This window comes from Peromyscus leucopus, chromosome 2 (genome assembly GCF_004664715.2).
Source record: "Peromyscus leucopus breed LL Stock chromosome 2, UCI_PerLeu_2.1, whole genome shotgun sequence".
NCBI classification, from domain to species: domain Eukaryota; kingdom Metazoa; phylum Chordata; class Mammalia; order Rodentia; family Cricetidae; genus Peromyscus; species Peromyscus leucopus.
In genome coordinates this window covers 147,972,105-148,042,700 of record NC_051064.1, presented here as the reverse complement: position 1 = coordinate 148,042,700, position 70,596 = coordinate 147,972,105, and the positions used below count along the sequence as shown (strand labels likewise).

The 70,596-nt window shown below is 49.8% G+C and overlaps 2 protein-coding genes across 5 annotated transcripts in view; both read right to left on the bottom strand.

The window, feature by feature from the left end:
- The window catches only part of Slc2a5 (solute carrier family 2 member 5), a 34,724-nt gene extending 3,377 nt beyond the window's left edge, over window positions 1–31,347 (bottom strand). The window contains exons 1-10 of one of the 4 annotated variants that reach the window (XM_037203197.1): window positions 31,178–31,347; window positions 26,795–27,025; window positions 20,041–20,117; window positions 14,130–14,228; window positions 13,548–13,708; window positions 9,152–9,276; window positions 3,003–3,155; window positions 851–976; window positions 578–765; window positions 315–425 (exon numbers count right to left, since the gene is read on the bottom strand). In XM_037203197.1, coding sequence (XP_037059092.1) covers window positions 315–425; window positions 578–765; window positions 851–976; window positions 3,003–3,155; window positions 9,152–9,276; window positions 13,548–13,708; window positions 14,130–14,228; window positions 20,041–20,070 — 993 coding nt within the window. In that variant the 5' untranslated portion in view covers window positions 20,071–20,117; window positions 26,795–27,025; window positions 31,178–31,347. Of the gene's footprint in view, window positions 1–314; window positions 426–577; window positions 766–850; window positions 977–3,002; window positions 3,156–9,151; window positions 9,277–13,547; window positions 13,709–14,129; window positions 14,229–20,040; window positions 20,118–20,769; window positions 22,084–26,794; window positions 27,026–31,177 lie in introns of those variants that run through there. The other 3 variants (XM_037203198.1, XM_028858464.2, XM_028858465.2) reach the window with 3 other exon arrangements.
- Window positions 31,348–38,402: 7,055 nt separating this feature from the next.
- Gpr157 (G protein-coupled receptor 157) lies at window positions 38,403–55,356 on the bottom strand. The gene is made up of 4 exons (XM_028858463.2): window positions 54,809–55,356; window positions 42,969–43,182; window positions 40,160–40,354; window positions 38,403–39,705 (listed from the first exon to the last, which is right to left on the bottom strand). Exons 1-4 carry the CDS (start codon window positions 55,189–55,191, stop codon window positions 39,502–39,504), a joined length of 996 nt encoding a protein of 331 aa, XP_028714296.1. The 5' UTR covers window positions 55,192–55,356; the 3' UTR covers window positions 38,403–39,501.
- Between the last annotated feature and the right edge of the window lie 15,240 nt (window positions 55,357–70,596).

Genomic DNA, 70,596 nt, shown 5'->3' with positions numbered 1-70,596 from the left:
GTAGGGCCACTGAGCTACCCTGTGCAGAGATTCCCTCCATTTCTGCCACGCTCAGCAGCCCCAGATAGAAGAGGTCAGAGCAGAGTCACTGCACACAGTGGGAACATCTGGAGCAAGGTCTGGGCCTCTGCTTTTAGGGGTCCATGGCTGCTCCCCACTGGAGTCAGGTATGTCCTCACAGCAGAGCTTTGAGGCTGGGGGATCAGGGCCCAAGGGGCACATTGCACACTTCAGGCCCCAGATCCCTCCAAGGTTAGGGCCTTCTTCACTCCACCCCTGGTGGCTGACAGGACCACAGCCTCATAGACACTCACGGTGACAATGGTCATGAACACATTGACTGCCCCTGTCCCAGCAGTCACATACTGGACGTCATTGCTCTTCACCCCTGCGCTGAGGTAGATCTTGTCAGCGTAGTAGTAGATCTGGAAGGCAACCATGGGTTTGGCAGAGGGCCTCAAAGGTAGGGTGGCCAGTGGCCCACTGCACCCCAACTCCTCAGAGCTAAATGCAAGAGTCATTGTTAGCACCTGGCCACACACTGCCTGCTGCCCCTGAGCCCACGGGCTGCCCGTACCGCGTTCACTCCTGACAGCTGCTGGCCAGCCATGAGGACGATGATGGAGATGAGTTGCCAGCGCAGAGACTGCATCTTGAACAACTTCCACACAGAGATAAAGCCGGCGGCCTTCTCAGCCTCATCCTCCCTCCGGATCTCCTCTATTTCTAGGGTCACATCCTTCCAACCTCGAAGCCTCTGCAGGGCTGAGGGAGAGACGAGCAGAGGGCATGAACTCAGAGCTGAAGAGCCTGGGGATCCAGGGTGAAGAGGAGACCACATAAAGCTCACCTTTCTCGGTGGCTGACACGTCTTTCTTCTGAATCAGCAGGTAGCGGGGGCTCTCAGGGAAGAAGGGCAGGGAGAGGACCTGTAAGGCTGCGGGGACTCCAGTCAGCCCCAGGAGGATGGGCCAGCCTGTAAGCAAGGGTCGACTGTCACGGAAGCCTAGGGACCTGGGCCCCTTTCCTCTACCCCCTGCATGTGACCGGCACGCAGCACCGTTCCCCTGCGGCAGGACGCGGCTCTGTGAGGACAACGCTCGACTTTTTCAGTGGTTGTGTGATGGCTCTTTACACAGTGGTTAAGGCATGACCACTCCACACTATGAGGTGGGCAAACAAGAGCACCTGATGATGATTCCAGGGCACGAACGTGATGCCAGTGGGAAGCCTCCATGTGTTATCATACAGATCTGCATTGCCCTCCAGGGACCAGGTGACTGGAGTGGACTGAGACCAACACTGTGATCCCACCCCAGGTACATGGCCAGAGAGGCTTGTGTCGGGACACAAGGACAGCTAAACTGGAGTGGTCAGGGCAGCGCTGGGAAACAAAACCAGCCGCAGTGTGGATGCCCGTCAAATCCTCACAGGATGGACAGACAGAATGTTCTCTCCTTGGAGAGGACTGTCCCTGCCCTCCTGCTCGGTGCAGTGCAGCGCAGAGCTTGGCTCCTGGCTTTGAGTCCTGCCGGCTGTGGTTCCCTGAGACTCAACCCTAGTCCATTCATTTTGGGTCTCAGCTCCTAGGGAGAATGCGGCACCTTGACAGAGGTGTCCTGGACACATACATGTAGGACTTATGGAAAGACAGGGGGGTGTGGCAGTGCAACACAGAGCCAGGCCCCGGCTGCAGGGTCCGAATCTTAACAGGACCTTGGATAAATTTCCAATCTGTTGAGTCTCAGTTATGGACTTATCTGTAAAATGGGTGTAAAGTACATGATCTCCTGGGGCTGCTGGGGGAAGAAATGAACTACTGCAGAAGACATGGGAAGACATGGCACCTGGGGCCATTGCAAGCAAGTGCTACGTCCTGCCTGGTGTGATCATTGAGACTGGTCTCCTTCACAGAAGCTCAAGAATCAGAAAGAAAGACAAAAAGGAAGGGAAAGAAGAGACGAGAGGGGACCAGACGAGTGGGGGGTAGGGCTGGGCTCCATTGGTAGAGTATTTGCCTAGCGTGTGCAGAGGTGTTAGGGAATATTATTTTAAGGTGTGTTACTTTTGTTTATGTTGCATTTGTTTAACTCTGTGAAGCTGTGTTACTGTGCCTGTCTAATGCACCTGATGATTTAATAAAGAGCTGAACGGCCAAGAGCAAAGCAGGAGAAAGGATAGGCGGGGCTGGCAGGCAGAGAGAATAAATAGAAGGAGAAATCTGGGAGGAAAAGGAGAAGTAGCCAGAGAAGGAGGAGGACTCCAGGGGCCAGCCACCCAGCTACCCAGCAAACCACGGAGTAAGAAACCAAGAAAAGCATACAGGAATAGGAAAAGAAAAGCCCAGAGGCAAAAGGTAGACAGGATACTTTAAAGTTAAGAAAAGCTGGCTAGAAACTAAGCCAAGCTAAGGCTGGACATTCATGATTAAGAATAAGCCTCCGTGTGTGATTTATTTGGGAGCTGGGTGGCAGGTCCCTCAAAAGAGCAAAAACAACCAACAACACAGAGGGCTCTGGATTTGGTCTTCAGCACTGCATCAAACAGTTGTGGTTTTACACACCTGTAATCAGTACTTGTGGGGTAGAGACAGGAGATCAGGAGTTCAAGGTCATCTTTGACTACAAGGTGAGTTAGAGGCTAGCCTGGGTTACATGAGACCGTGTCTCAAAAACAAAAAAAGTAGCTCAAGACTCAAGACAAAAAGGAGGTAATGATGCCATTTATAAGTTATTGTGTGCTTCCGAGTGTGTGGACAGTCACTTAGTAGTCAAGGGACATAGGCCCTTCCTGTTCAGTTGAGACACCTTGCCATCTCCTAAGAGGAATGTGTCACCATGTGCTTGTTCAGGGCCCACAGTGTGCATGGTAGGCTAGGGACAGATCGTGGCAGCAAGGAGAGTCTTCACTGGACAGGACAGGGAACTCAGCAGGCTGTAGTCCCCAGTATTGGCAGTAGGGGCTTCGGGGGACAGAGGGCAGCGGCAGGGCTCTGTTCTTACCTTCCTCATTTGCCAAGACATTCCGAAAGCCAAACAGCTGGGCCACAAGGATGCCGATGGTGATGAAGAGCTGGGGTACCACCCCAAGAGCCCCTCGCAGGTTTTTAGGGGCCAGTTCCCCTAAGTACATAGGGACCACATTGGAAGATAGACCTGAAGGAGAATTGAAATAAGAATACAACCAGGAGCCGGGCGGTGGTGGCGCACGCCTTTAATCCCAGCACTTGGGAGGCAGAGGCAGGCGGATCTCTGTGAGTTCGAGGCCAGCCTGGTCTACCAAGTGAGTTCCAGGAAAGGCGCAAAGCTACACAGAGAAACCCTGTCTTGAAACCTCCCCCCCCCAAAAAAAAAAAAAAAAGAATACAACCAGGAAAGAGTCTTGGAGAGACAGACTATTGTGGTGGTATTGTGTTTCCCAAAATATTGTGAACGCTAATAAACTTATCTGGGGTCAGAGACAGAACAGCCACAATATTAAACATGAGGATAGGCAGTGATAGCATACGCCTTTAATCCTAGCATTCCAGAGGCAGAAATCCATGTGTTCAAGGATACAGCCAAGCATGGTGACTCACGCCTTTAATCCCAGAAAGCAGCTTTTAATTCCAGGGAGTGGTGGTAGAAAGCAGAAAGGTATGTAAGGCATGAGGAGCAGAAACTAGAAGCATTTGGCTGGTTAAGCTTTTAGGTTTTGAGCAGCACAGTTCAGCTGGAGACCCATTCTGGATGAGGACTCAGAGGCCTCCAGTCTGAGGAAACAAGACCAGCTGAGGATTCGGCGAGGTGAGATAGCTGTGGCTTGTTCTGTCTCTCTGACCTTCCAGCATTGACCCCAATAACTGGCTTAGGTTTGATTTTATTAATAAGAACTTCTAAGATTCCTGCTACAGACTGTGTCTTCAAGGACCCACCCTACTTTACCAAGCACACTCTCTAGCCCAGCCCTCCCTTCAAACGGGAATAACTCAGTTGGTAATGAACTTGCTGTGCAGCCATGAGGACCTGAGTTCAAGTCCCACATAAAGCTGGGTATGGGGGTGGGTACATACTGTTAATCCCAGTGTAGGGACTTGGGGAGGCAGGCAGATCTCTGGAGCTTGCAGACAAGCCAGCCTGGTCTAGTCAATGAGCTCCAGGTTCATTGAAAGATCCTGTCTCAGAAAACAATGTGTAGAGCTCCTGAAGAATAACATCTGGCGTGAACCTGTAGCCTCTATACACATGTTCGCCCCACCTCACACACAGCCTCCCATAACACAGTGAATGAATGACCTCACACACAGCCTCCCATAACACAGTGAATGAATGAATGGCCCTTGCAAACACCTCTTCTAATTTTCAGCTCCTTAAACTTCAATAAAGAAATTGCACCAGAGACGTTCCTAATAGAAGTATTTGCTTCTTGACTGGTGTCACCCAGGTGCGCAGCCTGGCCAGGCCCTGTGTCCTTGCTTCTGACTGGCCCGGGTCTCAGGGAGAGGATTAGCCATGCTCCTCTCCTTTACCTCGGGGAGAAAAAAGAACACCCCTGTCCACCAGATTACTTTCTGGTGACAGCACATCACACAGTGAACCCCTGCACAGAGACCTTTCCACACACATAGTACAAGTTCCATTTGTTAGTTCACATGACACAGTGGCTCACACCTTAATCCCAGCACCCGGGAGGCTGAGTCAGGAAGGTTAATGTGAGATCCAGGCCAACCTGGGATACAAAAGGACACCATGACTTAGAAAAGCTTCAAATGGCCGGCAAGTTGACTGAGTGGTTAAGAGCACTTGTTGTTGCAAAGGATCTGAGTTCAATTCCCAGCACCTACATGGAAGCTCACCACTTTCTCAGGCACAAATGTAGTGCACAGACATACACGCAGTACACTTATATACACATATAGTAAAAATAAATCTAAAAGAAGCATGTGAGTTCAAGGCCAGCCTGGTCTACAGAGAGAATTCCAGGACAGCCAGAGCTATTACACAAAGAAGACTTGTCTTGAAAACAAGCCAAAATAAAACCAAGAAAAGCTTAAAAATGTAAAAACAAAACAAAACAAATTTCAGTATATATCATTGAAAATCTCCATTGCTGGGATTTATGTAATGCTGGGGCTACTCTGAACTTCACTATTTAATCTTTAAAAAATATTGTTTTTAGTAATGTGGTTTTTGTGTGTGTGTGTGTGTGTGTGTGTGTGTGTGTGTGTGTGTGTGTGTGTATGTGTGTGTCTTCATGGGCATGTTTACATGAACACAGATGTTCTCAAAGGTCAGATGTGTCAGATCCCCCAGGAACCGGAGTTATAGGTGGTTGTGAGCCAACCAACATGGGTATTAGGGACTGACCTCAGTCATCTCTCCAGCTCCTCACTATTTAATCTTGTAAAATTTCCCATAATATCAAAATAAGACTCTTTTAGGAACAGATGAAGCTGGGGGCTGGTGAGATGGCTCAGTGGAAGAGGAAGACCCTGGAGCTGGAGCTGGGGGGTCTGTAATGTCTGCATTCCTGCTGGCCAGGGAAAGCCTGACCAGCCTTCCCCCCAAGGAGTCAATCAATAACAAACCCATGAACCGTGAGCCCCCAGAAGGCAAGGCTCAGCCACCCTTGCTCCTCTCTCACAGCAGGGCTGATTACTTATTCTCAGGGTGAGCTATGGCATTGGGGTCAGTGGTCCAAGGGCAGGAAGCCTGACCACACCATGCCTGACTGTCCGGGTGTGAGTGAGAAGCTGAGTTCAAATGGATGGTGCCGCACCGTTGGGTCAAGTGTGAGCTGAGGACCCTCCCAGGGCATCTCCGAGGTTGAAACTATTTTCCTTACTGTCTCGAGGTGTTCTTTACCCTTTTCCTTCTTGACCTCGCTGGAGCACAGTGTGGAGTTTTCCAGAAACCACTTGCCATCTACTGTTACAACTAACTGGACACGGGCAGATTTGAAAATCCATCCAGGCCTGTGAGCATGCAGCGGATTACAAGAGGCTTTCGACCGAGGCCCCGCCCCATAGCCTCTGGGCTCCTCCCTCCCACTGGCCATCCAGCACCTGTCCCTGTCACCTGCTGTGCTGGTCATGAGGCCACTGGCCACGTGTACTGCATCTGCTACCCATCCCCTTCCTGAACCCCCCCCCAGGAGTTCACCCAGGTGTTTCTCAGTCCCAGGGATGGTGGTCCGTTTGTACTTCTCTCGACTGTACTTACTTACTGTATAAATATAGTTTATCATTTGTTTCATGAAGACAAAGAGAAAATCCAACTGTCTGCTGTTAAGACAGACATTGAAGTGATTTGCAAGGATGTGGAATAAGTCACTCTTCTTACAAAACTTGTCTTAAAACATAAACATAGAATTTTTTTTTTTTTTTTTTTTTTTTTTGAGGCAGAGTCTTGGGTAGACCAGCCTGGTCTTGAGTCTTGAGCTCAGCACACTTGGCAGTCATTTTGTTTTGTTTTCTAGCTGATTATTTTTCATAAAAACTGTGTGTATGTGTGTCCCCATACCACATGCATGCTGTGCCCAGGGAGGCCAGAAGAGGAACTTGGGTCCTCTTGGTCCCAGCTGTGAGCTGTCTCATGTGAGTGCTGAGGAACTGAACCCAGGTCCTCTGCAAGAGCAGCAAGTGCTTTTAACCTCTGACCTATCTTTCGAGCCCATGGAACACTCAATTATGTTAAGAATGAAAAGAAGTCCCAAGACCAAAAATCTGAGAGCGGGGCCAGTGAGATGGCTCAGTGAGAAAAGGTGATCACTGCCAAGACTGAAACACCAAGTTTGCAAGAAAAACTGATTTTGATCACAAACAATGGAAGAAGAAATGGACTCCTATAAATCATTCTCTGATCTCCCGCATGTGGGCCATGGCACATGAGTGCCACGCCCCCAAGTAAATTTGCAAATCAAAAAAATGAGACAAATTGTTGACTAAAAGTATGCTTTTGAAGCATAAAAGTTGGGGTCCTATCCCCCCAAAGATTTTAGCCAGGTGTGCTGGTGCGTGCCTAATAATGCTAGCACTTTGGAGCCTGAGGCAGGAGGGTTGTTAAAAGTTTGAGGTCAGTGTGAGCTACAGAGGAGACCTTGTCTCAAAAGCAAATACAAACAAATGAAAACCAAACAATCAAGGTCTTGCTACACATACACAGTCCAGGCTAGCCTCAAACTGGTAATCCTCCTGCCTCAGCGTGGCAAGTGTTAGAGTGTGGTTAGGAGCCGTCATCTCCATAGGTTAGAACTTATTTGTGTGTGTGCTGTGAACAAACTCAGGGCTTTGGTCTTGTCAGGCAAGTGTTCTACCACTGAGCTACATTCCCAGCCCCCTTTTCCTTTTTTTATTTTTGAGATATGGTATGTCCAAGCTTATTGAGATCTCATTCTTCAGTCTAAGCAGAACTTGAACCTGAAATTCTCTTACCTTTGCCCATTAAGCAGCTGATATCATAGGTGTGTGCCCCCAGGCCCAGCTTAGGTTAAGATTTTAAAATTACATTTACGTGTTTATGTGTTTATGTGCGCGCTTGCGCGTGCGCATGCGTGCGTGCTGGATTTTTAGCTGTGATTTATTTATTAGAGTTTATTACTTTATAATTATTAGAAACCCATCCTAGATGCTCATGATCAATGGGAAAGAGACTGCACTAGCTGACAACTTCTGGAGCTTTCTATTTCTTAAAAAGCTTCTGCATGGAAAACCAAAGGCAGAGCCAAGCCAGGTGAGGCCATGATGGCAGGGGTGAGGGTGGGGGTGGGGTGAGGGTGGGGGTGGGGATGAGGGTGGGGGCTAGGGGGGTGGGGGTGGGAGTGGGGGTGAGGGTGGGGTGGGGGCCAGGGGCTGGGGGTGGGACTGGGAGCAAGAACTCCGTGATGAGTGAAGTTTGCCTGTGGCTAGTTTTCTCCTGATGTGACTATTTCTCCCCGACCACCCTGTCCGGCAGTTCTTCACTTTAGCTGGCCTGACCTAACTATTGTAGACCAGGCTGACCTCAAACTCACAGAGATCCATCTGTCTCCACCTCCTGAGTGCTGGATTCAAAGGTGTGAGCCACCTCTGGCTCACCAGCTTGCAAACTTCTCAGCCTATTAATGAGCTCTAAGGATTTGCTTACAGCCAGCCAGATCATCCCTCCGTCCCTACCCCCCATTAGGAAGGAGAGGTCACTCTGAGACCATCCAGAAGGAGATATGTGAGGGCAGAGGTCAGGAAGTGCCCACCTTGCTTCTGAAGGACCCTGAGAATTGGCAAAGCCACTCCTGGCTGGGCACTGGGAAAGGCTGACTTGGGGAAGCCACAACTGTGGCTTTAAAAGTGTCTCCATTTCTAAGCAATTAGGGGAGACCTTTCTAAAACTACGGCAGCATATCCCAGACAGCCTGGGCTGAGAAGACAGTGGGCGGGGCTTACAAGCCAGTTCTACACATCACCCTCCCCACAACAGGGCTTCTGTGTGTAACCTGGCTGTCCCATCGCTCTGTAGACCAGGCTGGCCTTGAACTCACAGAGATCCTCCTGCCTCTGTCTCCCTAGTGCTGGGATTAAAGGCGTGCACCACCACTGTCCGGCCCAAGTTCCACAACTTTTTTAAGACCACAAACCACAGTTTAAAAAGTACAGAAATTGATTTTTCAACTTGGTTCTCCCACACATGCACAGATGAACAATGGCAGAAACAAAATTTCATGCAATCTTTTTGTTCCCGTGACATAAGACATACTGTCACACAAAGCTGCTGCTCACTAAGTTGACAGACACCTCTACCCTCCCACTGACCGTTATCCTAGCAAATGCTGACATACTGGAAAAAAAAAAAAAAAGGATCAGACTGGAAGGACCCTTCTAAACTCAGGGTGTGAGGTTTATTCTTACAGCTTTCTTGGGCTAGGAACTGTGGGTCAGTGATAGAGTGCTTATCTAACTTTCACAAGGTCCTGGGCTCAATCCCAGCCTTGGAAAAACAAAGCCAAAGACAGCTTTCTCTGCAGGAAGCATTTCTGTGAAGTTCTGTCCACTGCTCATCCAGAAGAACCAGGCAAAACTCAGGTGCCTGTGGAGGGTCAGCTTCAAGCTCTGGGCTCCCAAAGGCCCCAGACGACACCAGATCCCTGAGTCAGTTCTGCTTCCCCTGTGCTGAACGGCACTGCAGACAGGGTTCCTTACCTGCACATATTCCAACCATGAGTCTGGAAGCAATGATCAGCTCATATGATCTGGCAGTCTTGCTGCACCCCATTAGGATGGCTGGCACGATAGAGAAGATGTTGTTGAATAGCAAGGCCCCTTTTCTGTAGAGGGGGTGGGAAAGTCAGGTTAGTGTAAGGATTCATTCATTCACTTCATCATTCACTCATCACTAATTCATGAGGGTGTCAACAAACACCCTCAATGTCTGCTCAGAGCACCATCCGCTAGTTACAGCAGTGAACGTCACTGGGACCTGAAGCTAACAGAGTGCATATCCTGCTGTGGAGCAAAGCACAGAGGGAAATGGACTCATCCGAAGACACAGGAAAGTCAGTCTGCTGTGGTGTCAGCGGGCTGTGGTTGTACACTCCGAAGACTGGGGTGTGTGGAACCCTGGAGCCCAGCGATTCAGGCCAGACCTGGTGGCACAGTGTGGAGACTTTGTCTCAAAAACAAACAAGTCTTGGGGATGTGGCTTGGGTGGGAGAGTAGCTGCCTAGCCTGTGCTGAGGCCCTGATTCAGTTCCAGCATGACAATAAAAAAAACCAAAAACAAAAACAAAACATGTGGACTGGAGAGATGGCTCCACAGTTAAGACCACTCTGCTCTTGCAGAGGACCTGGGTTCAATTCCCAGTACCCACATGGCAGCTGACAACCATCTGTAACTCCAGTTCAGAGGAACTGACACCCTCTTCTGGTCTCCTTGGGCATCAGACACACATGTAGACAAAACACCCAGACATATAAAATAAAGTGAAGAATAAAAATTAAAAAACAAACAAACAAAAATGAACCAAGACACAGGTTTTGAACCCTTTACGATAGAAAAAGGGTACACTATGATAATGACAAAAATATAAAACTAGAACATTCTAAAAGTATATAATCTAGGTGGCTTCACAATGCATTTTTAGATATAATACCAAAGTATAATGCATTAAAGAAAAAAATTGGTGCCTAAAATGAAGAAAAAAGAGTTAGAAAACATAAGAATTAAAACAACAAAAAGCCAGTGTAAACAAAAAGAGAGTTTGGAAACAGCCTTAAGAAATGCCAAAATATAAACTGATGCAAAAACACAAGAAACACAAGGCTGCTGGAAAGAAGTAAACAGAGCCAGCTCATGTCTTAAACTCTGAGGCCCACATTGTAGGAGGCTGAGGCAGGAGGATTGCCATCTAAAACCCTGCCTCCAAAAAGCAAAGCAAAAGGGGGCTGGAGAGAGATTTCAGTGACTAAGAGCACTGGCTGCTCTTTTGTGAGACCCAGGTTCAGTTCGTGAAACCTGCATGGTGGCTCACAGCTGTCCATAACTCCAGTTCCACGGGACCTAACGCCCTCTTCTGATCTCTGCAGGCGACAGGCTCACACGTGGTACACATCCATACATGCAGACAAAACACCTATACACATAAAAATAAATTTGAAAAAAAAATACTGTTTGGGGGAAAAAAAGGTAAAACATAGGAAAAACAAAACAAAACCCCAAACTAAAACCAAACAAAGGAGGACAGGACCACCTGTCCAGAGAGGTTTCAACATAGCTTCAAGAAAAATGGACACATCAGCTGTGTGCTGAAGATGCAGCCCAGGGATAGACTGCTTTTTTAGCATGCAGGAGGCCTTGGCTTCGACCACCACCATCTCAGAACCAAATAAAATAAGCAAACAAACAAAAGCCAACTAAAACTCATGTGTCTGTGTGTGCACATGTGTGTATATGTGTGTATGTGCATACATATTTAAGAAAATTTGTTTGTTTTTTAGATAGGGTTTCTCTGTGTAACAGCTCTGGCTGTCCTAGAATTCGCTTTGTAGACCAGGATGGCCTCGAACTCACAGAGATCTGCTTGTCTCTGCCTCCTGAATGCTGGGATTAAAGGTGTTTAAAAACAATCTCACTATGCCATGTAGGCTGGCCTAAAACTCTAGACTCTGCTGCCTCTGAAGTGCTTGGATCATGGGAGTGAGCCACCCTGCCCAGTTTTGAATGCTCTAGAGGTGCTTTGGATAGTGTTTGGAACATAGACAACACCCTAAGTTAAGCCATTGTTGCTGTTTTTACTAGAACCTGCAAATATTGTAAACAAAGAAGTGCCTACTGATTAAGTTCCAAGTGGACTGCTTGGTGAGCAAGGCTGGACCCCACCTGGCCAAGTGCTCACTAGCATTGACCTGTATCTGGCAGATCTGACTCCTCCTGGGGCTCCCGGAGAAAGCTATGGGTTTAACACTAACCTCACAGCGTGATCTCAGGGTCTCAGATCCTCAATCAGAGGTTGTATACTTAAGGAAAAAAAATTTTTTATATATTTAATTTTATGTGTATAAATATTTTGTTTGAATGGATGTCTGTGCACTGCGTGCATGCCTAGTGCCTGTGGAAGTCAGAAGAGGATATCAGATCCCCTACAACTGCAGTTGCGGATGTTGGGAGCCGCCATGTAGGTGCTGGGAACCAAACCTGGCTCCTGTGCAAGAGCAACAAGTGCCCTTAACCACAGAGCCATCTCTCCAGCCCCTAGACTTTCCAAAAGTATGAAGAGGAAGGTTCCAGATTCTGGTCTCGATTCAAGATCCTGACTGGGTCTCACTTTGTAGACCAGGCTGGCACTGAATTCCAGATCCTTTTGCCTTCACCTACAGAGTCCCGAGATTGTAGGATGCATGACTGCATACGGACAGGTAACTCTGCCAGTGTCAAAAAACACTGACGAGGAAGGAGCCTTTGGTTTGAGTGAGGCAAAGGATATGGAGCCCCATGTCTTCCCTGGCACACAATGCTCATTCCTGGGGACGTCCCCAGCCATCCATGGGACCTAGGTCCCTTGTCTAGCTTCCCAAACATTAGTCATTTGAATGGCCCCAATAGAAAGTAAAATTTGGGCCGGGCGGTGGTGGCGCACGCCTTTAATCCCAGCACTCGGGAGGCAGAGGCAGGCGGATCTCTGTGAGTTCGAGGCCAGCTTGGGCTACCAAGTGAGTCCCAGGAAAGGCGCAAAGCTACACAGAGAAACCCTGTCTCGAAAAACCAAAAAAAAAAAAAAAAAAAAAAGTAAAATTTGCCATCCTGGTTATTACCCTCATCTCATGATAAGAACTTCTGTTTCAGGCCCATGTTTAAAAGCTGATGATGCATATCTGTAAGTTTGGGGTAATAAAAATCTACCCACCCTCATGGGGCCTGCTGGTACATGATTGCAATCCCATCAATTGGGAGGTAGAAGCAGGAAAATCAGGTGTTCAAGATCACCTTTGACTTCATAGTGAGTGTGAGGCTAACCTGGGCTACAGGAGCCCCTGCTTCAAAAACAGAGGCTGGGGAGATGGTCCAGGGAGATGGTCTAGGGAGATGGTCCAGGGAGATGGTTCAGGGGAGATGGTCCAGGGGAGATGGTCCAGGGAGATGGTCTAGGGAGATGGTCTGGGGAGATGGTCCAGGGGAGATGGTCCAGGGAGATGGTCCAGGGAGATGGTCCAGGGGAGATGGTCCAGGGGAGATGGTCCAGGGAGATGGTCCAGGGGAGATAGTCCAGGGGAGATGGTCCAGGGGAGATAGTCCAGGGAGATGGTCCAGGGGAGATGATGGTCCAGGGGAGATGGTCCAGCCAGTCAAGTGCCTGCTGTGCAAGCCTGGGGCCTGCATTCTGATCTCCAGAACACATTTATAAAGCTAGGCATAGCAGTCTGTGACTGTAGTCACAGTAACAGAGGTAGAAGGGGTGGGGGTGGGCAGTGGGGAAGGCAGGCATGAAGACTGGCAGAGTTCTGAAGTACACTGAGCAGCCTCAGGGTTTGGTGAGGTGCTGTCTTAAAGAAAGGTGAGGCCAGCTGTGGGTGCGTGCCTTTCACCCCAGCACTCAGGAAGTAGAAGTAGGTGAATGTCTGAGTTTGAGGCCAACCAGGCCTACATAGGGAGACCCTATCTTAAAAAAAAAATGATGAAAGGATGGCCTAGTGGTTAAGAAGCCTTGCTGTTCTTGCAGAGGACCTGGGTTCCGTTCCCAGCACTCCCATGTCGGCTCACGGCAGTCCTTAACGCCAGTTCCAGGGGATCCAGTGCCCCCTCTTGGCCTCCTCAGGCACCAGGCACACAGGCAGTACACACACATACATGCAGACAGAACACTCACACACCTAAAATACAAATAATAAATCAATTTAAAAAGGTGAAAAGGGATGGAGGAAAGACACTCAACATTTACTGCTAGCTTCCACAAGCACACATACATGTTTGCACTTGCACTAGCACGCTTACATGCACATACTAACAACAGTAAGTACACACACACACCACACACACACACACACACACACACACACACACACACGCACGCACGCACGCACGCACACACGCACCCCAACTTACCTGCCCAACTTATTCACCAAGGGTCCAACCATGAGAGAACCTATAAAGCCTCCAAAGGGGAACATGGACACCGTCACGGACCACAGCAGTGTCAAGGAGAAGGAATCAAGGGACTCCTGGTTTCTTTCCTGGTAGGTGTCATTGTAAAACTGCTGCATGAACTGGGGACAGAAGGGACAGACTGTCAGAGCAGCTGAGCTCACTTTGCACAAAGGATTAATAGAGGTGTTTAGCTACGGAATGGGGACAGCCCTATTGAGACAGGGACAGAGCTGCCTGGGTAGTGTGTGGATTGGGACACCCATGGGAAGAACTCTGGCAGGCCAACACTTAAAGTGTTTCTCACACCCTGGGATGGCTGCAGCCTTCCACGTGGTGTGGCCGCTGCCCTCCAGGTGACTCCACACACTGCCAGGCCACAGAAGGTAAGTTCATGAGAACCTGAGGTCTGGGGTTCTGAAGGGACTTTCCTCTCCTTTCCCTTCAAGGGTCGGCTGTGTTTGCTCTCTGGGGACCACGTGCGCCCCTAAGCCCCTCCCTGCGCCAGCAGCTCTGGCTCACTTACCACAGTGACCTACCTACCTCTGACGGTGAGTTGACGGCAGCCACGTTGTACCCATATTGGAAGGATGAACCAAAGGCAGCTATCAGTGTTGCCAGGGCAAGCACCAGGGTCAGCTTCTGTGAGAGGTAGGGTGGATGTCAGGGAGGGGTCAAGAGCGGCCCCCTGCTCTACGTCCAGTGTGCACACGGCCACTCTAACATCACCCTTGGTCTTCCAGCTACTCTCTATCCAAAGACTGACCCACTGAGGCTAGAACAGGCTCTCATCCAGGCGCTCCTCCAACCCCTGTGTTACCCAGACTGTTCTCCAACTCCTCAGCTCAAACAATCCTCCTGCCTCAACCTCCTGAGTAGCCGGAACTTCCAGCAAGAACCTCTGCAGCCGACTCACTACAACTGGCTCCATACAGCTGCAGCTGGCCCTCTGTACCTCACATACCAGGAGTACCTGTGTGTGGGTCTGTATGTGTGTGTGCATGCGTGTGTGCGTGCACCAGGGCACCCATGTGTGGGTCTCTGTGTGTGTGTGCACTAGGAGCACCTGTGTGTTGGTCTACATGTGTGTGTATGTGTGTGTGTATGTGTGTGTGTGTGTGCACTAGGGTACCTATGTGTGGGTCTGTGTGTATGTATGTATGTGTGTGTGTGTGTGTGTGTGTGTGTGTGCACACCAGGAACACCTGTGTGGGGGTCTTTGTGTGTTTGTGTGTGTGTGCACCAGGAACACTTGTGTGTGGGTCTGTGCTTGTGTGTGCACCAGGAGCACCTGTGTGTGGGTCTGTGCTTGTGTGTGCACCAGGAGCACCTGTGTATGTGCACCAGGAGCACTTGTGTGTGTACACCAGGAGCACCTATGTGTGGGTCTGTGTGTGTGCACCAGGGACACCTGTGTATGTGTACCAGGAGCACCTGTGTGTGGGTCTGTGTGTGTGTACCAGGAGCACCTGTGTGTGGGTCTGTGTGTGTGCCTGGTTTAATCGGCTGCTGCTGGCTGGCTGGCTGGCTGTGTGGATTGGACATTGACTGGGTCTTGTACATGCTCATAAAGCTTTTCACCACCACTTAGGGGCTTGTGTTGTGTTGTTTTGAGACAGGTCTTGTTAAGTTTCCCAGGCTGGCCTTGAATTTTTTGATTCTCTTGTCTCAGCCTCCCTGAGTTCTAGCCTTATTGTAGGTGTGAACTACATGTCTCTCTCTCTCTCTCTCTCTCTCTCTCTCTCTCTCTCTCTCTCTTTCTCTCTCTCTCATTCTTTCTCTCTCTCTTTGAGACATATCTCTTTACACAGTCTTGGCTGTTCTGGAACTCACCATGTGGACCATGCCAGGTGGCCTTGAACTCATAGAGATCTGCCTGCCTCTGCCTCTGGAGTGCTGGGATTAAAGGTGTGTGCCACCACACCTAGCCCATGAACTTTCAAGAACAGGTCTTGATGATGGAAAAGTTCTTAGAAGAGTTCTAGGCTCTCCTGTCTCTGCCTCTAGCTCCAGAGATTTCTCTCAATCTCCAAGAAGTGAGCTGTGTGGTCTAGGGGCCCTCACAGCAGAGTTATCTCTCTCTTCCTCAGAAGTAGGTCCCCAACAATCACTGCCTTTTTAAGATAAGGACCTAACAATGGATGCCACAATCCAAAAGAAAAAGTCATTGAGTCAACCCCATGAGCATTCCTTCACTGCTGACCTGCTGCTTTTTTTTTTTTTTAAGGTTTATTTATTTATTATGTATATAGTGCTCTGTCTGCATGTATGCCTGCGGGCCAGGAGAGGGCACCAGGTCTCATTACAGATGGTTGTGAGCTATCATGTGGTTGTTTGGAATTGAACTCAAGACCTCTGGAAGAACAGCCAATGCTCTTCACCTCTGAGTCATCTCTCCAGCCCCGACCTGTTGCTTTTAAAAACTAAATTTATAGCTGAGTGATGGTAGTGCACACACCTTTAGTACCAGCACTCAGGAGGCAGAGGCAGGTGGATCTCTGCAAGTTTGAGGCCAGCTTGGTCTACAGAGTGAGTTCCAGGACAGCCAAAGCTATGCAGAGAAACCCTGTCTTGGGGAAAAAAGAAAACGATTTATTTTAATCATGTGTATGGGTTTGTATGTGGGCATGTGAACATGAATATAGGCGCTCAAAGAGGCCAGAAGTGCCAGATCCACTGGACCTGGACTTATAGCTGTGAGCTGTCCAATGTGGGTGCTGGGATTGAACTTGTGTCCTTTGGAAGAGCAGGAGGCATTCTTAATGCTGAGCCATCTCTTCAGCCTCTTGGCTGATGTTTAATTCTCTGAGGAGGAGTGTAGCTCGTGAAACCACATCCTACCTATGATACCAAAACTGACCAGTTTTTGCCCCCAAGCTGGGTCCTTCCTCCTTTTCCCTCCTGGAACTAGAGGGCCAATGAGACTGAGGGCCAACTAGCAATGAAAAGACTTTTAGTCTTGGTCGAAGTAGGGAAAAAATTTACAAATTAATCTCCCCTTTACCTATTATTTTGAGATGGGTAGAGGGTTTCGTCAAGTTGACGAGGTTGACCTTGCACTCTCTCTGTAGCCCAGGCTTCCACTGAATCAGTGTTCCTTGTGCCCCAGTCTTCCAAAGAGCAGGCAGGTCTGGCTTGTCTTTATGGTGTGCAGCAGGGTGTTTACAAACACTTTGTAAAATGTAGCACAGTCATCTCATCACTACACTGGCCACACATAGTTACCTGTTGTTTGAATCTTAGATGGTCTTTTAATAAAATAACCCAGAGCCAGATATCAGGGTGAAAACTGAAAGATCAGAGAAGCAGAGCAGCCAGCCACTGGTTCTTACCTCTTCAAAATCCTCAGCCTAAAGAGAGTGAGTTCCTGTTTCCTCACGCCTTATAGATCTTTCTCTGCCCTGCCATATCACTTCCTGGGATTAAAGGCATGTGGGCTTCCCAAGCAAAGGCAAGAGATCTCAAGTGCTGGGATTAAGGGTGTGTGCCACCACTGCCTGGCTCTGTTTCTCTCCTATACTGGATCAATCTCATGGAGTCCAGTGTGGCCTTGAACTCATAGAGATCCAGATGGATCTCTGTGTCCCAGTGATAGGATTAAAGGTGTGTGCCACCACTGCCTGACCTCTATGTCTAATCTAGTGGCTGGCTCTGTCCTCTGATCCTCAGGCAAGTTTATTAGGGTACACACTATATCACCACAGTTACCTTTGCCTATATGTGTGGTGAAGATGTATAAAATGCACTCAGTGACTCTCACGAACCCAAGGAGGACTAGCTGCAATCAGTATGGCCAGCATGCTGCACACCACTGCATCACTAACTGCGATCACAGGCCCTGACATGCAGCTCCAGGGCTCGCTCATCCCCCGCCCAACAGAAACTTTGAACTCTTGAGCAGATCGCCCATTACCTCTTCCCCAGGACCCTGGCAACCGCTCTTGGGTCTGCACCCGCGTCTGCTAATGCAGCTTGTGTCCTGTGCCTGACTCTGCCACTCGGCCTGACCATCCAGGCACAAAGCAATAGGACTCTCCTTATTTTTTGAGAGCGGTGAACTACATCTTTACATGGTCGAACGCTGCCATGTCACCTGAGTTACAGTCTCAGCTCAGCTTGCTTTTTCCTTTTTCCTCCTTTCAAGGAGAAGGAGGAAAAGAATTTGGGGCTAGGACATAGCTCAGTGACAGGGCAATTGCTGAGCATGGACGAGACCCTAGATTCCCTCCTCAGCACCCCACTCTCCCCAGATTACTGGGGAAACATCTTGAGGCCTAAGTAAAGTACCCACCATTGGGACTGGCCCTGTTGGATTGATTCAAGAACACGGGGAAGGAGGCACCGCAAGCCCCAGCTGATCGATAGTAAGTATCACACGTGGGTGGGCTCAGTAGTCAGTTAATACGGAACAATGAGGAGCTAGGGAGGACAGAGGACAAGGGATACCGTCCAGGACACTAACGTAGCTGTGGCAGAGACACTTCACAAAACATGTCCTCATTGTCCAAAGCACTAGCTTGTAGGAAAAAGAAGAAGATCTATTCAACAGTTCTTAAGTAATTTTGAGGCCTGAGCTGCACAGCTACTGAGGGACAGCTGGGACCTACTGATGTCCGGCATCTTCCCAGAAGACCATGCGGCCTCTGCCTCCCTGGTTTCTCCTAATCCTCCGGGCTTCATGCCTGGCTTCACACCCGGACAGTGAGGGGCAGACAGTTGAGGTCAGCCGTGCCCCATGCTGGTGGCTTCCTGAGTTGTTTCCCTCCACCAAGAGTCATCTGCAGAGCGCACCACGTGGGGACACCCCCATTCTTCCCTGTTCCCCTTTAGCAGCAGGCACAGCATCTCTTGTGACCCCAGACTTCACATTCTTAGCCTCAGGTGCCTTCCTATCAAATACAGGCGATGGCACCTGACCTGTCAAACACTTTCTCAGCTGTGACAATCCCAGACAGGTTTCGCAGCATCACAGGCCTGTAATCTCAGCCACCTGGGAAGCTGAGGGAGGAGGATCACAAGTTCAAGGCCAGTTTAGACCATTTAGAGAGCCCCTATTTTAAATTGAAAGGGAGAAAGTGGCTGGGGGTGTAGTTCAGTGGTAGAGCACTTGCCTAGCATGCATGAGGCTCTGGGTTAAGTTCCCAGCACTGGAAAATCAACAAACAAAACAAGATAATCCAAGAGAAGCCCCTGGGTAAATGCTGAACTGGTGATTCTGGTTTGCAGGGAGGGGTTGATTTTGCCCTCTAGAGGACATTTGTTTATCACACCAGGAATAAAGTGGGGAGAGGCTGGGATGTTCCTCATCACACGAGACAGCCCCAGAGATATCCCGCGCCCAGTTTCAATAGTGAGGTCAGCCACAGGATAAACCAAGCAGAAATATGGACGGGAGCATTCTCTCCTGGCCAGACACTTCACGTGCATTGTGTTCTGGCACCAGGAGGGGGAGGGGCTATCAGTCCATTTTATAGGCGAGGAGACACTAAAAGAGTTAATAAGGTGAGACGGCACACACCTACAAACTAGCACTCGGGACGTAGAGGCAGGAGGATCAGGATCTTGAGGCCAGCCTCAGTGGTACAAACTGTCTCAATAACTACATTGCTGCAATTAAATACCTGGCCAAAGTCTTAGCTACAGCTCAGATGGGACGGAGCTGGACCCAAGGACAGGCGCTTTTCCCTCCCAAACCCACGTCCGCTCTATGCGCTGCAGACCTTGCTTCCAGACCGTATGCTTTACGGACCTCAATAAAAAATATCTTACACAAATGCACACCTCTCCCCTCCCACTTATGAGCAAATGCTACTGGGAAATGCACTACTGAAATTAAATTAAAATTTTAATTATTTTAAAATTTTAAAATGCAAATTCCTTGAAAGTGAATGTTGATTGATTCATGTTACCTTCTTGGCACTGCAAATTTTCCTCAGTCAAAGAAAGCTACACCTAGCCCACAGCTAACCTGTGTGTTTGGAACAGAAGAAAAAAATTTTTTTTTAATTTTTTGAGACAGGGTCTCTATCTCAGGCTGACTTTGAATTCCCTTTGTAGCCAAGGTTAACCTCAAACTCCTTATCCTCCGACCTCTACTTCCCACGTGCTAAGACTCAGATGTGTGCAGGTACACCTGGTTGAAAATCCGGACTTCACACATCCTAGGTGAGCACTCTACGAGTTGAACCACACCCCCAGGCGTGGGGTTATTTCTCAACAGCTGTCCCAGTGCCATGATTCCCAATGGGCATCTGTCTATAAACATCAAGCTACTACTCTAAAGCCCAGCTGTTGGTGGGCTTCTGAGCAGGGGCCCTTTCCAGACAGTGCATCCAGCTGAGGGCAGGCTCCATCCAGCTGAGTGAGGGCAGGCTCCACAACACCAGAGCCCCAGGGATTTCCAAGGAAAGCTGAGCAGGTCCACAGCCCTGGCTGCTACCAACCACACACTCACCCCTTCCTTCTCCCGATCGTCTTTCTCCATCGTTGCTCTGCAAGGGCAGCCGGCAGCTCAGCTCCTCAAAGTGCCAGCTGTGCCGTGTGGAGAGAGAAGACATTTAGATTGCACTTTGGTCATGCCAACTCCCAGCCAATTGCATTTTTATTGCCAGTCTAAATCAGAATAACCCTTTCGGGCACCGAGAAACTGCCCCCTCCTTTCACTTCTGCTTTTTAAGTTAAGCGTCTAGAGTCTGGCTAAACCAATGTGTCCCCTGAAATTGCGGGCTCAGCGTGGCACCCAGGAGAGACAGCCCTCGGTGTTTCCCCACTGCTCAAGTTTCCCGCAGTCATGTTCTTGAAGAGTGACTAGGAAGGTTATTTCTATCTGGAACACATGGACACAAGCAGCTGTCACTTGCCTAACACCACACTAGACAGTGGAGCAACAGATGGGGCTGTGGAGACTCAGCAGGGCGGTCCCCACCCCGTGCTCCACAGCCAAGCAGCCCTCGTGGAGTCAGTTTTTGCCCAAGCAACCATGCCCGAACTATTATTAATATTACCTTTACTATTACTATTATCATTGGTGCTGGAGACCGAGCTGAGTGCGTGAGGTCTAGTACTGAGCTGTGCCCTGGCCCCAAGGAACACTTTCTAAGGAGAAATTTATATTTCGTCTTTTTAAGGAACTCTGAGTGGCCCGGAGAGACACACTTCTCACTCTTGGGAAAGCAGTAAATACCTGTACTCTTCCTTAGCAGGGCAGGATAAGTCACCAGAGGCTGGTCTGGGTCCAGCAGTCTGCCCACAGCCTGGCCACTGCCGCTCCTGCACTCAGCACGTGTTCAGCCACGGGGCTGGCCTGGCCAAGTGGCCAGAATCCAGAGCAAAGTCCCCCCAGGCCCGCAGATTTTCGTCCTAGGCATGCTCTTTGATTTATTTGCGTGGCTCAAGTCCAATCAACAGACATCTTTCTCCCTCTCCTTCACCCTTCAGCAGTTTATTCGGAGCCCACTACGAATCCAGGAATGTAGGTCCACTCAAGTGGCAATGGACAGTGGAGACGGCTCCCTTCAGCAAAACTTCTGTTTTCTTCCTACTCAACTCCAACACGAGGGTCTTCAACAAAGGCGTGGCAGGACCAGAGCTTTCCATATATTTTAAAGAGTTTGAAAAAGACCCTCCAAAAAATGCATGTAAATTGAGGATGGTTGGTGGTGTCACTTACTTGGGGGTGAGAAGTGAGATACAGAAAGGGAAAAAAAAGTAAGTTTGCAGTTTGGGGCGCGTAGAGACCAAAGCCAGCTTCTTAGCCACCAGCTTTTTCTCTTCTCTCTGCCTGTTTTGCGGTAAGAAGGGATCTGAAAGCGGGGGTGGGGGTGGGGAGTTCAATCCCTGCCTCGACTTCTCCAACAGGGCAGGCGCAGGTCTGTGTTCAGACCCTCAGAGAATATCCAGCCGGTATCTGGTTCCCGCGCAGTCGCAGCTCTGCGTGACCAACCAACGTTCATGCTCACTCAGTCTCAAGGGCACGCGGCTGAGCTGAGCCGGGGCAGAGGGGGTACGCAGGATGGGGCCGCGCTTCTGTCTGGTCCTCCTCATCCTGGATGGTCCTTCGTGCCCCAACCGCAGCCTGCCCACAGGAATCAGGGCCATTGGCCCAAGGGCACTTTCGGGGTACTCCTGGAGGCTGTTCTCTAGACACGTCTTTTGTGTTCCCTGAAAACCTGTCCTGACTCTCAGGACGCAGCCATGCCTCAGCTAACAGACTCTGGAGCTGGAAGGAGGGCAGTGGGTACTCTTGGGGACACAGCACCCTGGGTGCTTCTGGCCTGGGAGCGCGTGGATCTTCTTGGTTTTCAAACTGCCCTCTCTGGTTACCTCCCCTGCTCCCCAGTCAGTGGCAGATGGATTCGGCCTGCTGAGCTTTCCCTGGCCATCCTGCCCTTGCTTCTGTGGCTTCTGGATAAGGAAGGAAATCTGCCACTGTATTTTAGCTTTGGGATTTATTTTTATGCTCTTATTTATTCATTTTTGTTTTAAGACAAGGTCTCGTTCTGTAGTCCAGGCTGTTCTGGAATCCACTATATAGCTCAGGCTGGCCTTGAACCTGAGAGGATCCTGCCTCAGCTTCCCAAATGTTGGGGTCACCCACGAGTCTGAACTAGCAGCTCAACTGTCAGAGGTTTTAAAGGCCTTAACAAACACCACCGATGAACTCAGGTGTGGGAGGCCAACTGCTCCCACATTTTATTTATCCCAGGGTACTTTTTTTTTTTTTTCGAGGCAGGGTTTCTCTGTGTAGTTTTGGCACCTTTCCTGGAACTCACTCTGTAGACCAGGCTGGCCTCGAACTCACAGAGATCTGCCTAGCTCTGCCTCCCGAATGCTGGGATTAAAGGCACCCCAGGGTACTCTTGAGGAGAAAGGGATAAAAGATTTAGACAGAAGGATGGGGAAGAGAAACAGATAGAAACACAGGGTAGCCTCAGGAGGGCCTGAATCCTTATCCACTGGCCCCTTCTGTCGCTTCTAAAGGGCTATTTATAGGAATGCCAAGGGTGGAGCAAAAGACCTCCCCTAGCACAGCCGAGTGCAGACCCTTCCAATCACCTGGTAACCACATGCATGGTCAAGCCATCCTCTAATGCAGCCCTGCTGGGTGAAGCAAGCTCGGATCTCCCTAGGAAACCTTTGTGACCTCCACACTCATGGACATTTGGGTGAGTTACAGATCACAGAAGGAGGCATGCGGAGGGAACACATATGACTAATATTTCCAGTAACTTGACCTGTGTTTCGGAGCCATCTCTGATAAGAGCCAGAGGGTTAAAGGGAAAAAGTGGTGTGACTCAGGTGCAGTACCTGGGTGACTCCCTCCTCTCCAGGAGGCAGTTTTGATCCACTGTGGGGGACAATAGGGGACACCAAAGCCACCAAACGTCCTCTCAGACCTTTCACATTGTTTCCAAAATGTTTTTTTTTTTTTTTTTTTTTTTTTTTCCGACAGGGTTTCTCTGTGTAGCTTTGCGCCTTTCCTGGAGCTCACTTGGTAGCCCAGGCTGGCCTCGAACTCACAGAGATCCGCCTGGCTCTGCCTCCCGAGTGCTGGGATTAAAGGCGTGCGCCACCACCGCCCGGCTCCAAAATGTTTTAAAAGATTCATTTATTTCATTTTATGCGTGTGTGTTCTCATGAGTTTGCTTCTGTGTGTGTGTGTGTGTGTTTGTGTGTGTGTGTGTGTGTGTGTGTGTGTGTGTGTGTGTGTACCACGTGCGTGCCTGGTGCCTGCCAAGGTCAGAAGAGGGCAACAGATCCCCCAGAACTAGAGTTACCTGATGGTTAAGAGCTACCATGTGGGTGCCAGAAACCAGACCTGGCCCCCGACAAGAGCACGCGCTCTTAACTGCTGAGCCATCTCTCCAGCCCTCGTGTTGCTTCTAAATGGTGAAGGAACTTTGCCCAGAATTCTGGGATGAAGATTTAGGTCTCAGATCTCAATTCCAAAATCATGATTAGTACCACAGCACAGAAACTGTCCACACACAGTTCTAGAATAAGTCTCGCCTGGTGTGGTCACAGCTCTTAATGCCAGCACCTGGGAGGTGGAGGCAGGTGGATCAAGGTCATACTTGGATAGACAGCCTGGGCTGTGTGAGACCTTATCTAAAACAAAAAACAAGTAAGAAAGGAAAGGATGTCGGGGAGAGAAGGAAATCTTAGAGTCTGGGAGCTGCTTTTTCTGGGCTGTGAGTTTATGTAGGATTTTCCTTTTTTTTTTTTTTCATTTTTCTTTATTTAGAAACTTTCTACTCATTCTACATACCACTCACAGATCCCATGATTTTCCTTTTATTCAGTGTTTTTATTTACTGGGCCTTTTATACCAGAGAGGAGAGGCAATGGGTACAAAAATAGCCGTGGCCTCTTGGGGCTCAGATTCTCACTGGGGAAACAGAATGTCCTAGTTGACTTCCTATGCGGTGATAAAGACTATGACCAAGGGAACTTAGGGAGGAGAGGGTTTAGTCCGTCTCCTGGTGACAGCACCCTTGAGGGAAGCCAAGGGAGAGACTCAAGTGAAACCTAGAATAGGAACCGAGCAGAGACCATGGAGGAACAGTTTACTGTCTGGTCTCCATGGCTCGCCTTTTTAATACATCCCAGGACCACTTGCCCAAAGGTGGCACCACCCATGATCACCTCCCACATCAATTACTGTTATTCAAGAAACAATATTCAAGCCCCACAGACTTGCCCACAAGCCAATCAGATGAGGGTGTTTGAGGTCAGTCTTCCCATCCATTGACAAAAAAACTAAGCAGCGTACGGAGTTTAGTCACATGAGCATATTGGGCAACTCAGGGCTATTAATGGCTCTTGGCAGGGGCGGGGAGGGGTTGGGCATGGAAGTAGGGGGAGATGAAGAGTGCTCTGGCAGTGGTGGGTGCCAGAAGGGGGCAGCATGCACGAAGAGCATGCGTGTTGCAATGAAGGAATTGCAACATCAGGTTGTCTGAAGTGCATAAAGGGAACAGGAGGAGCAGTGAGGGGAGACTGGCAGGATGGCGGGTGTGGGAGACCCCCTCCCACTTTTACCCCAGGGCACTCTTGAGGAAGGAGAAGTGAGAAATATTTAGATAGAAGGATAGAGGGGAGAGAGTCAGATAGAAACACAGGATAGCTCGGGAGGGCCTGGATCCTTATCCACCGGCCCCCTCTGTCTCTTCTAAAGGGCTTTTTAAAGGAATGCCAAGGGCAGGACAAAAGCCCTCCCCTTGCTAGATCAAAGCCTACTTCACAGCCAAGTGCAGACCCTTCCGGACACCTGGTAACCACGCACGTGGTCAATCCATCCCCTTATGCAGCCCTGCTGGGTAAAGCAAGCTCAGATCTCACTAAACCTCTGTGGACTCCCACAGGCAGGCAGACACCTGTCAGGGCTTGTAGCCTTGCCTTCTTTATCTTTTTGTTTTGTTTTTATTTTTAAGACAGAATCTCTCTACACAGCCCTGGCTATCCAGAAACTCACTATGTAGATAAGGCTGGCCTCAAACTAACAGAGATCCGACTGCCTCCTCCTGAGTTCAGAAACTTGCTTTTAGGAACGTAGAGAAGGCATTAAGAATCTGGGAGAAGCTGGGTGTCCTGATTTCCTTTCTGTTGCTGTGATAAAACACCCTGACCAAAAGCAACTTAGGGGAGAAGTTTATTTGGCTTATACTTCTGGGTCACAGTCCATCACTGGGGGGAAATCAGGGCAGGAACTCAGTCAGTAATCAGTCACATCACAGTCACAGTCAAAGGCAGAGAATCAAATGCACCCAAGCTGCCTGCTGGTCTCATGTAACTTTCCCCTCTTCTGTATAGTGCAGGAGTCCTGCCTAGGGAATGGTGTTGCCCACGATGGACAGGGACTTCCCATGTCAATCCACAATCAAGACAGTCCCCTAAAGACATGCCCACAGGCCTGATCTGGGCACTTCTTCAGCTGAGGCTCTTGTCTCAGATGATTCTAGGTTGACACAAATATGGCATTTAAAACTAACCATCACACTGGGCATCATGGTACATATCTATATCTCTACATAGCTCTATATCCCTACACTGGGAATGCTGAGATGGGAAGATTTGAGTAGCATCCAGTCTGGACTATATACTGAGACTTGGCCTCAAAGATGTTTGGGAAGGTAACTGGGAGTGTTGTTCAGATGCCCATCATGAATGAGGCCCTGGGTTCACCTGCACACTGTAAATGGGGAAGAAAAAGTTTAATAAAATGATACAAAGTGTGATTTTTGGTAGAGGTTGTTTTTTTGAAAAAGATTTTAATTTTTTATTTATTTTAATTTTTATATCTATGAGTGTTTGCCTGCATGTATGTATGTGTACCATGTGGCCTGGTGCCCAAGGAAGCCAAGCAGAGGATGTCAGACCCCTTAAAATAGGAGTTAAAGATGGTTGTGAGCCACCATGTGGGTGCTGGGAACTGAACCCGGGTCCTTTGGAAGAGCAGCCAGTGCTCTTAACTTCTGAATCATGCCTCCAGTCCCTTGATGCTTTTCTCATATAACCCAGGTTGGCCTAAAACTCCATATGTAGTGAAGATGATCTGAAACTCCTGGTCCCCCTGCCTCCACCTCAGAGTGCTGGGATTACATGTCTCACCTAACTGGTGGAAGTGTGAAGAGAGGACACCCCCACATACAGGCTTTGTTCTGATTCTACCCTAATTTTCCACACTGGTGTAGTGCTCACAGCTCTTGCCACTGAGCAACACCGCCACCTCTTCAGATTTTAAAGCCAAGGACACAGTATTCTCCTGGCAGTGAGTGGCCCGAGGACCCTGGTGTGCTGATGGATGCAGATGGAGGTTTTCCAGCTTCTACCTTATCACAATTGCAATCACTTTCTTTTGCATTCCAATTATAGAGCATTCTAGTCAGCAGCAACCAACGCATCTCTCCTTACGTCGTTATCTTTCTGGGCCATGGGGCAGCATGGCAGGTTATGCAGCAGCATGCATGCACAGCATCGTGGACAGCCCTGGATGCCTGGGGGCACAAACTGAGGCGGGCATGTGCTGGAGGTTGCTCTGAGGCAGGGACTGGCAGAGGTCCGCAGTCGGCATGATAAGGAGAGGGTCATAACGAGGTCCAAGCGTGCACATCTGTTCTTCAGCTGGGCTGTTGGGTTGCACCTTGTCTAGAGAGGGCTTGACCTGAGAAGTCTGAAGTCCAATGCCTGTCCAAAGTGCCTGCTCTCACCTGTGGCCTGTCCCCAGCTGTGTACCGCAAGGGTGTGTCCCCGGCCATGGGAACCCAAGTCCAAAACGGTGAGTAATGAAGGAGGGGGCCAGGAGTCTGCTCTGTCATCCCTCCAGCAGCTGTCCACGCTTCTGACCCATGTCTCCGAAGCAGGGAGGCTGCCGTCCGCACTCTGACTCGGCACCTGGAGTGGAAGTTCCCGAGGCATGACCAGCTTACTATGTTCTTTCCCTAAGAACAGAATGTGACCTCGTCTATCATAGAGTACAGCACAGCACAGAAGTTCCTCAGAATTGTGGGCCCAGAGCATGAGTCAGGTCGTTACCGTTCCTCAGCAATAGGCCTGGATTCTTTTTATTTGTTTATCTATTTTAAAGATTTATTTATTATGTATAGTGTTCTGCCTGCATGTTTGCCTGCATGCCAGAAGAGGGCACCAGATCTCATTCTAGATGGTTGTGAGCCACCTTGTGGGTGCTGGAAATTGAACTCAGGACCTCTGGAAGAGCAGCCAGTGGTCTTAACTGCTGAGCCGTCTCTAGCCTGGGCATGGCTTCTGATAATTAAGCACGTCCTCTTTGTTTTAAATAACTGTGGTGGTATTGTGTTCCCTAAAATATTGTGCACCCTAATAAACTTATCTGGGGTCAGAGACAGAATAGCCACTAGATACAGAGGCTAGAAAATGGTGGCACTCACACCTTTAATCCTAGCATTCCAGAGGTAGAAATCCCTCTGGATTTCTGTGAGTTCAAGGCCACATTGGTGACTCACACCTTTAATCCCAGAAAGCGAGCCTTTAATCCCAGGGAGTGGTGGTAGAAAGCAGAAAGGTATATAAGGCGTGAGGACCAGAAACTAGAAGCATTTGGCTGGTTAAGCATTTGGCTGGTTAAGCTTTCAGGTTTCTAGCAGCATAGTTCAGCTGAGAGCCATTCGGATATGAGGACACAGAGGCTTCCAGTCTGAGGAAACAAGACCAGCTGAGAAGTTGGCCAGGTGAGGTTAGCTGTGGCTTGTTCTGGTTCTCTGATCTTCCAGTTCACCCCAATACCTAGCCTCAGGTTTGATTTTATTAATAAGACCTGTTAAGATTCCTGCTACAAATACTCACTTGTTTTCTTTAAGATTTATTGTTTTTAGTTTTATTTGTGTGTGCATGCACACATGTCACAGGTGTGCAGGTGCCCTTGGAGGCCAGAGGGGTCCACTTCTCTTGGAGCTGAAGTTACAAGTGGCTGACAGATGCCTGACATTGGTGTTAGAAACCCAACTCGAGTCTTCTGGAAGGGCAGGAAATACCTTTAACCATGGAGCCGTCTCGTTAGCCACCCCACCCTCCAATGCCAGCACGTTTCAACTGTGGTTAAAAAATACATAAGGGCTATATATCTTAATTTATTTATTGACTTTGTTGACTTTTTTTATTTGAATGTGTGTGTGGTGCACGTGCATGTGTGTACATATGCTGTGGAAGCCAGAAGACAAGCTGGGCATCATTCTCAGAAACACTGCCCACCTCCTCTGAGAGGAAGCATCTCATCGGCCTGGAGCTCACAACTTAGGCTAGACTGGCTGGCTAGCCAGCTCCAGGAATCCTCCTGTCTCCACCTCCTCAGTTTTTCACAGGAGTTCTGTGGATTGAACTTGGGTACTCATGCTTGCAAGACAAATACTTAATGACTGAAATACCTCTCTAGCCTTTTAGCCTTCTTATGGTTATGTTGGGGGATAGAACCCAGATCTGCCTTGGACAGGTTAGGCAAGTGTTCTATCTGTAGGATATAGCTGCTGGTTTGGAGTTTTGGGGCCAGGGTCTCAGGATGTACCCTCGCCTGGTGAGAACTCATAACTCTCTGGCCTCAACTTCCTCAATATTGGGATTACAGGTGTGTACCACCTCAGTCATCTTAAAACACTTTATAATTTTTTTAATGTGTAAGGGTGTTTTGCCTGCATGTGTACCTGTGTACCGTATAGGTGATATATTTGAGAAAGCCAGAGGAGGGCCCTGGATCCCCTGGAACTGGAGTTACAGATGGTTGTGAGCTGCCAAGTGCTGGGAGTGGAACCAGGGTCCTGTAGAGGAGCGGCCAGTGCTCTCAGCCTGTGAGCTGTCGGTCCCGCCCCACCTTCGCGTTTGAATGGGTTCATTCCAGGGATGGGATGCTGCCGTTTGAATGGGTTCATTCCAGGGATGGGATGCTGCCTAGAGGCAGAGCGCTTGCCAAGCGTGCATGTTGCCAGGGTTTGATCCCCAGCATCGCAAAGCAAGCAAATCATTGCTATTTGCCGTTGGAGGGAGGACATCTGGGGGGGGGGGCTAGAGGGAGGAAAGGAAGGGGGAAAGTGACATAATTCTATTTCAATAAAAACATATTTTAAGGGCTGGAGAGATGGCTCAGAGGTTAAGAGCACTGGCTGCTCTTCCAGAGGACCTGGGTTCAATTCCCAGCAACAACAGGGTGGCTCACAGCCATCTATAACGAGATCTGGTACCCTGTTCCGGCATACAGGCACACATGGAGGCAGAACATTGTATACATAATAAATAAATAATAAATCTTTAAAAAAATATTGTAAAAAAGCATAATGCTAATTAAAAAAATCTGCACAGAAGACTGCCACATGATTCCATTTAGACGGGACCTTAGGAGGCAGAGGTAGGCATGGCTTACATCTCTTCAGGGAAGGGCTCCTCATCATGCTATGTGAGAGCTTCAGTTAACTGCTGTGTGGCACTGTGTGCTTCAGGGCCACAGGAGGGCAGGACAGGAAGTGCACACATGTTCCCCTGCAGCAGTGTGAAATCTTCAAATCAGCCCACAGATCAGCAGGCATTACAACCCTAGAGCCCTGCCACGTTGTCCACCATTCACCAGCACAGGGCAGAGCTAAGTCCAGATAATCTGTCTTCCATTTCCCACCATTTCACAGCTGGGGAGGACGTGTTGTGGAAGCTGGCAGCATTGTGGGGGGGCCACACGGCTCCCCTTTGCATCCAAACTATGAGCAACAGCCCCACACCCTTAGGGCTCCTGGAAGTGGGAGTTCCTCCAGGTGGCTGGGTCTGTAGGCCATACCACCGCAGGGGTTGTTGGAAAGGCAGTGGTATTGCCAAGTCTAGCTGAGCGTAGTGAGGAACACCTTTAACCCCTTAGAGGCTGAGGTAGAAGGATCAAGCAAGTTCAGGTCCTGTCTGGGTGGACTATAGAATGAATCCCAGGCTAGCCTGGGTAACTTAGTGAGACCCTGTCTCTAAGAAGGCCAGGCAATGGGGCCTGAGAAGGCCCCACAAATATGACAGGTTCCTAATGACTCAGTTAAGAACTAGGCCTCAGTTCCTGCCTCTTGAAACTGGACAGGCAGTTTCTGAGGAAGCCAGAAAAGGGCAATTATTCACCAAGGGCCTACACCACCACCACCCTACCCCACCATGCCCACCCCCACCCCCAGCAAGGACGAGGGGAACTGCTCTCACCAGGCGGGAGCCCACCCATAGTTTCTAAGGCAATAACCAAATAAGGACAGAGCCTGAGACTTGTTCAAACCTGCTCAAAAAGAGAAAAACTATAACCTTAGCCAACCCCTGCTAGCCCTGACCAATCAGGAGCGTACTCATATGATTGCCACTCATGTAAGCCAATCCAAGATCGAATGGCCTCACCCCTTTAGCATTCCTTCTGTTGTGTATAAAGGGAGCCTGCAAGCATCTCTGGGGGTCACCATTTTGTCTTTGTCACGGATATGTGGCCCCAGCATGCTGGAGAATTAAATGCTCTTGCTGATTGCATACGTGTGTCAGTGTTCACTCTCGTGGGCCCTAACAGTCTCAAACCGTTAAAAGAGGGTCACCCAGCAGCAGGCGCTTGGCTAGATGGGTGGCTCACTCCTCAGTACTGCAAATATGCCTGTGATCCTACCTCCAGGGAGGCTGGAGATTATACAGAGGCCTAGATTATACAGCAAGTCCAGGAGATGGGGAGAGAGAGAGAGAGAGAGAGAGAGAGAGACAGAGAGAGAGACAGAGAGAGAGGCCAGGAGGGGCTGCAGCTCAGTGGCAGAGCTCTTACCTAGCATCTGTATGAACCTGGCTTTGATCCTCCAATACTGCAGATCTTGGCTATGAGACACTCAGACCTCCAGTTGGTTAAGACTGACACAAACAAGAGGAGCATTGCCCTCTGCTTTTCCTGAACGTCACCCACCAATAATTCCAAGTTGGGTACGGTGGCACAAGCTGGTCATACCAGCACTGGGAAGCCCCAGCAGGAAGGTGACCAGGAGTTCCAGGCCTGCCTGAACTATACAGAATGAGACCCTGACTCAAAACATCCAAAACAAATTCCTCCCAGATCTATGCCCAGCCTACGGCCGACTCACCCTCAAGGCTCTCTCTCCTCCGTGCTCCTCCAGCAGATCCTGAGAGAAGTCTCATGCAGGTCTGTGCTTCCTCCTGGGATGGTAGCCAAGGGGGTGACGAAGGGAAGAGGCAGGTTTGTTCCCCTCGGCCCAGGGAGCCGCTCTCTCTGGCATCTTATCTGCATAAAGGCAGACCGGAGCAAGAAAACATACCTGCCTTGTACCTCCACCCTGCACGCTCAAGGTCTACACAAAGGAAGACTGCCAGAGGCTGGGGTGTGGTGGTACGTGCATGCCATAATCCCAGCAACAGAGACAGGAGGACGCTTGATTCTGAAGCTTGATTGAAGTCCAGGCAACAGAGTGAAAAAAAAAAAGTTATCTGAGTATAGTGGTGCACACCTGTAATCTCAGCTCTGGGGAGGTAGAGGCAGAGGGATCATGAGTTCAAGGCCATCCTTAGCTATATAGTGAGTTTGAGGCCAGCCTGGGCTATATGAGAGCCTGTCTCAATAACCATGTCTCAGTTTGCTTTCTATTGCTGTGACAAAATGACCAAATGCAACTTGAGGAGGAAAGGGCTATTTCATCTTCCAGCTACAGGCCATCATGGAGGGACATCGGGGCAGGGACGCAAGGCAGGAACCTGGCGGCAGGAGCTAAACCAGAGACCACGGCGCTGACCTGCCCGGTGTGTGTGTGTGTGTGTGTGTGTGTGTGTGTGTGTGTGTGTGTGTTGGCACCACCCACAACTGAGCTAGGCCCTCCCATATCAATCATTAATTAAGAAAATGCTCCACAGACCTGCCTACCAGCCAATCTGATGGAGGAGGCCTTTTCTCAAGTGAGGTTCCCCTTCTCAAGTGACTCTAGCTTGTGTCAAGTTTAGAAAACAAACAAGTAAAACAAAACAAAATAACAACAAACAACTAATCAGGACAGTTACCGTGGTGAGGTATCCACCTGAGAAGACTACTTGGCTGCAGTTGTAAGCCAATCAAGTCTTTATTAGCTGGCTGGCAACTACATTTGGAGTCCCTATAGCAGTGAGCCATTCTCGGGGTGAGCTTTTAAGCACAAAAACCATGTTCTGGGTTGACATACTTCAGTTAACAAGAGCAGTTAGCCAGAATCGGAACTACAGAAGCTAAAAAGCAATTTAGAGACTTTCCCCAGAACTAGGACTTTGATGGATCAGCTCTTTGTTCTCATTTGGTAGGGTGCTGTCTGTGTGCTGAGTTTTACAGCTCGAATGGTAGCTCCATCATGGAGTCAGTTGTGCTAAGGTTTGGGGCCACTAAGGTCTGGGGCTTGCTAAATTACCAAAAACCAAACCTCAGCAAAGTAGCCCTGGGTCTGGGGTGTGGTTCAGAGAGCACTTGCCCAGCATGTGAGGCCTGGATTCCATCCATAACACCAGACCTGGATGTACCCCAAATATAACGGTTACAAGCTAATTCCTGCCTCTAGGGGTCACTACCTCCCACAACCATTTCACTCCTGAAATCTGTCTACATTTCTCCTCTATGGAAAAAAAAAGCACACAAGTTATGAATTATGCTGGCCTAATGGGTAATTTCATGGATAATCTTTCTGATATAGCAAGTTTGCATATTCTATAACAAATCTGTCTTTGCCAGTTTGTTCTAGAAAACCCTGGAATCGTTTGACTTTGGTGACTATACCCTGGCACAATGTGCCCAGGCAAGCTCATGCCCTGTGCCCCGGCTGTCTGCCAGGAAGAAAAGTGAGAAGAAGGACCAGAGGGTGGGGGGGCCTGCCTCCTTCTCTGGCAGCATGGGTGTAAGAAATTGTCAGGAATTCTTGCATAAATAGAGGCATTAATGGAGTAAGTATTAGGCTGGATAGATTGTTCAGTGGTTAAGAGCACTGGCTGCTCTTCCAGAGGATCCAGGTTCAATTTCCAGCACTCACATGGCAGCTCACAACTGTCTGTGACTCCAGACCTGGGGGACCCCCGATGCCCTTTTCTGGCCTCTCCTTGGAGGAGGTATGCAATGGTGCACAGACATACATGTAGGAGAAACACCCATACACATAAAAATAATTAAAATTTAAAAAGGACGGGGGCTGGGGAGATGGCTCAGAGGTTAGAGCACTGGCTGCTCTTCCAGGGGACCCAGGTTCAGTTCCGAGCACCCACATGGTGGCTCACAACTTCCTGTAACTCCAATTCCAGGGACCCTTCTTCTGACCTCCAAGAGTGCTGGGCATGCACAAGGACACACAAGCAGGCAAAACATGCATACATAAATAAAACATTTTAAAATTAGCCAGGTGTGGTGGTATCTTTAATCCCAGCACTCGGGAGGCAGAGGCAGGCCATCTCTGTGAGCTCAAGGCCAGCTTGGTCTACAGAGTGAGTTCTAGGACACCAGAGCCACATAGTGAGACCTTGTCCCAGAAGAAAAAATAGTTCTCTCTTTTGGGGTCATCACTGATGACCATGGCTGTGCCTGGGCTCTCAACTGTGGTGTCTTCTGTGTAGGGCCAGACAGAAACTGGAATCTTCAGGATGGCTTCAAGGCTGACTAGCACTGGAGGTGACATCCTGGGTCACAGGCTTATCTCCTGGTGTCTTTGTGTGACGTGCTGGGGTCATTTTGGTCTCATTGTTACCTAGTTACGACAACTGAACTTGGGAGGCCAGCGTTGACACCCAGTGATATAATTATTAGCAGGAGGGGGGCTGTGCTTGGAATCTAGTCTGTCTCCAGAGCCTGGAGGCTTACGTATCCTCTTTTCTCTTTTCCTTTTTAATGGCCTGGGTAAACATGCACTCAAGGAAAATACTGTATGCTGAGACACACCTCCAGCCCTTGGCTGCTTCTCATTTCCATCAGTTTCTTCTTTCTTTGTATGTGTGCATGTGTATATATATATGTGTATGCACAAGCACGCATTCGTGTGCATGTGTGCACATGTGGATGCTCCTGTGCAAGGGTGAATGTGTGTACGTGTGTGCATGTGTATGATGTGGGGGCCAAGGGTAACATCAGGTGTTGTTCCTCCCGTACCATCCACCTTGTTCTTTGGAGAAAGGGTCTCTCCTGGGACCTGGGCCTCGGTGATTAGCCTGGCTGTCCAGGAAGACCCTGGGGGTCCTCCTCTCTCTGCCTCCCACAACATCACGCTTTACTTTTTCAGTGGGTGCCAGGACTTGAACTCTCATAATCACTCAGCAAGCACTTTACCCACTGAGACAGCATGTCTGTGGGGAATTACCTTGCTTGCCTTAAAAGACGTAGGAAGCCCGGCCTGAAAGTGAGCAGTGCCATTCTCTGGCTTGGGCTTAAGATTATTAAGCATGCTTGCAGCCTTCATTCTGCTCTCTTCTGTGGATGAGATACGAGCAGCTGGTTTGAGTTTCTGCAGCTGTAACTTTCCTGAAACAATGGACTATGTGTGACCTGAATTTAAAAGTCAAAATAAACCTTTTTTCTATGTTGCTTTTTTCTGTTGGGTTTTTGTTTGTTTGTTTTTGTTTTTGAGACACTATGTTGCCATGGCTTGCCTGGAACTCTCTGTGTAAGACTAGGCTGGTCTTGAAGACCCAGACGCTGGGATTAAAGGGGTGTGCCACCAGGCTTGGCTCCTAAATTGCTTTTTGTCACGGTATTTATTACAGACACAGAAATGACACCAGGACACAGATGCATGCCAGGCTGGCCCCTGGAACACACAACCCCAGAAGAAAGTGGAGTATGTAGAGCTCTGCTCGGGAATCCGTGAGAACAAGAGGTCATCCTGTTAGATGTCCATCGGACAAGGGCAGCAAAAGGCCACTAAGCACAGGGACAGTGTAGAGCAGGGAGGAGCAGCAAGCTGCATTTTCTGCAGGGAGAAGGTTGGAGAGAGCTTGGGAGACAGGGAAAAAGCACCAGGTCAGGGGAGCCTGGAATGCCACAGCCAGGGGCTGGATGTGTGGACCATACATGGCAGACCTCCCACAGCCAGGGGCTGGATGTGTGGACCATATATGGCTGACCCCCCACAGCCAGGGGCTGCATGTGTGGACCCTGCATGGCTGACCCCCCACAGCCAGGGGCTGCATGTGTGGACCCTGCATGGCTGACCCCCCACAGCCAGGGGCTGCATGTGTGGACCCTTCATGGATGGCTTCCCTGAAGTCCACCTCTTTATGCTCAAACAAACTCCAGGGAACCAGGACACAGGTGTGCAAGACCTGTGATCCCAGCAATGAGAAGCTGAGGTTCGAACTCATGGTCTAGATGGAGTTGGGTGCTGCAGAAGACCTCCTGAGCAGGAGGAAAAGAAGACAGGAGGTGTCATTCAGAAGGAGGCTGGCAGTCAGGTCAGGAGGGAGGGATGGACGGAAAGGGAGAGAAGCATGGTGGTCAGTGAAGAGTGGAGGGTCATTGAGGGTCAGGGAGGGCTGTGGGGGGTCATGGAGAGCCAGAGAGGGTCAGAGAGGGTGGGAAACACAGTGTGTATGAGAACCAACTACCCAAGGTGGAAGGTTCTGATGGATGGAAGAGGGCGGTGGGTGAGTCCAGGATTACAGAGTACAACTTGCCCAGGACTTAAGGACAGAAGCTAGACAAGAGGGCAGGCCTGCAGCCGATCAACACGTGTACCTGCACCTTTTCAAGTGTCTATGAAGCCCAAGCGTGGCCAGTGACGACATACATTGAAAGAAAGGATTCTCCAGGCCTCAGCCACCACCCCTCCCCACATCAGTGGGAATCAGTTTAGCAAACACACAGGAAAAAAATAATCAATTCATTTAATTTAAAACAGCAAGAATTTGGGCTTTCACCCAGCCAGGGTTAACATCATGCTTCCAAACAATCTCATGCTAGACTTAATTGCGCCACAACTGTGAGTTTATAAAAACATACGAAGAAGGGCCTGAGAGACGGCTCAGCAGTTAGGAGCATTTGCTGTGCTTGCAGAGAACCTTGCCTTAGTTCCCTCTACCCTCTGCTCACAACTACCCATAGCCCCAGTTTCTGGGGGTCAGCCTCCCTCTGGCCTCCAAGGGTACCGCACACATATGTGCACTTACATACACGAAAGCATTCACACACATAAAAACAAAGTAAAGACAAACGAACGGCTTCATTTGCACTCTAAGCTTCGGACACATGTAATCTTTATTATTCTTTTAGGAGAGAGAGAGAGACAAAGAATGAACTAAAAGGCTTCAGAAAGTTAGCTGGGTTTGGTAGCATAGGCCTGCAATTCCAGAAACAGTGAAACTGAGACAGGAGGATCTCAAGTTCAAGGCCTGCCTGGACAACTAGTGAGAACCCCTTGCTTCAAAACTCAAAAAAGGACTGGGAAAACAGCTAAATACTAGAGCACTTGTCTAGGACGCACAAAGGCCTAGGCTTAATCCCCTGGCCAAATTTTATCTCCAAAAATTATATAGACATATATGCATAAACATATTTTTGTGATATATACATACATCACAAAAAAATATGTATATATTGTGGTATATATACACATGCATATATGTGGCATGTATGTATATACACATATATAAACATTTTTGCAATAGGCATACATATATATCACAAAATATATATGTATATATATTTGTGTATATATAGTATGTATATATATTAAGATATATACATATATACTGCAAAATATATATGTATACACACATATGTACAAACATATTTGGTGAGATGTATACATATCGCCAAAAAAAAAAAAAAAAGCCTCAGATGAACAGAGGCAGGAAGCATCTGGCAACTGACCAGGAGAACGAGAGTCACAAAGTGCTGAAGAAGAGGGTGATGGGGGGCATGGCAAGGGCTGTAGCACCCGTTAAGGCTGAGGTCACATTTGGGTGACTGAGGGGCAGATGCAGATAAATGTGAATAACATTAACTAATAGAGATAGAAAGCCTCCAGACTGAGCAAGGCAACATGGGAGCTGGCAGCCTCTAGTGCCTCCCCTGGCACTGGGGACCCACTCACCTTCCTTTTGTCTTCGGTTCTGAACTCTGAGCACCCTCCACACCCAGTAAGGTTGATGTCTGTGAGCTCACAGGGCTAGAGGCACCAAGCCTGGGGTCACCACCATTCACCTGCAGTGACAGGGCAGTGTGGGAGAGGATGGAGGGAGCCAAAGTGTCGACTTAGTGGGTTTTACAGACAGCCTTCCTGTCATCAGTCATCAAAGAGAGAGCTTGAGTGAGCCCCGGGCTCCAGGTAGGGCATCCTAAGGCCCCCGACTCCAGCTAGGGCATCCTAAGGCCCCCGACTCCAGCTAGGGCACCCTAAGGCCCCCGATTCCAGCTAGGGCATTCTTTCTAAGGCCCCCGACTCCCTCTGCAGGCTTTTTCTGAACAAGGCCTCAGACAGCCAGGGCTCCACAATGCCCTGCCCAGCTGGGTTTATTCCAACATCATTTCCTCTGTGGTACTTTGTAGATCATTTTCTCCTCTGCAGGAAATAAATTCCTCAAATTTCGGTTCCATTTTAGAAGCCAGGGGACCATGCTTGGCAGTGCACAAATTGGCTGTTATATCCTCACAGGACCTCAGCATGCCCTACGCCCGACGTAGGCTGTTTCTGTAAACAGACAGCCCCCTGCCCAGGAGCTGTCTTTGACTCCCAAGAGGGAGCCCACCTCTTGCAGATTTTCCTAAAGAAATGCTTTCTAGGGAAATCAGAAAAGGAGCGTATGGACACAGTCCTCTGAGTGACTATTCCTATCCTGAGAGAGATGTCGTTTTGAGAGCAAAATGGGAATCGATGGCCCAGTGTGGCTTTGCTCTCACCCTGAGCCACTTTACTATGCTCTGTGATCCTCTCAGCTTTGTGGGGTACTGGCAGAATCCAAGGGCACAGGTATAGCAGAACGTTTCCTCGACCCGCCACAAGGTGACGGTCACACTTCCCGTTCTGAGTGCTGTTGGAAGAGCCACTGAGAAGAGGGCACACAGCTCACTTATGCTCTTCTCTGGTGGGGCATGGTAGTCCAAGGCTGTAACCCTAGCTTCCTGGGAGGTTGAGGTAGGAAAATCGCAAGTTCAAGACCAGCCTGGCTGACAGGGGTTCTAGGCCAGTCTAGGCAACTCTGTCTCAAAACAAAAACTAAAAGGAAGGCTTGGATAGAACCCAGAGGCAGAGCACTTGCCTAATGGACACAAGGCCCTAGTACAGAGAGCACAAAACAAAACATTTTTTAAAGATGTAATTATTGGGAGGCAGAGGCAAGTGGATCTCTGTGAGTTAGAGGCCAGCCTGGTCTACAGAGTGAGTTCCAGGACAGCCAGAGCTACGTAATGAGATCCTGTCTCAAACAAAATAAATGTAATCATCTCAGAATCCTCTTTCCATATGCCACAAATAACTACCAAAAAAAAAAAAAAAAAAAAAAAAAAGAGGCTTTTAAAATATTTTTGGTGCAGGGACCAACCTGGCAACTACCACTGAGCTACATCCCAGCCCAAGGCTGAATCTCAAAACACTTCCCTTTGGGAGGAATCAGTATTTGGACCATTCGCCAGCTCTCCGATCACCTTTCCTACAAAAACCAAACCAAAACAAACAAAATACAACTAAACAAAGCCAGATGCCCTCCCAACTCACCCCTACATGAATCACTGAGAACAGGGGTGAGTGAAATAGTGTCGTCCTTAGGGACTGGAGCTGAGCTGCCGTCTGTCCTGGTACTGGAAGGGACCTGGATGTTATGTGATTGACTAACGGGACAGGACTCTGAACTCTGGCCTGTGCTGAAATTCAATGCAATAAATATTGAGGGCCGATGACCCTAGCAGAGAACCCGGGAGATGCCCATGAGTGTGTGCCTGGGTGCCATGAAGGAGTCTCCTGTGACCTCAGTGGACTGGGGTCCTGGTTTAACTTCTGCTGTTCAGCTCTAACTACTCCAGGCTCTCCAGGGGATCTCAGTTCCCTGGCAAACCTGGACCCCATTCTGTGATGTCTGGGTAGACGCATCTCTGTAATCCATGACACATTATCAGTCACCTGTGGGAGAGGTCCATAGATCTGAGTCCCTCAGACAGTAAACAGTGCTGGCGGCCGCAGGACACTGAGAACCAGTGCCCTGACAGAATCCTGCATTGCTGGCGTCCCGAATCCCACATCTTTGGGCTTCCACAAATAAACCCCACTGAACCGGGACACGGAACCAGGACGCGGGTGTCCACGGCCTGCCTGAGAAGAGGAGGTAGAAGAGGCTGCACTGATGGCCGTTCCTTCACAGGGGGTGGGTCCGAGCTTCACCAGTTGAGGCTTCCAGTGCGCATGACCCTGTCTCCGCAGCATGAACCAGGAAGGCGGCGCCGGTGCTAGCAATGAGGAAAGTCAACCCCTCAAGTGCTGGGAACTTCTGGGATCAGTCCGGATTCCTGAGATTCTCTCATCCTGGGGGGAGCAGGAGCTCCAGAGGGGTTCTGGGTCGAGGGCTGAGGATAGCAGCGGCAGCAGAAGAGGGAGAAGAGCCTGGTGCGGACTGCGCGGGTGCAGAGGACGAACATGATGCAGTTGGCCCCTCCCTGGAAGGTGTTCCCGATGCCCTGGGGAGGGGGAGAGGCATAAGCACAGGGTTGGGGGTATCTTAGAAACACAATCAAGGGGAGTCAGTGGACTGCTAGGAATCCCATGACCTTTCCTGTCCCTGCCCCTAAGCTGTCACGGGATGAGCGCAGACAGGGGGCCTTATAGCAGATTTTGGACAGGCCTGAACTGGCCACCTAGCCAGACCTGCATTTAGGCCTTCCTCAGTGAGAAGGATCCAGGATCAGTCAACTCTACCAGGACTTCTCTGGGTTGTTGAGAACAGCCACACAAGATTTCTCCTCATCCCTCCCTGCAAAGCCACGCTTGCTTGGGGACAGACAGGGGAAGGACACTGAACTACCCTGTTTCCCATAGGCCCACCCTGGCCAACCCCCTGGGACCTGAGATCATCAGTGTGTAGGGAAGGGATCTGGCCATGCCACTGCGGGGCAGCAGGGCCCGCGGACATACATGCAGAACAACCAGCACCGGAGACTGCACAGCTGGGGAGCCACAGAGGGTCAGGACGAAGCGCACGGTGCTCCAGACCCGGAGGCAGATGAATATGAGGGGAATCAGGATCAGTTTCTTATCAGCCATGGCGGAGGAGCCCCGCTGCAGCTGGCGCCCCTCCCAGATGGGCCGGTACTCGGAGAGCGCCTGGTGCTGTGTCAAAGACAGAGAGCAAAGACCTGAGCCAGGGGGCCTTTTACCACAACCGCCCATGCGCGTCCACACGCCCACACGCCCACATGCCCACAGGTCCACACGTCCACATGCTCACACACCCACACGTCCATACGTCCACACGCTCACAGGTCCACAGGCCCACACGCTCACAGGTCCACACGTCCACATGCTCACATACCCACACGCCCACACACTCACAAGTTCGCACACCCACATGCCCACATCCACACGCCCACACGCTCACAGGTCTACAGGCCCACACATCCACACACCCCCACACTCACACGTGCCCATACCAGCCCGGAAGAGCAAGAGGGGGTACTGTTGCCTTTTCCACTTGGACACTGAGGCCTGGAGTCTATCAGACCAGGAGCCATCCCCCAACCTCCAACTCCCAGATGGGATCCCCTGCCCACTTCCTTCACATGGCCACAGGAGAGTCTCAGAGATGTCAGAAGCCCTGCCCGGGATGAGTAAGTCATCTCAGCCTTTAGGCCTGCTGCACACTCGTCTCAGCTCAGTGACACTTCATCCTTCCTGTCACCATGTGGCGTCATCTTTTCGTCTTCTCTTCCCCAGTCACACCTGACCTACAGGCAAGTCCTAAAGGCCCCACCTGCAGAACAGACCCGGAAATTGGATCCTTGGACCCACCGCCACAGAATGATCATCTTGTCTGCTTGGTCTCCCCTGCCCCTCCCCCAGGCCATCCCCAGCGCAGGAGGGGAGTTCTCAGAGGGTCTGAGCAGGTTTGGCGAGTCCTCTACTCAGAGCTCTTGGTGGTTCCGTTTCCACTCTTCCTTACGCCGCCGTCCCCTCAGGTGAGCCCCGGCCCAGTTCTGACCTCAGTCCCATCCTCTCCCTTGCTCTTCCGGCCACATCGCTCTCCTCCAACCCCAGGTCTTAGCTGGTCTTTGTATCTGCAGAAGCACGGCCAGTTACTCGCAGCTCCCTCACCTTCAGGTCCTCACTCAGAGTCACGTTCTGGATGAAGCTCACAAGCAGCCATTTTGCAAATAGCCCTGAGCCCATTCCAGTCATGGACTGCGTCTGTTTTCCGTGGTTCTTCCCGACCTCCACCCCCTGACATCACTCACCCTTGTTGCTCAGCTTACTGCTGCCCTCCCCCTCCCCCTCCTCCCTGCCCAAAGCAAGATCCCCAGGTTGCCCACAGAAGGGGTGGAGGAAAGGAAGGAGGCAGCCTTGGCTCGTGCATTCCTGAGGAACGGTTCTCATAGCAGGGAAGGATGCTCAGTTTCAAATCACAATCAAATCTGTAAGGCCGACAGAACTGGCCAATGAGAGGTGTCGGTCTGAGCCTGGTCATGTGTTTAGGACACTGAAGCTGGTGAGGGAATAACCATAGGTCTGGCATCTGAGTGTCAAGCTTTGACAGCTCACCTAATTAAAGGACCCACCTCCTCCTCCCTTGAGGGTCTGTGACAGTAGCCTGGGGAGCTGAATGTCACCTCACACAGATGGGGAGGGGCAGGGCAGAGAGTTCAAAGGAGGTGGTGCAGCTTGGGGAAGCTGGACCAGTTGGGCAGCTCCTCAGAACCAAGCTCGCCTCCCCATTTAACGGCTCTCCCCCATCTCCAGGCAGGAACGACTATGTTCTCACCTCCTTGTCCACTTCATTCCTTTTCTTTTCTGAAAACCCTTGCCAAATTGCAAGAGTTGACTGTCACACGCAGGAGCCACTCTGGCAAGCAGGGGGCTCCTGCCCTGCTCTAGAAAGGACAAAAGGTACACCCAACAGGATGGAGCCTGGTAGAATTGGAGGGGGCCGGCTTCATTCTCCAGAAGCGCCTCCATCTTCCCAGGTCGGTGGGAAGTGAGAAGAGCATTCAAAGAGGTTGGCCATTTGATAGAACACTCATTCAGCACATATGAAGCCCTGGGTTCGATCCCCAGCACTGCAGAAACTGGCGTGGTGCAGACCTTTAATCCTAGTACTTGAGAGGTGGAGGCAGGAAGGTCAGAAGTTTACCATTATCCTGAACTCTGTAGTGAGTTCCAGGCCAGCCTGAACTACATGTGACCTGCATCTCAACAACAACAAAACAAAGCAAGACTATGTCTCAAAAAAAAAAAAAAAAAAAAACAAACGAAAGGAAATGAGATTCTCACAGACTGGAGTCTGAATTCAAGGGAAAGCTGTGACTGCTTCAGTCACTGATTGATTTATCTTTGACCATAATTGCTTAGGCTTCACCTCTCTGAGGACCAGCCTCTCTCTCTGGATAGCCCTAATGACTTATGATCTCCTGAAAAGCCTGACACTTGGGACACAATTTTGACCACCAAGGGGAGGTGAGTTATCTGTGGCCATCATCCTTGACTTGGAAATTCCTTAGTGTAATATTGGAGCTGGCCACACGGGGGCAGTGCAGGACCACAGTGGAGAACATAGCTCTGTGGTCCAGCTACTCCACCACTGAGTCCCCTCATCTATACCAGGACTACTTAGCCAACAAGTCTATTCATGATCCCACATTCAGTCCAAGCACACAGGCCCTATGGCCTGGCACTAGTGTGGTCCTTCAGAGGACCAGCCTGTCCCTGAAGGGCCAGCACATCAGACACCTACCGCTCTGTTGATGTGTTTCCTGACCAGAAGGTAGAGCAGAGGCAGTAAGACATAGGCCAGCATCTCCCACAGCTTCCCAGTCAGCAGCATCCACAGGACACGGTCCTCAGCCTCCAGGTTGATCCAGCACCAGCCCACGGACACATCTGAAGCATCGTAGCCTATCTTCTTTAGAGAGACAGCAGCCACTGTGATGGCCAGTGGGACACCCCAGCTGAAGAATAACATGAAAAGAGAGGTGCCAAGGTTAGCCCATAACACCCTGCAGTGTTGTCATAGGCAAAAATGACTGACTGGGGTCCTCTCTGCAGAGGGCAATGCTCCCAAACCAGCATCAGATAGTGTGTTCCTGTAAATCAAGGGAGGGCATGGGGGAGCCTGCTCTAATTAGCATTTCAGGACTTTGTGGCCTGGTCGGGAGAGTGGTTGCATGAATGAAGCCCTCGGCTCAAACTCTAGTGCCACAGAAACTGGGCATGATAGTATAACCTGTAACCTCAGGGCTTGGGGGTGGAGGCAGACAGATCACTGTGAGTTCTAGGCCACCCTGGACTACACAGTGAGATGCTAGCCTGGGCTACAGAATGAGACTCCCTCAAAACAATCTCCCAAATGATACAACTCAGAGATCAAGATCCCTGGCTGTGGGCTGGAGAGATGGTTTAGAGGTTAAGAGCACTGGCTGTCTCCTGCTCTTCAATTCCCAGCAACCCACACAGTGGTTCACAACCACCATTAATGAGATCTGATGCCCTCTTCTGGTGAGTAGGCATACATGCAGACAGAACACTGTATACATAATCAATCAGTCAATCAATCAATCACTGGATGCTCTTCCAGAAGACCCAGGTTTGATTCTAACCACCCACATGGTAACTCACAACCATCTGGGGCCCAGGGGATTTACCTATCCATAGCCTGTAATTTCCCATTCAGACCCAGAGAATCCACTCCCAACTCCGGTACCCCAAGACGCCCCCCTCCCAGGTTGCCAGGGGACTGACTGAGGTTGTGAGTACTTGGGCCAAAACACAAATGTTGGTGTTTGCAGATTGCTAACCCCAGTTTCAGGGGATCCAATGCCCTCTTCTGGCATACACGTGGTAAGCAGACATACATGCAAAACACTCATATTGAAAAATAAACTAATTAAAAAATAAAGGTTCAGTGCTCCTCAGAGAGGGTTGTGGCCAGATAGATCCAGCTCTTAGAAGCCTGGCTTCTCTCCCTACACCCAGAGGGGTGTGGGCACCAGTATGCAAACATCAGCGTGCATGTCTGGGCTTCAACACTCACACCCTCAGTCAGTGCCCTGGCAACCTGGGAGAGCTTGGGGTTGCAGGATTTGGGAGAATCCAGAGCTAGATCACAGACTATGTGTAGGCAAATCCCTTGGCCCTAAGGCTTTCTTTCTTTCTTCCTTCCTTCCTTCCTTCCTTCCTTCCTTCCTTCCTTTCTTTCTTTCTTTCTTTCTTTCTTTCTTTTTCTTCCTCCTCCTCCCTCCCTCCCTCCCTCCTTCCCTCCTTCCTTCCTTTCTTTATCTTTCTTTCTTTTTTTTTCCAAGACAGGGTTCCTGGATCTCACTCTATAGACCAGGCTGGCCTCAAACTCACAGAGATCCTCCTGACTCTGCCTCCCGAGTGCTGGGATTAAAGGCGTGCACCACCGCTGCCCGTCGAGGCCCCCTTTCTTATATAGAGGGACTGCAGGCTGACAAGGGTCAAAGTGACCCTCTAGAACATCTTGGCGGCAGCCCAACGCTGGGAACATTGTCCTGCTCCCCCATTTGGAGAATGTACCCACCGCAACACAACTGGAATTAGGCCCAAGTTCCAAGTCCCCTTTCCAAGAATCCCTGCCCAGTCTCCTTCCAAAACAACTTATCAGAGGGACACCTCTTATGGAGGTGACACAGGATTGGGAGCTCTGACTTTGATGCAATGGGTTGGGTCCCAATTATCACTCTGTCGCCACTTGGGCAGGTCGCTTAGCTTCGGCAAGCGTTCTCACAGGGTGGGGTGATGATGGTAGCATCTGAGGAAAACCAGATGAGCATTCATGCAGCTCACACAAGCCCAGGCAGCCACACATGTGCCAGCAGCCGTGAAGACTGTGATTAGAGGCAGGCAGGGCAGTGCATGCCTGTAATCCCAGCACTTGGAAGGCAGACACTCTGGAGGCCAACCTGGCGCCGAGGCAGGACCTCATCCTGCTGGAATGTTTTAATGTCCATCAGAAGAGTGCAAGTGGATGTGTATAGTGTGTGCACATGTATGCACATACATGCATACATTCATCATACATACCACTGATAGAAGGGAGTGAAGCATTCAGCTCTAGCTGAAATCCCTTGGGTCGGGGCCGGGGGGGGGGGGGGGCAAACTGAGAAATGATTCTGCCAAAGTTCCCTCTGGAGAGCCGACTGAATTTTCAGGGCTTCCTCACAGGTCATAGGTGAGGGGTTACTTACAGGGGTTCGGGTGCTCATCACAAAAAGGCCGCATCATAAAGCCTTTCCTTTCGCCAGCAGGGATGAGGGCTTCCCCAGGGCCATCTAGACAGAAAGCCCCCGACCCCTGAGTCTTCCTTTATACTCTGGGCCAAATGTCCTAGCCCCTCCCCCCTTAGTCTTCCTCTATCCTCTGAGTCTACATATTCTAGGTCCTCCCCAAGGACATGTGTAAGTCAGTCAGAGGTGCGTACAACAGGTGGCAGGAAGCGGCTGGACACTCAGGTGAGCGCCTTGTGACCTCTCTACCTCCTCACCAGGGAACAGCCATCAGGGCCGGCTGGGATAAGTGGGCTCAGAGGACAGCCACAACAGCAGCCTGTAAGTGAGACTGAAGTATACAGTACCTGGGGCTGCAGGGACGGCTTAGTGGATAAAGGCACTTGCCACTCAGCCTGGTGACCTGAGTTCCATCCCTGGGACCCACGTGGTGGAAGGACAGACTGACTCCCACAAGTTGTCCTCTGACCTCCACATGTGTGCCAGGGTGCATTCGTGCCCGCCCCTCAAAAATAAATAAGTGTAATTTTAAAAGACACACAAGCACAAACATGTATTTATATTTCTATACCTCGTGTAGATCAAGGCCATACAGCCAATGGACTCCCCAGGGTTGCTTTGGGGGAGCCCCGCTATGCCAGAGCAGCTACGCTCAGGAATTAAGAAGATACCATCCTGCAAGGCAGCCTCATAACCTTCATTTTCTGTAACATCTAAGAGGAAAGTGGAAGCTAGGCCTGTGACGCCAGTACTAGAGAGGCTGAAGCAGGGGGATTGCCAGGAGTCTGAAGCCAGCCTGGGCTACATAGTGAGGCCCTATCTGAAGAAACAGACTGTAACTTCACCAGACCATGACTAAGGGACTTTGCTCAACAAAGCACTGGTGTTCCCATGATGATTGCATGCTCACCATTCTTTCTGATCCATTCTCCCGGTCAACCTCTTGGCTGAACACGCAGCTTCCCGTCTGCCCTGACAAAGCACCATCTCTGCTTCGATTCTGGGCTAATAACGCTTTTAAGCTTTATGTTTTACAGATTTATTTATTTCATGGATACGGGTGTTTTGCCTGCACATATGCATGTATATCACATGGAGGCCAGAAGAGGGTGCCATATCCTTCAGAATTGGAGTTCCAGGCAGCTATGAGCTGCCATGTAGGTGCTAGGAACCAAACCCGGGTCCTCTGCAAGAGCAGTAAATGCTCTTAACCACTGAGCCATCTCTCCAGCCTGCCTCTGCTCCACAGTTCTCCGTATTATTAAAGTTGTCTCTATCACTTAAATTTTTTGAAACCGGGTCTTGTGTAGACCAGGCTGGATAAGGCCTCGCCTCTTCAAACCTCTGATTCTGAAGCAGGAGACCTCACGGATTAGTGTCCAGAAGCAGGCTAGCACACCACACCCTGAGCAGATCTCTCACTTGTCCCCTCAGTGCCGGGGCCCCTGGTTTGTGCTGGTCTGGAACCCAAGGTCTGGCTCTGTTGGAGCCACTAGGTTTCCTCGTGGCTGGACCCAGCAGGACTGCACGGGAGGCTGATTGGACCACGGGCCTGGGTACGAGGTGACTGTAACTAGCAAGGGGGATGCTTTTGCTCCACCCCTTGGAATTGTTATAAACAGACCTTTGGAATAAAGTTCTGGGCTGGTGGATAAGGATCCAGGCCCACCTGAGGCTATCCTGTGTTTTCTCTGTTTCTCCCCTCTCTATTTCTAACTAAGTCTCTTATCCCTCATTCCTTAAGAGTCCTGGGGTAAATAAGTGTGGGGGCTGGTCCCCCACAGCTCTGCACCAGCTTCCTCCCTCCTCAGGCAGTTACAGACTGAACCAGGCTCCATCCCAGATCTGTCTCCTGAAGCCCTAACTCTCAGAGCCTGAGACTATGACTGTTTGGAGACAAGGTCCTTCAAGAGTTAACTAAATACACATGAGGAGGCGGCCAGAGTGGCCCACATCCAACAGCACCGTATCTCAAAATCTAGGAACAGATTTTGACACTGACAAGCACAAAGGGCCTCCTTGTGAGGATCCAGGGAGACAACACAGTCTGTGAGCCAAGGAGAAATCTCCTGGCTCACACCTTGAACTTCCAGCTCCAGAGCCCTGAGGGAAGAAGTTCAAGTTGGTACACCATGCAGAACATAGGCACGCGTGCTGGGAAGGGTCACTACCCCAGCCCCTGGGGAGCCAGGCTCCAGCATCAAAGGAATGAACCAGAAGGGCTTAAGGAAGAGAAAACAGAAGCAATGCCACTTGACTTTCTCCAGCCAAGGCCCTCTGGGGACTCTATCATTCTAGTTTTAAATCCCCAGGGAAGTGAAACTGGAAACAGTTGCACAGGGAAGAGGCAAGCCGCCCTCATACTAGGAACCCCCTGGCATTCATATGACGGCCTCAGGCAGGTGGCTGTCCTCAGAATAGCAATGTGCAGGATGCCCGCTGGAACCAGGCCCCTTGGGGATCCCAGCTCTGCCCATCTGTTGTTATAGAGTGGGGCATTTTTCTGTAAGGACATCCCTCCTCCTCCTTCTCAGAGTCCAGTGGAAAAGCTGCCCACTGCTTTGCAAAGGGCATCTGAACCGCCAGCCCAGGCCCCATCCCATCCCACTAAGGGCCCAGGTTGCAAGTGGGCTCCAGACATCATTTATGCCGTCAGCTACCCCCACAACCAGGTTCCTGTGTTTCCCAGTTCCTCCTGATCTGCGGAGGCTGGCAACTGCTGGGTAGGAAACAAAGTGTGTGTGTGTGTGTGGGGGGGGGGGGTCTTCCTTCACTCCCTCTGTGTGCCAAATGGCAATTCCTGGTTTAAGGGCCTGGTGGTTATGAAAAACTTTAAAATGTTAACAGAACTGGGGGAAAAAATAGAGGAACCTGACAGGCAACAATGTTTCAGTTTAAAAAAGCTCTGGGGAGGAGCCAGAGGGAAGCCCAGGCGAACAGAGGCTGCAGAGGCAGCTTCCCCAGGACAATGGCTTACTTATTGTTCCTCTCGGGGGCAGAGCTAGGACGTGGGAGAGGTTCAGGGGGTCAGTCTCTAGGAAGGCCACCATGAGGTCATTCTGTGGCTTCAGCTGGGGGAGGGGAGGGGTGTCCTGTGCAATGCACAAGCCACCTGATGACATTGTAGCCCTCAGCAGATGCCCCTGGCCACCTGGGTCCTGGGGAAGGATAAACAATCTGACTCTTGGAAGGATCAAGGGTACCCACCTCCGGGGCTGTCCCTGGGGCTCTTGCCCTGGGTTTCCAACTGCTATGATTTTAACATATAATCTTGGAAAAAACATTCAGTAGAACAAACACAAACCAGCTCCGATTTGGGGGGCATTGATGCCCTGGCGTGCTGTTCAAGAGGCTGCCCGCCCAGAGTCAGATGAGAGGCCGCCCCTGCAGACTGTAGAGGGAATCAGAAGCCTCACTTCCTTCCTAGCAAGTATCTTCCCTAAGCAGCTCAAGTCCTAGCATGCAGCAGCCCCAAGACAGGGTGGGGCAATAGGATCAGCTTCCTGAGCTAGTCTTGCTGGTGCTTTCACATAATGGCTAAACCCAGAGACTGCACACTCTAAAGTCCATGAAGGAATTCCTTTGTCCTGTGGATTGCTGGTGGATCCCTATGCCAGTCTCTGCCTCCCGCCTCCGTCTGTCCCCCACCCTCTGTGGTACTAAAGGATGTCTCACCTGCAATCTGCCTCCTTCAACATCTCTCTACCAAGCCTGGAAAGAATCTTGGTTGTTTAAATACTTAAGGATGAGCAGGGCATGGTGGCACATGACTTAATCCCAGCACTTCTTACACAAAGGCAAGAGGCAGGCAGGTCTCTATGAGTTCCAGGCCAGCCAGAACTACAGAGTGAGATCTGTCTCTCAAAAAACATACAAACAAACAAAAAACAAAAAACTAACCAACCAACCAAACAAACACACAGAAAACAACAAGCCACAAGAAAGAAAACATGAAGATCCAACACCCTCCGCCGGAGCCCACCCCTCCCCCCTCAGCACGTACCCCTGTAAGAGCCCTCAGTCTGCACCCCTACAACAGCAACTGACCGAGGGGGGCACGGTGCCTGGGAGGCAGAGAAGAGAAGCCTGACCTTAATTCAAAGCCAGTCTACTGGGCCACAGAGTGAGTTCTAGGCCAGCCTGGGCTACAGTGTGAGACCTTGTCTAGAACAAACGCCAAGGTGGGCATGGGGGTTCGAGCCTGTAATCCTTGCACTTGGGAAGTGGAGGCAGGAAGGTCAAGAGTTTGAGAGAATTCTGGGCTCCGTAGCAAGTCTGAGGCCAGGCTGAGCTGAGACTCGGCCTCAAAAAAAACACAAGCAAATTCATTCTTCTCCCCTGACCTCCCTCTCCAGCATGAGTCTTGGAGAGGACACTGGGACATGGCAGGAAGAACCCCAAAATCCAGCTCTGCCCTTGAATTCATGGCAAGCCCCCTGCTTCAGCCTCCAAGTGCTGGGATCTCAGTCACACACTACTATGCTTGGCTAGACCCTCCCTTTGTTCCCCCTTTCACTACGGTGGGACTTCCCACTCCCCATAGCAGACTCTATGGTCAGCTGGGACATAAGACTTCCTCCACAAACCGAAGGGAGCCTCAGAGGTGGGGGGGGGGAGAGAGAGAGAGAGAGAGAGAGAGAGAGAGAGAGAGAGAGAGCGCAATACAGCTGTTGCATTCACTCTCACTCAGAAGTAGAGCCAGAAGTCTAGACTGCTGGAGGCCAGCTCAGTCAGGACCTTGCCTCTGACCCCTAGAGACATCCCACATCCCACCCCTGTTCACAGGGCTCTAGAACTGATCAGGCAGAACACGGGGTAGAGGTGCTAGCTGGCCCCTGCTGACTCTGGAGCCCTTGCCCAAGGGGAGGGTGGAGACAGGGTTATCTTAGTTGCCATAAAGGAAGGATGGGAAATGACCCATTCAGGCAATTCTAGCCCTGGCGGGCACTGGAAATAAATGACCACAGAGGCACATTCACACAGATGTACAACAGAAACTACCAAAGCAAAAGCAGGTCTGGAGAGACGGCCCAGTGGTAAAGAGCACCGGCTGCTCTTCCAGAGGACTCAGGTTCGATTCTCAGCTCCCACACAGTGGATTCCAGCCATCTCTAACTCTAGTCCCAAGAGAACACCCCCTTCTGGCCTCCATGGGCACTGCACACATGCGGTACAAACAGGCAAGCAAAACACCCAAACAGAAAGAGACAGAGACACAGAGAGACACACACAAACAGAGAGAACTACACCATGTCTGGCAGATGTGACCTTAGCATGTCAATACCAAAGCGCTTCTGAAACCTGCTGGAGCGCAAAACTTGAAGCTCTGTGAAGAAGCACCAGACATACAAAAACTGTGGGACGTCCTACACATTGTCATGCTGTACTCACCAGACATACAAAAACTGTGGGACATCCTACACATTGTCATGCTGTACTCACCAGACATACAAAAACTGTGGGACGTCCTACAGATTATCACGTTGTACTCTTCCCAATGCCAATGTTAATGAACCAGGGGTAGTGACACATGTCTGTAACTTCAGCACTCAGGAGGCTGAGGCAAAGGTTTTGCCCTGAGTCTGAAGCTAGCTTAGGCTACATGTTGGATTTCAGGCCAGCCTAGCCTACACACTAAATAGGAGCTGAGGTATAGCTCAGTTGGTGGCGCTTGCCTGGGTCTGATCCTGACCCTCAGCACTGCGCAGACCGGGTACAGCGGCATACATACTTATAATCACACCATAAGGGAAGTGGAGACAGGAGGATCAGACTCAAAACCAAAACCAAAAACAAATGGCTAGGCAATGCTGGCCTAGCAGGATGGCTCAGGGGGAAGGTGCTCCATGTCCAAGCCTGGAGGTTCAAGCCTTTGAGTCCACATAGAGGTGGAAGGAGAAAACTCCGCCCACACAGTGTCTTCTGACCTCCACACACAGGCGCCATGGTACACGTACCCTCCAAACACTAGTAATAAGTAAAAATAAGTAAAGGCTGACGGGGAAATGGAAGATTTTCAAGGGATAAAAAGATGTGAAAAATGGATCAACGCATAATTCAGAATTTCCCCCAGAGACACTGTTAGATCACAGACAAAAGTTCAAGAAAGTCTACCAATAGGTGACAGTGTTGTCCTGAGAGTCATGTGTTGGTTTGTGTACCTGTGCAGGAAAGTCACATATCATAAACATACATGAGGCAGCATCATGTCTATTCAAGAAAAATAATGGGAGAAGATAAAATGCTAATAATTGGGAAATCTGCAAAGTATAAGTAAGTTTTGTTAAGGTTATTGTTATTCCAGCCAGGTGGACTCATCAAGGGCACAGACTCTGAGTCAGAATGAGCGTCTAGCCCTGAGCCCTCGACTTGTCTTCTGTGAGTGATGGGTGACTGCCCCATCCATCTGGTTGGACCACTGGTGATCTATGATCTAATAACAGGGCATCACTTTGTAAAACCTTCAGGAGCCAGATGATGGGGTCTCAGCTGCCCTACTTCAGTCAAGGAGAAAGGTCACTGGGAATGGGACCGTGTTCAGTACTAAGAGGAAGGCTCTCGGGTCACAGGGTTGCTTTCCCGGGAACTTGTGTGTGCAGAGGAGTCTCTGGAATCCTGTGTTTCATGCCTGTAGTTGGTTTTAGAGATGGGATTTCTCAGGTCTGGGGAGGTAGCACTGGCTTCCATCTCCAGCACTTCCAGAAAACAAGCAAAAAAGATTTCCTTTTCATCCCACATTCTATTATGCCATTAAAAACATGATTTTGAGCATCAACCACGGGCATTTAATAGTTCTGTTGCATTTTGGATAGGAAGGAGAGGAAGTCCCTTAACTTACTGCTTCCTCTCTTGTTGGACATTGAAGTTAGTTCTAATTCTCACTATGGCAACAGCACCTCAGGAAGTCCTGAGTCCACACAGCTTTGTGTGAGCTTTGCATTTTCTTCTTAGACTAGGCTCCGGTCAACAGGATTACTGGATCGGAAGGTAGGAACCAAGAGATTCCTCCAAGGATTACTCCAGTTTCCAGAAGCACTGGAGCGGGACAGTTCAGCTTCCCTAACTTTTTCATGTTAGCAGTCTCATGATTTTTCTTCTAATTTAAAGAGAAAACGCCACTCCATTGTTTGATCAATTCCCAGTAACTTTTTTTGGGGGGTGGGGGGGACAGGGTCCCGTGCAGTCCAGGCTGGCAGGCTGACCTGAAGTTAAACAGAGCTGAAGCAGATTTTGAACCCCTGATTCTCCTGCCTCTGCCTCCTGGGATTACAGGGGTACCATCAACCCCCGATTGTCCTTCAGAATTCTTTACCGGATAGCCACCATTTATGCTGCTAATGTTTAAAATCCTTTCCAAGGCTGTAAGGGTTGAAGAGAGACTTGATTTTTAATAGTCAGTCGAAAAGTAGATCATTGATGGGTACGATAGCACACACTTTTAATCTCATCACCCACGGGAGGAGGTTAGAGCCAGGGCTACATAGGGAGGCCTTGTCTAATAACTAAGTGAGAAAAGACATAGTAGGCAGTCAGTAGTCTGTGTCCAGGGAGGAGATTTCTCACACGAACAGATCCATCTGCAGGAGTAACCTAATACTCCAAGGCTATAGAGTGGAGGATCTGGGTCATAAATGAACCAGTTGGGCAGGTTCTAGCAAGTCTCTTGAACACAGCCTTCCCTAGAAGGCCTCCCCTGAGCATCACAGAATCTTCTTAGAGGGCCTCTGATGAGAACTGAGCAGAGCACTGCCAACTCAGGTTGGCCAGGAGAATCCTCTTCTGTCGGGGCTATACAGAAGGGGCTGTTCCTTTGCTTAAAAATACACTGCATCCTTCCATTTTCTGAAGGAGTACAGCCAAGAGGAGAGGTTCCGGCAAAGCAAGGTCCAGCCTGGGCCTGGTTTTCAATGCCAATGGCCACCTGTGTCCAGACTCCAATTCTGCCATGGAAGACTTCGGTCTCTGACAGTTGGTATCTGGTGCATGTTGGAGGGGAGAATAACCAACTGCAGCCTCCTTTCCAGCAGGTCCCTGTGCAGTGAATGACATGCTACGAAGATCTTGTCTGGCCAGCTGAGAAGTGGGACTAGCTGGTCTCCTTCCAAGAGTTACAAGAACAGGAGGTCAAGTGACTCTTCCCAGCTTGTCTCAGCGTGTGATAACCAGGTGACCTGTCTCTACCAAAGTGCTGACTACCCTCTCAGCCCTTGGAAAGCACTCAAGTTTTCAGAAAGGACCTATAATTAGGGCAGACTCTGGGGCCATGAGCTGAGGCAAGGAGACAGGGAAACAGCCTTAGGATTCCTGCCTTGGGCTCAGCACAGGACACTGGGAATTCTGAACTCCGAAATGACACAGGGGAGGCTGGCCTCTGGGTACAGTTTTCTTGCTGACAAGCAGGGCAGGCCAAGGCCTTGGTTTCCACACTCAGAGGCTCCAGGTGGCTGACAGCTCTGATCCTAACCAGCCCCAAACCTCAGTTTTGAAGATCATGAATGCTAGGCAGTCAAGACCTCCTAGAAGGGGCTGGAGTGGTGGCTTTGGTGTTGTTCTTATGGAGGACCTGGGTTCAATTCCCAGTACCCACATGATGGTTCACAGCCACCTGTAACTCCAGTTGGGTAGGGGAGGTCTGATGCCCTCTTCTGTCCTTCCAGGGCATCAAGTACACATACATACACGTGATGCACATACATACATGCAGTCAATACTCACACATAAAATAAAATTAATAAATCTTAAAAAAAACTTAGAAGAAAAATTCTGGTGACTGGGGCCTGAAGTCTATAAATGGCATGAAAAACTTAAAAGCATACCTTTCTGTATTTTATAGTTGAGACACTGTGGCCTGGGAGTGGCTGGATGCACCACACCCATGTGGGTACATCCACCCAGAATTGGAAGTTGTGGGCTCTTTGGCCAGGACAGACACCTAACTCACCTCCCAGCCTGCAGACTGGAGCAGAGACTGCCAGGTCACCGTGAAGCAGGAGGCAAAAGGCACAGTGTCATCATCCCCAGATCCTTTCTAAATGGCAGGACTCACCCCTGTGGGCAAGCTCTGCTCCCACGCCCACCTTGCCTGAAGGTTCCAGCTGGGGCAGACACCAACCACCCTCTTCAGAGATGCTCAGATAGGTTGACTCCAATCTCTTGGGCAAGCCAGGCAACCTTCCATGGTTCTGGGATGCCTGGGGGCATCACTACCAGTAGGACAGGCCACCTTGCCATCTAGATGGAGGACGCTCGAGTGCCACAGTGCAGCAGGCAAGGCCAGGGACCAGTAAGACTGGGTCTGGAGCCAGGAGGCAAAGCAGCGTCTCCTACTCACCTGACGAGGTGGAAGGCCCAGAGTAGGTGGTCCGTGCTGGGCCCGCGCGCAGCTCGGACGATGCTGAGGTACAGGTAGAGGGCGATGGCCACCGTCCAGAAGAAGGAGCTGGTGTTGGCGAAAGTAGAGAGCGCGCCCTGAAGCACGCAGTCCCACGAAGAGCCCGCAAAGTCCTTCAGCACCCCGTAGAAGTACGAGGCAGCCGAGAGCAGGTCCGTTAGCGACAGGAAGAGTAGCAGGCGCCGCGCCCGGCTACGCAGGTCAGGCCACAGGGCGTGCGTGGCCACCAGGAGGCCCGAGCCCAGCGCTGACAGCACGCACGACAGCAGCACCACGGCGCGCTCCCACGGCAGCAGCTCGGTGGGAGGCGCGGGTGAGGGCATGGCCGGCTGGGGACCAAGGGCAGACGGCCAGGGTGCACAGGTCCAAGGGTGCCGAGAGGTCGAGGCCAAGCCGAGCCCGCGGTCGCCTCTGTTTGGGCATCTAGGCGCCCAGGACTCGCGTCCCCACGGGTCCCGCCTGCGTCCCAACCCCGCCCAGTCTATCGACTAAGCAGCCACCAGTCTCATCCCAACGCCCTCCACGCCCTGCCCAGAGCCCTCTAATCCCCGCCCCTGAGCCCTCTAATCCCCGCCCCTGAGCCCTCTAATCCCCGCCCCTGAGCCCTCTAATCCCCGCCCCTGAGCCCTCTAATCCCCGCCCCTGAGCTCTTCCCGTTTCACCCTGATCCCCCACACCCCTCGCTGAGCTCCCTAATCCCTGCTCCTGAGCTCTCCACGCCCCGCCCCTGCGCCCTCCAGGCCCCTCCCCTGAGCACCCTAGTCCCCGTCCCTGCGCTCTGCAAGCTCGGTATCCCTGTGTCTGCCTCCCACGCTCTCAGCGCTGTCCACACTCCGCCCCGGTAACCTCAGCACCCAGCCCTGGAGCCCGCCCCTGCGTTCTCCGTGCCCCAAATCCGTCCCTATACCTTGCCCCTAAATTCTCCACTTCTCACATCCCAAGCTCTGGAGCCCAGCTCCTGCCCCTGCCCCGCCTCGCCCCGCCCCCGAGCCCTCCACGCCCCGCCTCTGTAATGCTGAGGCCTCTCCTCGCGCCGCCTCTGAGCTCTCCACGTCCCGCCCCGTGGCTCCAGGGCACCGCCCAGCTCCTCCCAAGCTCCTCCCGTGACCCCCACTCGTGCACTGCTCCACCCCTGATGCTCATTCAGCACCACGCTCACGAGCTTCCCCACGCCTCTATGCCCCTACACCTCTCTCCTCCCCAGTAGCTCCCGGTCCTGGTCCCAGTCATTGCCTAAGCGTCCCAGAGCTACTCTAAGAGGCTAGCAAATGGCTAGGACATCCCGTCCTGGGAGGGAAGGGAGAACGACATTTTTAGGGCTAATGTTACTTTCCTCCAGGTCAGCCTGTTTACGTGTGTGTTGGGGCGAGGAGGGCGGTTGTTGGAGACATTCTTTCCGATGGTGGCAAAAACAGGTCCAGAGCATGACCCACATTCTTGAAGCCTGGGTACGTCCAATGTTCACAAGGTCTGTGGTGCTGATCTGGGGAAGTTTTTAACTTTTGTTACAATGAATGTACTGTTTTTGCGGAGCTGGGAATGGAACTCAGGGCCTCACACATGCCAATGAAGTGTTCTACTGAGCTATATACTTTTAGTTCCTAGTTATTCTATAGAGTTTATTAGGTGCGATTTAAAAAATATTTAATTATTTTACGTGCACGGATATTATGTCTGCATGGATGTCTTGTACCACGTGAGTGAAGTGCCTACAGTGGCCAGAAGAGGGCGTCATACCCCCTGCACCATGTGGGTGCTGGACTTGAACCCAGTCCTCTGTAAAAGCAGCAAGTGACCATCTCTCTCGAGGTGCGAATTTTACGGAATGAAACGTTAGTGCCTGTGAGATGGCTTTGAGAAACAGCCCTGGCAAAACGACCGACAATCTGAGTTTGATGCTCAGGGCGCACTCAGAAAGAGAGATCGACTCCTGTAAGTTGTCGCCGTACCTCCACACTGTGCACAGCACACGTCTCCCCCACCCCACTGAACACGTGCAATTAAAAAAATGTAATTTTAAAAATGTAAAATGAAAAGAAAAACTAAAGGAAATATTAGTTCCCGGTTTACAGAGTCTTTTTCTTGTTTAATCATTTTGTGTTTTTCAGGGATGGAGATACTTTTACAGCAGACCTGGTTTGCATTACCAGCTCTTGTATTAGGTGGCTCACAACCACTTACAATTCCAGTTATTAAGTGTATCCCATGCCTCTGGTCTCTGAGGGTACCGTACTCACATGCACATAAGCCGGTATGGACACACACACATAATTAATAGTAATAAAAGTAATTTTTTAAAATGTTTGTATTTTTAATTAACTAATTGATTAATTAATTAATTATGTATACATGTTCTGCCTGCAGGCCAGAAGGGGGTGCCAGATCTCATTATAGATGGTTGTGAGCTACCATGTGGTTGCTGGGAATTGAACTCAGGACCTCTAGGAAGAGCAGCCAGTGCTCCTAACTGCTGAGTCATCTCTCCAGCCTCCAAATGTGTTTTTTTTTTTTTTTTTTTTTTTTTTTTTGGTTTTTCGAGACAGGGTTTCTCTGTGTAGCTTTGCGCCTTTCCTGGGACTCACTTGGTAGCCCAGGCTGGCCTCGAACTCACAGAGATCCGCCTGGCTCTGCCTCCCGAGTGCTGGGATTAAAGGCGTGTGCCACCACCGCCCGGCTTCCAAATGTTTGTATTTTTAATTGTCATAACATTGACCCTCTTAGCCCTGTAAGTCACTGGGTTTAGTACATTTGCAAGTTTGTGCAACCATGGTAATTATCTAATTCTACGGCTTTTGCTCACCCTCAAGTACTTGGGCTGGAAAGATTGATCATCAATTAAGGGCACTTGCTGCTCCTGCCGAGGGCTTGAGTTCAGGATCCAGCACCCACATGGGCTCACGGCAACCTGCAGCTCCAGTTCCGGGGCATTGGAAGCCCTCTTCTGGGAGTCCAGCACTGCACACATGGGTGCACGTGCAGGCATGCTCTCATACACACATAGACCACACATAAACAAACCCTGTTCTTTTCTAAGGAGAGACAAAACAGAGTGGATCCGGATGGGAGGGGAGGTGGAGAAGAACCAGGAGAAGTAGAGAGAGAGGAAACTGTAATCAGGATATATTGTATGAGGAAATCTATTTTCAATAAAAAGAATTTTATAGTCAAATTTTAAGCCAAGAAATGATCCTCTATTAATATTCAAAAGCACTAAATGGCCAGTTTAAACTTCTTGTGAAATTGCGCAACCATTAATTTTTATAATGTGTCTATGTATTTGGCTACTCTGGATATTTCCTATGAATGGGGTTACATAGTGCATGTACATAGTACACGGAGCTTGTGTCTGCCTTCCTTCACTTGGCGTTTTCAAGATTCCTTCGCTGGAATGTGTCTGGATTCCTTTCTTTCCTAGGTGTAATCGTATTCTATGGTTGGGTGCACTCATCAGCTGATGGAAACATCTTTTCGCTGTGATGAATGATGCTTCTGTGAAAAGTCAGGTAGAAATGCTGTGTTGACAGACGTTTCCAGTTCTCTTGGGCATGTGCCTGGGATTGCTGGGTCCTAAGGAAAAGAGCTATGTTTGCCTTCGTGAGGAAAGCGTGGCCTCTGTCCAGAGTGTCTGCATGCTCTTCCTTACTAGCAGGACAGGAAGGACAGTTTTGATTTCTCCCAACATATTTGTTTTGGACAGGATCTTATGTATCTCTGGCTGGCCTTGAAGACAATCTGACCTTGAGTTTCTTGTTCTCCAGGGTGCTAAGATTACAGATTTGCATCATAAAGCCCTTTCTTTAAAAAAAAAAAATCATTTATTCAGCTAGCGTGCTGGCTGATTTTATGTCAACTTGACACAGGATAGAGTCATCTGAGAGAAGGAGGCCCCACTTGAGAAAATGCTTCCTTAAGATAATAATGTAAGGCATTTTCTTAATCAGTGATTTGATTGATGGGGGAGGGCCCAGCCTATGGTGGGTGGTGCCATCCCTGGGCTGTTGGTCCTGGGTTCTATAAGAAAACAGGCTGAGCAAGCCATGGGAGGTAAGCCAGTAAGTGGCACCCCTCCATGGCCTCTGCACCAGTTCCTGCCTCTAGGTTCCTGCCCTGTGTGACTTCCTGCCCTGACTTTCCTCAGTGATGGAACTATAAACTGAAATAGACTCTCTCCTCCCCAAGTTGCTTTGGTCATGGTGTTTCATCGCATTAATAGTAATCCTGACTAGGACAGAAATTGGTGCCAGCCTAGTGGGGTATTGCTGTGACAGACCTGGCCATGTTGTTTTTGGGAGGATCGTGGGGACTTTAGAACTTTGGACTAGAAGAGCCATTGCGTGTTGAGAGCTCAGTGGGATGTTCTGTAGGATCTTGGAAGATAAGAATGTTGAGAACAGGGCAGACGGTGGAGGCCTGGCCTGTGAGGTTTCAGAGGGAAGCAAAGACTCCAACGGGCCTTTTGTGTGAAGAATCTGTGGTTCTGGTCAGCTGGAGTTGAAGAATTAATCAGCCGTGGTTAACAGACCAGAACCACTAAAGTAAAACATTTTCTTATTTATTTATTAAAGGCAAATATAGGGGCTGGGTGATAGTGGCACACACCTTTAATCCCAGCACTCAGCATACAGAGGCAGGCAGATCTCTGAGTTCTAGGCCAGCCTGGTCTGCAGAGTGAGTTCCAGGAAAGGCAACATAGTTACATGGAGAAACCCTGTCTCGAAAAAACAAAACAAAACAACAACAAAAAAAGCAAATATAGATCTTTACCTTATTTGATTTAATATTTGTGATATTATTTTGCTTTGCTGGGACAATTGATGCTGGTTAGCTGGAACTAAGAAATTAGCGGTGATTAAGAAGAGACCAGGCGAGCTGGAGAGATGGCTCAGCGTTTAAGAGCACTGACTGCTCTTCCAGAGGTCCTGAGTTCAATTCCCAGCAACCACATGGTGGCTCACAAACACCTGTAATGAGATCTGGTGCCCTCTTCTGGCCTGCAGTCATACATGCTGTATACATAATAAATAAATAAATAAAAATCTTTAAGAAAAAAAAAAAAAAAAGAAGAGACCAACATCACTGAGGTAAAATCTTCTGGGAGGTGTATCCTCAGGGTCAGCACATAGAAACTGTTCTAGATGTGGCCTAGGTTGTAACTTGAGCTGGCAAGCAAGTTTGGTAGTGTCAGAGTCACCCAGGTGTACTGGTTTTGAAGGCATGAGGGGGTCACTGTGAGAGGTCAGGAGAGGTCAATGATGATAGTGCAGCCTCGATAGCAGTTGAAGGCCTGGGATTAAAGGGGTCATGCCGAGAAGTTGGCACCATGAAGAGAGCCCAGGGGAGGCTTGTAGTAGTTTGAATGTAATTGGTCCCCATAATCTCATAAGGAGTGGTACTATTAGGAGGTGTGGATTTGTTGTAGTGGGTGTGGCCTTGTTGAAGGAAGTGTGTCACTGTGGGGGTGGGCTCTGAAGTTTCCTATGCTCAGAATAACACTCAGTGTGACAGACGACTTCCTGTTGCCTGAATATTAAGATGTAGTCAGCACCACATCTGCCTGCACGCCCCGTGACTCTCACTATGATGATAATGGACTGAACCTCTGAAACTGTAAGTGAGCCACCCCAATTAAATGTTTTCTTTCTAAGAGTTGCCGTGGTCATGGTGTCTCTTCACAGCACTAAAAACCCTAACTAAGACAAATGATATGCAGTTGGCTTGGGACATTTGGGGTTGTTTCCAAAGTTTTGTTACTTATAAGAGAGAATGAGCATATATTTTTCTGTAATGAAAAAAGTTACTAAAAGCAATTTTTAGTAGCGTCAGCAAACCTATTTATGGAGCGTGATCGAAGAGAGTCCAAGAACAGCTGCTGTCTTTCCCAGTCACTCTGAATCGTTCAAAAGCCCCCTAACCTCCCCCTGAAGGTCCTTGTCAGAGTAACCCTGGCTAAGAGCTGCCGTTGAAGCCCCTTAGATTTTTTTTTAAGCTGGTGTGAATAGTTTTGCAATACTGCTGTGCCTTGGCACTAGGGAGGGCAGGCGCCTGGAATGTTCTCTGTGTTCAGATCATGGTCACTTAATCCTTAGGGCATGTTGGGGTGCGGGGGCGGGGTGGTATAAGGAGGTAGGAGAGGTCTGAGTGCCTAAGATGTCTGTGGATCAAGCCTGCTTCTGTTTTCCTGTTGTTTGCTTTGCTTTTTTAAGACATCTCCTTACATAGCCCAGGCTGGCCGTGAAGCCTTCTGCTCAGCCTCCCCAGGGCTGGGACCACAGGTGTTCTCAACTTGTCAGATCAATGCTGGCTGCACCTTTCCTGTGTTACGGAGGTGCAGGCGTTCAAGCGATGCCTTGAGGAATCAACTGCCTCTTTGGATCAGGAGGTTGCTTGGTTGTCTTGGGAAACAGCAGGCCAACAGCTCTCTTCATAGGGAAATTGTTGAGATGTGCCATGGCATGGCTTTAATCTGCTGAGATTTGAGCTTGAAGCCAAATCTCCTCTTTCAGGCTCACTGATGCTTACGTGAAGTGAGGATCCTGGTTCCCAGCTTGCTGGGTGATGCTAAGCCATGAATGTGGCCTCCACCCAAAGAGCCAGGAACTAACGCCCAGGCTCTGGGCTCCTGAGGCTAAGCTTCTCCTGTGCAGGGGCTGTGGTTCCAGAATAGCATAGTAAGAGAAGCCACAGGCTCATTCCGCAGTCCCAATCCTCAGTGATCTGGCTCACTGTCTCTGTGTCAGGGACTCACTTCTGCTCAGTGTGCCAGACCTCACCCTGTTCTTGTCATGGAGGCACTCAGAGGAGTTGACCCTGAGGTTTCTCCAGTGGCTGAGCCAGAGGACAGCTGTTACTTGCTCTACTTCCACCGTCCTCAGGGGCCATGGCCAATGTCCTACCACATTATCCCCAGCTCCTTGTATCCCAATAGTCTGGCTTGGGAGCTAGAGGCCCAGACCCAGAAAAGCCCCATCACTCAGGCTAGCTGGCCAAGGAGGAGCTCAGTTTCCCTTTACACTGTCTTACAAATCTCATCCCAAGAAGAGGCTCAATAGTCTCTGCCTCCAGGGCAGCAGTGTGTGTGTGTGTGTGTGTGTGTGTGTGTGTGTGTGTGTGTGTGTGTGTGTATGTATGTGTATGTATGTATGTATGTATGTATGTGTGAGTGTATTGTGAGTGTGTGAGTGTGGCAGTGTGAGAGTGTGGGGGGAGCATGTGAGCGAGAGTGTGTGTGTGTGAGAGAGAGATAGAGATATATCTCAGGACCTCTAAGTTGGAGGAGTTGAGTGATTTTCTGAGGTCCATTCTGTATAAGAGGCCACGTATGTGGTTCTTGAAACTAGAACAGAGAGGGACTTTCCTTGTGCTCCTGGAGAAGCCACCATGGCCACCTGTCCCACTTCCCCATTTGAAGGTGAGCAGGACAAAGGCCCTGCCCTGATCAGGACTCAAAGCAGCTGTTTCTTTCCCTCTACCCACGTGCCTTACCTCAGGAAGAGGAAACAGGGCCTGCACGCCCCTCTCCTACCCTCTCCCCTGCCCCCAGTATCCCCAGAGGAGACCATGAGTCAGCCAAATCTGGCCATTGCATTGCTGGAATTAGGGCCCTGGTCTTCAAGGAGAAGTGGCTGATGGGAGGTCAGGGCATATAACCCCCACCGCCAGCATCTGGTGTTCCACCTTTAACTTAAGGTGATTGCTCCCACCTTGCTAAGACCAGCCCACTTGCCTGTGCATAGGGCCTGGTCCTCCTGGGCCTGGTAGCTCTGGAGAGTGGCCGCTCCGCTGCCTCAGTGTTCCTCCATGTGTGAGTCAAGGAGAGCTGGCCAAATTAAAAACTAGCCAAGCCACCAAAGGGGAAGGTTACTTCTCTACTCAGGGCTTTGTTCTTCCAGGTAAAACTCCCTTAAGATACAGTTAGTAGCAGAAGAAAGGTTTGAGGGTATGGAGGGAGACCCCAGCTCTAGCTCCGCCCCCTGTCCTGTCCATGTTTGGTGGGCAGGATTTTAGAGATCCACCCTGCTCCAAGCCAAGCCTGCCATCCCCCGATTATTCAGTCAAATATAAATGTGGGAGGCTCTGTTCAGGAGGTAGAATTGACAAGATTTATAAGGCTCATTTGTGAGTACAAGTAAGGGATATACAAAGGGAGAAGGTTCTAGACTTCTGGGGTTAACAATGCTAGGGTTACAGGGTGTGCCGACATGCCCAGTTCAAGAGAGCATGTTTGACGGGAGGCGGCAGCTTTCTCAGGTCGGGAGCATTAGATTTCTGGTAGACAAGCCAAGGGGTCAGGGCGTGGAGCACTTTGGGGGGCGGTGTAGAGCGCTGAAGGGACAGGGGCCCTCCCTTCGCAGCTAGAACTTTGGCAGTGGACAGCCAGCGTCAAGATGGTAAGGAGCCAGAGCTGTATGTGCCTCTGTTCAGTTCCCAGCACCCACATGGTAATTCACAACCACACCCACTTTGTAATCCAGTTTCAGGGGACCCAATGCCCTCTTCTGACCTCTGTGGGTACCAGGTATACCCATGGTATACATACGTGCAAAATACTCATACACATAAAATAAATCTATAAATAGAAATTTAAAAGACTATGTCAGGTGTGATGGCATACACTTTTAATCCCAGCACTCAGGAGGCAGAGGCAGGCAGATCTCTCTGAATTTGAGGCCAGCCTGGTCTACAGAATGAGTTCCAGGACAGCCAGGGCTGTTGCACAGAGAAATCCTATCCTGAAAAAACAAAAAACAAAAACAAACAAGCAATATATATAATCCTCTATTTGACTTATTTTTTTTTTATTTATTTTGAAACAGGGTCTCACGTACCCCAGGCTAGCCTCAAACTGGCTATTTAGGTGAAGATGACTTTGATCCTCCTCCCTCCACCTCCCGAGCACTGGGATTACATGAGTGCACCATCCTGTCCACCAATTTTTTAATTTAATGATTCTTTTTTAAAAATAATTTATTTTTAACTTTATTGTATGTGCATTGGTGTGAAGGTGTCAGATCCCAGGGAACTGGAGTTACAGACAGTTGTGAGCCGCCGTGTAGGGTGCTGGGGATTGAACCCAGGTGCCCTGGAAGAGCAGCCAGTGCTCTCAACCATTGAGCCATCCCTCCAGCCCCTAGTTTAACGATTCTTAAGCACATGATGCAGCAGCGTTTCATGCAATGGTGGTCAGTATTGGGCAACGGTCACCACCATCTATTTCCAAAATACTTTCATCACTCCCAACAGCTTCGTGGGCCTGACACAACAGCTGTCCATCGTCCCTCCCGCTGCTGACTGTCTGACTTTCGGTAACATTTGCCCCTTGACATCTGACTTCCTTCATCGTGCCGGCCTTCCAGACTCACCCCTGCTTCGGCGTGTGTCAGAATCTTGTGTCTTTTGGTGGCCAAACAATATGATAATGTTTGACCAGATCACGTTTTGTTTTGTTGGTTTTAAGATGAAGTTTTACTGTGTGGCCCAGGCTGGCCCTGAGTCTCAGGGATTAATTCCTGCCTCATCCTCCTGAGTAGCTGGGACTGTGCAGGGAGGCCACATTTTCTCCTCCATCCATTTATTCACTGATGGACACTCAGATTGTTTTGCCTCTTGGCACGGAGAGCAATACCTCTGTGAATAGTGACCCTGCCTCTCTGTTTCATGAGACTGGATCTCTTGTAGCCCAGGCTGGTTTCGAACTCCTGATCTTCCTGCCTCCACTTCCCAAATGCTGGGATTACAGGATGCTACACCTAGCCTAGCTCTTTAATATGGGTGGGGAAAAAAAGATTAAAAACTGTTCTAGAGCCCAGAATATTCCAGAGAATGTAAGAGGTTTTTGTGGCTCTGTGTGTGTGTGTGTGTGTGTGTGTGTGTGTGTGTGTGTGTGTGTTATAAAAAGGACCCCAACATGGGCTAAACTATGTCCAAATCCCTGGTTGTAAAGCAAATGGTATTGGAAGAAAACCTTCAGTTATAAGAATTATAGTTAATTATGCCCCAAACACTGTTATATAGTATATAATATATCCAGTCAGATCTTTTCCCCTGCATGTTCAGCTTGTGGAACCTGTTCCGTGTGTTTTTGTGTGTCTCCTGTGCTGAGTGATTGGTAGGGCAGGGGCCTCAATGGTCTAGATCAGTTGGCCCTCTACCAGGACCTATGGGATTAATGGCCAGTGTAGGCAGCCAGATGATGTGACGTGCAGTCTACCTGGCTGTCTAAGGGCCTGGCCTACAGTCCAGCAGTATGGAGAATGGCCACGCACTTACTTACCAGGGCTCATAGGCACAGCGTGTTTCCTGTCTTTAGCAACACATTTTTCTTTGTATTTTAGCAATACTTACAGTTGTGTTAGCAACAGACACCCTAAGCTGGGGGCAATGGTGCATGCCTGTAGACCCAGCTTCCCCAGGGGCAATGGTGCATGCCTGTAGACCCAGCTCCCCCAGAGGCTGAGCAAGCAGGAGAGCTTGACCTGGGGTGAGAGTTGGGATTAGCCTGGGCAATTCAGGGAGAGATTTCCTTAAAAGTATATATAAAAATTTCTAAAGAGCAATAGACACTATATAAGTTTTATATTATGTTTCAAATTCTTAAAATGTCATAATGCTCATTACTATTTTTATTTATTTAATTATTTAATTCATTTTTTTTTGAAACAGTCTCACTGTGTATCCCTAATTGGCTTTAAACTTACTATGTAGACCAGGCTGGCCTCAAACTCACAGAGATCTGTCTGCCTCTGCCTGCTCAGTGTTGGGGCGATGTTGTTTTTGAAATAGGATCTCATGTAGTCCAGGCTGGTCTGGAACTCACTATGTAGCTGAGGACTTCCAGGAACTCCTGATCCTCCTGCTCTCTCTCCCACCTGCCGAATGTGGCCATGTCTGACTCATCGCCATCAGACAGGCTGCTTTCTGGTGAGCAGTGTGTCAATAAGATGCACAAACGCTGCTCTACACCAAATTTATTTCCATCACGTGTTTTAATACTCATGATCACTATAATTGCTTGGTTGTGTAACCTCATGTATTTTTCTTTTTGTTCTGGGCATTGAACCCAGAGCCTCGTCTGTACTAAGCAAGCCCTCCACCACCCAGTTATACCTTTTTACCGCTTATTTTACACTTGATCCTAGCCAAAAGGCCAAGGCATACAATACACATCTCTTTTTACATTTATCTATTATCTTGAGGTTTTGTTGTTTTTGAGACAGGGTCTCATATGTAGCCTTAGCCAGCCCAGAACTCGGAGGGGCCTGCCTGCCTCTGCCCTTGAGTGCTGGGATTAAAGACATGCACCACTGTGGATTTGTTTATTAATTTGTGTATGTGTGTGTATGCGATTGCGTGTGCACACGGAGGTGAGAGAACGTGTTTTGGGAGTCTGTTCTGTCCCTCCGTCACGAGTCCTTACCCACAGAGCCATCTCACAGGTTCTGTGACATACTTTTAAATTTTGAAATAGGGTCTCACAAAATAGCTTGGGCTGGCCCTGAACTTGCACTCCTGTGGCCTCAGCCTCCCACGGGAGTGCAGTGCCACACCTGGCCTCCCACGGGAGTGCAGCACCACACCTGGCCTCCTGTGGACTTGACACTTGTTTCAAGGGTCCATAGGATTTGCCAGGCCAGCAGAGGGTAAGAGTTGGCTCTGGCCAGGTGCAGTGGCAAAGGCCTGTGACCCTAGAACGTGGGAGATGATGGAGAAGGGACCAGACGTGCAAGGAGTCCCAGGTCAGCCAAGGGGACATATTGAGATCCCATCTCAGGACGGGAGGAACTGGGAGAGAGAGGGAGGGAGGGTGGGAGGGAGACAGTATGATTGTTACTTTGAAGTTTGGCATAGTAGGGGGTGTCTGTAATTCTAATACTCAGGAGGCTGAGGCAAGAGGATCATGATATTGAGGCCAGCGTGGGTTACGTAGTGAGAACCTAAAGAGGAGGAGGAAGAACAAGAGGGAGCAGAAGCATTTGGAAGGCAGAGGCATGTGGATCTTTATGAGTTCAAGACCAGCCTGGTCTATACAGAGAGTTCCAGGACAGCTAAAGCTACATAGTGAGACCCTGTCTAGGAGAAGGGAAGGGGAAAGGGGAAGAGGAGAGGAGAAAAAGAAAAGGAGATCTTGCTGTGAGGGCTGGCCTCCATTCCCTGCAGACAGCCCTAGAGTGGAGCATGGCACTAGTCACCTTGCTGGGTGCCGAGGCTGGTTTCCTCCTTTGTGCTGGCATTGCCCTCTGCAGGCCACCAGGTGGCGACGCTTCCCCCATGTCAGAGGACATCACCTCTCTCCTGAGCGGGTGGAGCTGGGCTCCTGGACCATTTTTTTTTTAATTTTGTAAGAATATATGTTATGGGCATTTCAGGCATGTACAAAGCATAAGAGCCCCTGGGAGCCAAGAACCAATCTACACCCTGCCTGTTGAGCACTCCAGCTGTCCAGGCCCCGTATGCTCAGGATCTGGCCTCAGAGTCTTCAAGTTCATCAGGCTCACTTTGGCAGCTCCCACCCTAAGCCTGGTCCTGCCTCCCAGCTCGATCCCTCTGCTTTCAAGGCTGCGTATTGCCTGTGTCTGAGCGGACTCCTCCAGTGCCCACTCATTTCCTCTTGCTCCACCTCCCAGGAATTAAGGAGCAGCCGACTGGCACTCTCTAGGTTCTCTTGCTGGGGCCAGGATGAATTCCAGCAGCCTCACAGCCTTCGCCCCCCCCCCCCCCCACACACACACACACTCTGTGTCGTAGACTCAAGGCCTCTTCCTGGAGCTGGAGACAGGCCCTGGGTTGGCATCTGGCCCCAGATCAGAAGCATACTGTAGAGATAGATACTCCAGCTAGATTAGGAAGTACCCAGAAAGAGCCTGTGTGCCTGGGGGGTTGTCCTCCCATGCCTGCTCTCGAATTCATATGCTGAGATGCTGGGTCCTACCTCCCAGTGTGACTGTTTGGAGATGGAGTTTTCCAAGAGAAGATTGGGTCATTGGGTCACAATCCTATTTAACTGGTATCCAGTTTTGTTTGTTTTTGCCTTAAAAAAATATTTTGTTCAATGTATATTAAAGGACTTTTTTGAAGGAGTAAATTTTTTAAAATTATTTATGTGCATTGGTGTTTTAGCTGCATGTATCTCTGTGTGAGGGTATCAGATACCCTGTAACTGGAGTTACAGACAGTTGTGAGCTACCATGTGGGTGCTAGGAATTGAACCCCTGTCCTCTGGAAGAGCAGCCAGTGTTCTTAACTGCTGAGCCATCTCTCCAGCACCAAAGGACATCCTTTTTTTTTTTTTTTTTTTGAGACAGGCTCTCACCAGGTAACTCTGGCTGGCTTGGAACTCACTATGTAGACCAGGCTGGCCTCAGGCTCAGAGATCTAAAGACAGGGATTTTTTTTTTCAAGACAGGGTTTCTCTGTGTAGCTTTGCGCCTTTCCTGGAACTCGCTTTGTAGACCAGGCTGGCCTCGAACTCACAGAGATCCGCCTGCCTCTGCCTCCCAAGTACTGGGATTAAAGGTGTGCACCACCACCACACCACCACCACCACCACCACCACCACCACCACCACCACCACCCAGCAAGACAGGGAATTCTTTAAGGGCCTAAGGGATCTAGATGTATTCAAGTATAAAGATGTGTGTTCACAAATGCACAGATACTCATTTTTGCTTTTAATAAACATTTTATTTTGGAATAATCTTAGAACACAGAACAGTATGGAGCTTGCACACCTGCCCGCCGCCGTCCAGCTTCCTCTAGTGTGACCTTCTTACACCAGCACCAACTATGTCTCAAAGACCTTACAGGGGGCTGGGAGCTCTGCATATGGGGGCGCAGAGCTACTTAGCACGACTGAGCCCTGGACTCAACACCCAGCACTAAACAAACTAACACTCACATATTACTTTTCTGTTATTTTTAAAACTTTTTAGTGATTACTTTATGATTTTATGTGCATGAATGTTTTCTCTGCATGTGTGTGCACACATGCATGCAATATTCATGGAGGCCAGAAGAGGGCATCAGATCCCCTTGAACTGGAGTTACAAATGGCTGTGAGCCACCATGTGGGTGCCAGCAACTGAACCCAGGTCCTCTGCGAAAGCAGTAACCATTGAGCCACCTCTCCAGGCCTGCTTTTCTGGTTTTTGAGATAGGGTCTCATGTAACCCCAGTTGACTTTGCACTGATCCTCCTGCCTCCAGCCCCTCAAGTGCTGGAATTACAGGTATGAGCCACCCCACCAAGCTGCCACTTCTGAATCCTTGTTATCTAGACATTTAAGAAACTTTCTTATTTATTTAGACAGGGTCTCACTATGTAGCTTGGGCAGACCTGGAGCTCGCTATACATAGTTCAGGCAGGCCTTGAACTTACAGAGATCCACCTGCTTCTGCCTCCAGAGGCTGTGAGTAAAGGTGTGTGCCACCACAGCCAACAATCCAGGCATTTTTTTGCAGGTGAATTCTCCCTAAAAGGGACCATTTTTCTTGTTGTTCTGTTGGCACAAATAAAAGCCAAGCTGGGCTGAAAAAGAAGTTTCTTGAAAATGACTTCACTTGAATTCAAGATAATACCCACCAGAAGCCAGAGTGGGGCCCCTTTAATTTACAAGTCCAGGGCCAGTCAACTGCTGGGGGGAGGGGGAGGGTCAGACATTCTTGACTTCTGCGGGAAAACTGAAAAAATCTGAAGACTGTGCTGGAGGCTCTTTCATGTGCAGCCGCAGGCAAGCCTCCTGGAGGACTCTGAGGTTTCTTGTCACTACTCGGCATTCCTGACATTTCATCAGCCCCACTTCAGCCCACGCCTGCTTCCCCAGGGCTGGGGAGCATGGTCCATCCGCCCCGGCCTCATTACAAAGGGGCCCTCTCTGAAGGCGGCCTCAGCGCAAAGGTCTATTTAGGGACAAGAACAATTCCTGTGTGGAGGGGCTTGCTGAAGGGTGGGCTACACAACTCCCCCTTGACATTAGGAGAAAGGGAGGGGGGTGTGATGACATGTGCCTGCAATCCCAGCACTTGGGAGGCTGAGACAGGAGGATTGCTTCAAGTTTCAGGTCAACCTGGTCTGCATGACAAGTTGCAGGCTAACCAGGACTACACCGTGAGACCTGTCTCTAGAAACCAGAGAGCCACAGGGACGGATGGTTCAGTGGGTAAAGGTTCTTGCCACACAAGCCTGACCTGCCTGCCCACTGAACCCACGCAGAGGTGAAAGGAGAAAGCTCACGTCATACAGCCGCCCCGTGACCCCACACATGAGCCATCTCACGTCATACAGCCGCCCTGTGACCCCACACATGAGCCATGGAAGACGTTCACCAACCACATACACAGAAGAAGAAATAAATAATAACTGAAGAAACAATGGAGAGAGAAGAGAGGGGTATTTTTCTTCCAAGGATGTCCAGTCTAAGGTTAGACCCCAAATGGCAGAGGTTACCCCCAGGGGCCTCAAAGCCATCAGCATTCTTGGACTGGCTTTGGCTGAAAAGGAAAACTTGTACCAGGTATGTGTTTTTTTTTTTTTTTTTTTTTTTTTGTTTGTTTTTGTTTTTGTTTTTGTTTTTTTGAGGGTTTCACACTGTAGCTCAGGCTGACCTTCAACTAGTGATCCTCTTGAATGCTGGGATTGCAGGCCTAAGCCACCATGCCTGACTCATCCAGGTTCTCTGAGATGCATTTTAAATATGCCCATGAGAAGAGCCAACATGGGTTCACTCAGCAAGGCAG

Bases quoted from the DNA above. Each gene is read 5' to 3' on its own strand.
- Gpr157 (XM_028858463.2), bottom strand. From the start codon at position 55,191: ATGCCCTCACCCGCGCCTCCCACCGAGCTGCTGCCGTGGGAGCGCGCC. The intron at 43,183-54,808 runs GTGAGTAGGAGA...GTTATTCTTCAG, and splicing joins TGGGCCTTCCACCTCGTCAG to CTGGGGTGTCCCACTGGCCA. The intron at 39,706-40,159 runs GTATGTCCGCGG...CCCCCTCCCCAG, and splicing joins CGGTGCTGGTTGTTCTGCAT to GGCATCGGGAACACCTTCCA.